At 43.0% G+C, this 72,089-nt stretch overlaps 2 protein-coding genes and 1 long non-coding RNA gene across 3 annotated transcripts in view; 2 read left to right on the top strand and 1 right to left on the bottom strand.

Moving 5' to 3' along the window:
• Positions 1–38,147: 38,147 nt before the first annotated feature.
• Positions 38,148–40,337, bottom strand: LOC125540683 (uncharacterized). Its single transcript, XR_015614925.1, has 4 exons — positions 39,636–40,337; positions 39,076–39,399; positions 38,558–38,916; positions 38,148–38,461 (listed from the first exon to the last, which is right to left on the bottom strand). It is a non-coding gene; the product is annotated as an uncharacterized LOC125540683 (long non-coding RNA).
• Positions 40,338–54,763: 14,426 nt separating this feature from the next.
• On the top strand, positions 54,764–57,915 carry LOC147983019 (uncharacterized). The gene is made up of 3 exons (XM_087540621.1): positions 54,764–55,033; positions 57,095–57,644; positions 57,881–57,915. Exons 1-3 carry the CDS (start codon positions 54,764–54,766, stop codon positions 57,913–57,915), a joined length of 855 nt encoding a protein of 284 aa, XP_087396747.1.
• Positions 57,916–70,264: 12,349 nt separating this feature from the next.
• The window catches only part of LOC147983018 (senescence-specific cysteine protease SAG39-like), a 4,684-nt gene continuing 2,859 nt past the window's right edge, over positions 70,265–72,089 (top strand). Inside the window, exon 1 of the mRNA XM_087539418.1 lies at positions 70,265–70,785. Within this exon, the coding sequence (XP_087395544.1) occupies positions 70,287–70,785 (499 nt within the window). The 5' untranslated portion in view covers positions 70,265–70,286. The remainder of the gene's footprint in view (positions 70,786–72,089) is intronic.

The following is a 72,089-nucleotide window of genomic DNA, read 5'->3' as shown; positions in this document are numbered from 1 at the left end:
TAGCTTGCTCTCCTTAGTACAGGGACAACCTTGCCTCCAAAATATATAGTGATAGCTCTACAAACTTGAGAAAAAATAGTTCTCTCAAAGTTCTTCCATTGTCTTTTCCTTTTTGTTCAAGATTCATTTCTAATTCTAAACCAAACTGAAATTGCAAATAGTCTAGAATGAATGAAGCAGAGAGTCCTTTCTTCTTTGGCAACTGGCACAATTCCTTGTACAATTCCTTCTCAAGGTGCTGCTCTTTGTGGAGGTGATTGACCTCTTTTTTTCACTCTGTGTATCAAGGTGCAGCTGTTGAGCATTGATAGGTGTTGTTCGGTGTACCTCGACATGATTTCCAGGACATGAAATGTGAGCTATCTAAGCTGCTCCTTTGTTCCTGGACATGATTTATCCTTCGATTTGATCAACATTATCTTGTTATGTCTCTTGTCCGCCATGTGCAGCGGCAACAGGATTTGCAGAGTACAAGGGTGGGCTCATTGAGGTGTGCCGTGGTAGGCTAGCTCGGCCCCAGCATCTTCTGTTGAACGGACATGCCGCCTCTTCGGCGTCGGCTACATGAGAGCCATGGTGAGCTCTCTTCTCCGACGCACACACACACACACACACACACTCACACACACATATACTGATGCTGTATTGCTGTTGCATAATGTGGGGTTCTTATTCATTTGATTTCGTCCTCCTGGCAGGCATCTTTCGTACGTTGAACAGCAACGGCGAATTCGAGCGGATGATGGAAGGCCTCAATTTGGGGCCAAGAAAAGGCGTGGACAAGGCCATTTCTGCAAGGTCTTTCTCGATCAGTTAAAATGTTTGGTTACCCAATGTCTCCCTAAAATATATAATCATGCTTTCATTCTGATTTGTACATCATCCTGGATGGTCTGCCCAAAAGATGCTCATAGCTTTTCCGTTAGCCTGCGTTGCAGCTCATTTTGTTTATTTAAAGAACAACCATGTGGCACAGTGGTTCTACTTCTCATAAATTGACAGAAAGGTTCTAGCATGTTTTCATTTGCAAGTCAAACTCGACCTTCTTTTAGTTGAGTGAATATCTTTCAGATATGGAACCTTTTACAGTACATTTCTTTCCTTCTAAATGTGAATTCATGTACATCGACAAGCATTTCACATTTGCTGTAGCACTACGTAATGGTGTACTTCTTTTAGAAATTCTGCTCCTTTTATAAATTCTACATATGGTTTCTCATGTTTCAACAATACTTGATTCCCTTTTCATATTGCTGTTGCCATGTGGTTGTCCTTCCCGTTAGTCCATGTGAAATTTGAATTTTAAGATTATGGCTTAATATGTTGTCTCATGCTGTTGATTTCACTTGTGCAGAATCTATTGGCTAATCTTGACGAGTTTTGCTCTGCTGACCGCCCATGCTGCTGCTCTTTGTGGTACGAGTCCTGGGTTTCACATTAGAAGATAATCATGGTTTTGCTGTATCACCATATTTATCTTCTTCACATTTTGGCATACAGTTTATTAGGCTATATCATCATAATCATGGCCCACAAGAAAAAAGCAGAATTAGAACCCTAGGCCAGTCATGATGTTTTTGTTTATGGAGGTGTTGCGTATTTGATCAGATTTCCTTACTTGCTTCAGGCATAAGAATAAGCTTATAAGAATAGAATATTGATACTCTGCGAGCTATGAGTAGAATGCTCTATTTTCACAAGTCACCTTTCTTGTATGAATGAGTATCTTGTTTTGACTAGCTGGATAATAAAAGCATTGTACTAGTTGAATTTATGTTATCATTCTAAATAACTTGTCTTTTTTTGAGTGGTCTCTTTATAATATATTGGCTCCAGTTTTCTGATTTTTCTTTGCTGATTCATGTAACAGGGTGACTGAGGTTGCATGTTGTTCATGACAGGATTAGGTGCCTAGTTTGTAATGCTATCAAAGGAGCTCCATCGTGAAGAATATATCACAGTTGGTAGAGTAGGGGCTCCATCGTGTAGAGGTTCACTACAAGAAATATGTCAACTAGTGACCTTCTGTCAGTGACCCTGGAAGAATTGGTCATAGATCTATGACCATTTCAGACCAATTAGTCAAAAGCTGTTCGGGGGGCTCCAAACCCTAAACTATAACGACCATTTTGGTCAGAAAGGTAGTAATTTCCATACACGAAATGGTTATAAAGCAGATAGCACTGGTCTCCTGCCTTATTTCTAGCTGATCATGACCAATATAGATGGTCATAACCTTGTAAATTTTGGTGGGTTGCTATGACTAGGCGCCACCTCATCAGTTTTGCCTGTGTGTCATGTCCATGTGGCAGTTTTTGCCCTAGGTTGTGAAGCAACCTATATTTCTGTCATTCTCAAAATTCCCACAAAAATCTCATAAATTCTTTGGGTCATATCTTCATCAAATATGTAAAAATCCTTCCTTGCCTAGTTCAAAACTAATTCAACAATATTCATTTTCATGTTCTGTTCACAACAGCACTTTATGAAGGAAGTGCTATTTATATATTCTTGATTGCCCTCGGAATTTTTGGGCACTCTTTCCTATCGAAATCATTACCGCATGACAAAATTCAGCTCCATTTGCCTAGCAAATATTCCTCGGCAAATTTCCAAAGTTTGTGTCCGTTGAGAAGCATTGTGAAGGAAGTACCTTTTTTATATATCGAAATGACATGAAATTTATACAGTTCCTTCATATGCCCAGATTATCACCCTCCTCCGAATTGAAGCTCGGTCAAATCATCTATGTGAGCCCAGGTTCAATTTATATTTTATGGCCAAATTGGCATGTTGCAAAGCAAGTGTTATATAGACCCCTCCTATTACCCTCAAACTTTTCGGTCACTCTTCCATACCCAAATGATTTCCACATGATAATATTCAGCTCAATTTTCCTAGTAAATCTTTCTCAGGAAATTTCCAAAGTTTCTACCTCGAGAGAAGCTTTGTGAAGTAAGTACTAGCTAGGCTTACCCAAATGATCTGAAAATTTACCAGCGCATGAACATACCTATGTAACTTATCTACACCAATTTTTAGCTCATTTCATTCATCCAATCTCTCTCACTAGTTTTCCCAAGTTTCTGTCCATATAAGAGCATTGTGAAGGAAGTAGTACTTTGGCATGTCCAAATGGTATCAATTTTCTACAATGCTTTCCTATGCCCAAATAACCATCCTCCACCAAATTTCAGCTCAATCCATTCATTATTTTGAGCCCAGCTTCAACTTTCATATTTTTGTCTAGTGTGGTACTTTGCAAAGCAAGTACCACCTAGGATCCTCCTTTTGAGCTAAAAATTTGTGAAGACATTCTCCTTAGTAGATGATCATCCTCAGCCAAAACTCACACCCATTGGCCACGTGCATTTCCCGTACCGCTAATCAAACACTTGGGTGCTAATTCATCTTTGAGCATAGGTCAGTCTCCTCGTGAGATTCTTCTGTTGTAATTTTCTTCCTAGCACCTACCTGGGAAGTGCCCAACCCACTAAACATGCCTATGCCTTCCAGAAAGCATGTCAACGCCAAGGTCACGCGGCGGGCATGCGAGTTTACGTGCTTTGGAGTTGGGGCCCTGGGCCACATCCAAACCTCGACGTATCGTCACCAAACCATGTATTTATGATTAAGTAGATACTTATGTAACTAGAAATGATTTTTGGAAAAAATAAAGAGCAAACAATAAGGTAGATGCAGTTCAAAATTGACCCGCTTCCTACTGAATCGGCAGAAATTTGTCTTTTTCACAAGTGGTGGATCAAAACTTTTGACACCAAAGCATTTTGTCAATTATGCATTAAATATGGCCTAATATTTTATAAAAATGATTTGGTCCAATTTTGCAACAAATATATGGTAGGTCCTTCACAAAAAGAACTCAATTCGGGCACACGGAAAATGGAAAATGAATTTTCCGTGCAAAGAAAATAAAAAGTCCCTTAGGCAACATTGTTTTCCATTCCAATATGCACCCTTGTGCATAATATGAGATCATTTGAACAAAACTATGCCATCAATGTGGCCATAAGATTGATCATTTGGCTTGAAAGCCATGAATCTTCACGCATGATAGCTCATTTCTGAGAACACTTTTTAAAAATAATTATCGTATTACAAGTTTATTATTTTTCCTAGAAACTTGGTCACATATAATGACACAATGCGAAGGTTTTCCAATCTTTTGATTTTTTTATGCCCGTTTCAAAATGCAGTCAAAACGGCGGGTTTGACCGTTCCTAGCTAGTGGTTGAATCTTGGAAAATTTTCGATGTTTCTCTGATTAAATAGATACTTATGTATCTAGAAATAATATTTTGAAAAAATAAAGAGCAAACTATGAGGCAGCTGCAGTTCAAATTTGACCCGCTTAATTCTAAATCGGCGGGAATTTGTCTTTTTCACCAGAGGTGGATCAAGGATTTTGACACCCAACCATTTGGTCAATTGTGAATAAAATATAGCCTAGTATTTTAGAAAATTTATTTGGTCCAATTTTGCAACAAATATATGGTAGGTCCTTCACAAAAAAACTCATTTCGGGCACTCGGAAAATGGAAAATGAATTTTCCATGCAAAGAAAATGAAAACTCCCTTAGGCAACATTGTTTGGAATTCCAATATGCACCCTTGTGCACACTATGAGATCATTTGAACAAACTATGCAATGAATGTGGCCATAAGATTGATCATTTGGCTTGAAAGCCATGAATCTTCACGCATGATAGCTCATTTCTGAGAACACTTTTTTTAAAATAATTGTCGTATTACAAGTTTTTCCTTGTAACTTGGTCACATATATTGACACAATGCAAAGGTTTTCGAATTTTTTGATTTTTTTTTGAATTTTTTATGCCCGTTTCAAAATGCGGTCAAAACGGCGGGCTTGACCGTTCCTAGCTAGTGGTTGAATCTTGGAAAACTTTCGATGTTTCTCTGATTAAATAGATACTTATATACCTAGAAATGATTTTTGGAAAAAATAAAGATCAAACTATGAGGCAACTGCAGTTTAAATTTGACCCGCTTCCTACTGAATCGGCGGGAATTTGTCTTTTTCACCAGAGGTGGATCAAAACTTTTGACACCCAACCATTTTGTCAATTGTGCATTAGATATGGCCTAGTATTTTAGAAAATTGATTTGGTCCAATTTTGCAACAAATATATGGTTGGTCCTTCACAAAAAATACTCATTTCGGGCACTCGGAAAATGGAAAATGAATTTTCCGTGCAAAGAAAATGAAAACTTCCTTAGGAAACATTGTTTGAAATTCCAAGATGCACCTTTGTGCACAATATGAGATCATTTGAACAAACTATGCCATGAATGTGGCCATAAGATTGATCATTTGGCTTGAAAGCCATGAATCTTCACGCATGATAGCTCATTTCTGAGAACACCTTTTTAAAATAATTTCTATAGTACAAGTTTATTATTTTTACTCATAACTTGGTCACATATAATGACCCAATGCGAAGGTTTTTCAATTTTTTTGATTTTTTTTGAATTTTTTATGCTCGTTTCAAAATGCGGTCAAAACGGCGGGCTTGACCGTTCCTTGCTAGTGGTTGAATCTTGGAAAACTTTTGATATTTCTCTGATTAAATAGATACTTATGTACCTAGAAATGATTTTTGGAAAAAATAAAGAGCAAACTACAAGGAAGCTACAGTTCAAATTTGACCCGCTTCCAGCTGAATTGGCGAAAATTTGTCTTTTTCATGAGAGGTGGATCAAAACTTTTTACACCCAACCATTTGGTCAATTGTGCATTAAATATGTCCTAGTATTTTAGAAAATTGATTTGTTCCAATTTTGCAACAAATATATGGTAGGTCCTTCACAAAAAAACACATTTTGGGCACTCGGAAACTGGAAAATGAATTTTTCATCCAAGTTAACATAGCTTTTCATCCCAAGATATACACATGTGCACACTATTGATTCATTTTAGCAAACTATAAGTGGTTAATATGTTGAATGTGTACCCTGAATTAGAGGGTGAAAATTATAAGAGAAACAAAAGAAAAAACTACCTAAGCTTAATTCTGATTGGTGGAATCACTAGTGGCTTGGATCGATGACCTGGCAAACATCAGTCCATCCATCCGTCCATCGGTCCATCCCATCCGACGGCAGCAAACCCCCCTCTCTCTCGCGAACCCCACCCAACCCTTCTCTCGCGCGCGATCCCCACCCACGGAAGCAAGCCCACCTCTCTCTTGCGCTAACCCTAGCGCTGCACTCCTCCCTTGCCGCCGCCACCTCCGGCGCCAGATCCTGGCTGCCGCGTCTCCCTCCGACCTCGCCACCGGCGCTCCCGCCCTCTCCCCCCTTCCTCACCTCCCCTCACCTCATCAGAAGAGAAGAGGGAGATCGTGCGCATGAGCAGGTCAGGCGGCGGCGCCGGCTCCCAGATCCGCAAGGGCTTGGACCTGGAGCTCCAACCCCATGGCAGCGGCGGCGGCTGCGATTGATAGGTCCGCCATGGGCCTGGACCTGGAGTTCCGTCTCCTCCGTGGGGTCGGCTTCCAGATCCGCGCCCCCATGGGTTGGACCTGGTGCTCCATCTCCATGGCGTCGTCTGCTTCCGCTCAACCATCTGCGTCCTTTTGCTGCTCGTCGAGGTAAGATATTCTCCCGATTTGCTCTTCCTTTCTCTTCCATTCCCTTACCTGACGCGCTGTGGCTTCCCTCCCTCCTCACGCAGAGCGCCGTGGTCATCGTCGCGGAGACCTCCTGGCCCCGGCTCCGCTGCCTGGCGCGTTTTCAGGTCGTCGGTCATCCACCTCCCTTTCTCTCTTTTTGCCCCGCGCTCGATCCCATCTGCCTAGGTGGTAGCTCTACGTAGCATCTGGTCCTTGCCATGCTCTGTGTGTCTGTCTTTAGAGATGCTCTGTGTGTCCATCTTTAGATGATTTGATTTGCATCCTAGAATCAATTCATTTGTAATCCATTTGATGTTTTGAATTCATTTGCACAATTAGATCGAGAACAATTGCCACCAAAAAAACCTTGAGTGTTGCCTATGAATTGCCTCCTATGAAGAGGATATAGCATCTCCACTTAATTCCCCCCCCCCCCGCTGCTCAATTTTTCTAACTGTATATATGTGTTGTGTGTACCCCTAGCCATTAAAAACTAGTTGTTAATTTGATTCGCTGAAGTCTGTCTTAAGTTAGCTACCAGCTCTCACTTCTGTTTACTTGAATGTTTAGGGTGGTGGATGAACGAGACGAATGCATTGCGCTCCTAAGAAGATTCTGAACTGCCGAGGCTACCCAACTAGCTGCGAGTAGACATTACACTAGTGTAAAACGCTCTTATATTTGGGACGAAGGGAGTATTTTATTTATGTATTGGCGGAAAAATAATCGTTTCTTGATCACCAACTGAACATCTCTGATAGAACATATCGTCAACTGGGATAATAGTCATTCACAGTTAGTTTTCTTTCTCTTTATCTACTGATTCACAATTGAGCTGGGCAAATCTGAGTGCTCGTATGTTTTTTCTCTTGTCAACAGGGGTGTATTTGCGATGCTTGCTGTTTTCTTGGCTTATTCTTTTCTTCAAGAACCTTCAACGTGAGTTGCAGAAACTATGTACCTTATTTTTTAATTCTTATTTCGTATGAGTGGGCATGTAGATATGAATAAGTATATTGTGCACTGCCATTGAGCAGAAGGGGAGTGTATTTATGTTTGCTTTATATTTGATCTGAGCTTCTCAATACCTTCGAGCTTTTGAAGTATGATCTGTAGTACCAACCATTCAAAAAAAAGTTTTGCAGTTGCACTAACCAGGACAGCAAAGCCTTACCTCATTTCTGCCTGGTTGTGTAATAAAATTAGTGTAGTAATTGAAGGAGTTAGTGATTTCAGTTCCGGTTGTGTCAAATCTTTACTATGTACCATGATTAGTGTTTACTGAACTGAGGCATTGGACATCGGAATTCGGGCATGATGTATAATTTCAATTCTAGATGTGTGCAACACAAACAATAATGTCAACTATCAAGTTGATTCTAAAATGTCTCATTAACTTCATTTCAGATGGTTATTTCTGGATTTGGTAGTAGTTTATTGCTGGCCTGGCCTGTGCTTCATACCTTGCTTTGGTTTTTAGTAGAAAGTAGTGCCTTAGTACCTTTTCTATCATGTGGTGTCCATGGATCAAAATTTTGGCTGGTATGTATTTATTGTAGTATCAAAAATGGCTCAAACCTAAAGTTGTTAGGCTGTACATACGGCTATGCTCCATTCTTTTGTGCATTTTAATTTAGTGTTGGTGTTGATTTGATGCCCATGTTTAGAAACAAATTACAGTAGGCTAAATAGGTTAATCTTCTTCGTTTGTTCGCGTGCAGATGATTGATGAGCTGATCTTCTTCCACCAGTGGTAGCGGGAGTGATGCTGGAGCAGTACATCGATCAGTAGGGAGAAGCTGGGACGGCCCTAATGCGGTAACATAACCATGTGGCAAACCAGTAGATGGACACAACATGGGTGCTTGGGTGATGGGACAAAGTACGTGTACCAGTGATGGTGCACGACATTCGTGCTTCTCATTGATGTGATGTGTTATCAGCTAAAATTTGTGCTTCTCGTCCATTCTATGTTGATGTGCACTTGTGCACTTGTTGGGCCTTTTTGTTGTGCACTTGCACTTGCACTTGTAGAACTATTTTGTTGTGCACTTGTTGGGCCTTGAACCTTGCTGTGTAGAGGAGTCGATTGATGATGTATTGTATTTCATGTGATGTGCTGCTGAAATGAAATATACAGTCTATCTGAATATTGTATTATGTTGTATTTGTTCTCTGATGGGCCTATCCTTAAATGTGCATGCTTTTGAAAAAATAATGCATCAGCCCAAATAAATTAAACCAATTCAATTAAGAAAATAGGTACTGGGCCAGGCCCATGTTGGTTAGATTGATGGATTGGGCTATGAAATTTATGATGATTAGGCCAGGCCCATGTAGGCTAGATTGGTGAACTGGGCTATGAAATTTATGATGATTCCATTTGGTCACTAACAATGCCACGTCAGCTCAGCCACATCAGATCCTACGTTGCTCAGGCAAATGGGTAATGACCTTTCTGAAATTTTTGTCGTTAGTCTAGCTACGACCAAAATTCACAAAAGGTCATGTTTGTTCGTTCTTGACGGCCAACTGTTGACCTTCTGAATTTGGTCAAAAAAAGGTCAATAAACGATAAGAATGACGAATCAACGACCAATATGAGGAGTCATAATTGACCGTATTTCTTGTAGTGGTTGTAAAGTATAGTATTAGTTACTACAGTTGGTAGTTGGTAGTGCCCTGTGTGTTGGTAGTGCAGGAGGGCCATTCTATTATGTGTTATTTGTAGAGAAGGAGCTCTAGATTCAGCCATTGTATTATGTGTTATTTGTAGAGTAGGAGCTCCATCCCGAATCTGGTTGTTATTTGAAGTATTATTATATGTGTTTTCTATTTGTGCCAATTTAAATACTGCTTATTTATTTACTGTCAAATTGAAATATGAAGAATATGACCCTGACAGCCAGGACCCACTTACTAGAAGCTGACAACTTGGACCCACTTACCATAATTTTAAAACTGGGATAAAAAGGCCACAACCCAACAATAAAAAGGCTGCAATATTGGGCTTGGCCCATGAACACAACCAAAAATTGACAGAAAAAAACACAAATAGGTTGAATTGTTGGGCTAGGCCCATGTAGAAAACCGAATTGGACCGGGCTGAATCTTGTGCCACGTCAGATTGCCACGCTGGATGCCTACGTGGCCTGGGAGGTTGCTAGTGACCAAAACGCCACAGTAGACGTATTTTGGTCATAAACGTCTATGACCATTCCAGAAGAAAGGTCGCTATAGTCAGTTTACGATGGCCAGCTTTTGACCTTATGTTTTTGGTCACAAAAAGGTCACAAATGGAAATTTGTGACCATTCAGTGACCAATAGTGGTGGTCACAAGTTGACATATTTCTTGTAGTGCCATCGCTTCTTCATAGTGCGTAGGTTCATCATGATCTAGTAGCATGACTTCCAGAACAGGATTACCGTACCACTCTGGTGTGGATCTTACTCTGGTTGATCTACGAGGTTCAGTAGCAACTTGATCTGAAGTTCCATGATCATCATCATTAACTTCCTCACTAATTGGTGTAGGCGTCACAGAAACCGGTTTCTGTGATGAACTACTTTCCAATAGAGGAGCAGGTACAGTTACCTCATCAAGTTCTACTTTCCTCCCACTCACTTCTTTCAAGAGAAACTCCTTCTCTAGAAAGGATCCATTCTCAGGAACGAATATCTTGCCTTCGAATCTGTGATAGAAGGTGTACCCAACATTTTCTTTTGGGTATCCTATGAAGACGCACTTCTCCGATTTGGGTTTGAGTTTATCAGGTTGAAACTTTTTCACATAAGCATTGCAACCTCAAACTTTAAGAAAAGACAGCTTATGTTTCTTGCCCAACCATAGTTCATACGGTGTCATCTCAACGGATTTAGATGGTGCCCTATTTAACGTGAATGCAGCTGTCTCTAATGCATAACCCCAAAACGATAGTGGTAGATCAGTAAGAGACATCATAGATCGCACCATATCTAATAAAGTATGGTTATGACGTTCGGACACACCATTACACTGTGGTGTTCCAGGTGGCATGAGTAGTGAAACTATTTCACATTGTTTTAACTGAAGGCCAAACTCGTAACTCAAATATGTTTCCTCTGCGATCATATCGTAGAAACTTTTATTTTCTTGTTACGATGATTCTCCACTTCACTCTGAAATTCTTTGAACTTTTCAAATGTTTCAGACTTGTGTTTCATCAAGTAGATATACCCATATCCGCTCAAATCATCTGTGAAGATCAGAAAATAACGATACCCACCGCGAGCCTCAATATTCATCGGACCACATACATCTGTATGTATGATTTTCAACAAATCTGTTGCTCGCTCCATAGTTCCGGAGAATGGAGTCTTAGTCATCTTGCCCATAAGGCATGGTTCACAAGCATCAAGTGATTCATAATCAAGTGATTCCAAAATCCCATCAGCATGGAGTTTCTTCATGCGCTTTACACCAATATGACCTAAACGGCAGTGCCACAAACAAGTTGCACTATCATTATTAACTTTGCATCTTTCGGCTTCAATATTATGAACATGTGTATCACTACAATCGAGATCCAACAAACCGTTTTCGTTGGGTGTATGACCATAGAAGGTTGTATTCATGTAAACGGAATAACAATTATTCTCTAACTTAAATGAATAACAGTATTGCAATAAACATGATATAATCATATTCATGCTCAACGCAAACACCAAATAACACTTATTTAGGTTGAACACTAATCCCGAAAGTATAGGGAGTGTGCGATGATGATCGTATCAATCTTGGAACCACTTCCAATACACATCGTCACTTCACCCTTAACTAGTTTCTATTCATTATGCAACTCCCTTTTCGACTTACTACTCTTTAGCAACTGAACCAGTATCAAGTACCGAGGGGTTGCTATAAACACTAGTAAAGTACACATCAATAACATGTATATCAAATATACTTTTGGTCACTTTGCCATCCTTCTTATCCGCTAATTATTTGGGATAGTTCCGCTTCCAGTGACCAGTCCTTTTTGCAGTAGAAGCACTCAATATCAGGCTTAGGTCCAAACTTGGTCTTCTTCACTTGAGCAGCAACTTGCTTGTTGTTCTTCTTGAAGTTCCCCTTCTTTCCCTTTGCCCTTTTCTTGAAACTAGTGATCTTGTTAACCATCAACACTTGATGCTCTTTTATTGATTTCTACCTTCGCCGATCTCAGCATCGTGAAAAGCTCGGGAATTACTTCCGTCATCCCTTGCATATTATAGTTCACATCACGAAGTTCTATTAACTTGGTGATAGTGACTAGAGAACTTTGTCAATTACTATCTTATCTGGAAGATTAACTCCCACTTGATTCAAGTAATTGTAGTACTCAGACAATCTGAGCACATGATCACTGCTTGAGCTATTCTCCTCCATCTTTTAGCTATAGAACTTGTTTGAGACTTCATATCTCTCAACTCGGGTATTTGCTTGAAATATTAACTTCAACTCCTGAAACATCTCATATGGTCCATGATGTTCAAAACATCTTTGAAGTCCCGATTCTAAGCCGTTAAGCATGTTGCACTAAACTACCAAGTAGTCATCATATTGAGCTAGCTAAACGTTCATAATGTCTGCATCTGCTCCTGCAATAGGTGTGTCACCTAGCGGTGCATCAAGGACATAATTCTTTTGTGCAGCAATGAGGATAATCCTCAGATCATGGATCCAATCCGCATCATTACTACTAACATCTTTCAACATAGTTTTTCTCTAGGATCATGTCAAAATAAACATATGGAAGCAACAATGCGAGCTATTGATCTACAACATAATTTGCAAAATACTATCAGGACTAAGTTCATGATAAATTTATGTTCACTTAATCATATTACTTAAGAACTCCCACTTAGATAGACATCCCTCTAATCATCTAAGTGATCACGTGACCCATATCAACTAAACCATAACCGATCATCACATGAAATGGAGTAGTTTTCAATGGTGAACATCACTATGTTGATCATATCTACTATATGATTCATGCTCGACCTTTCGGTCTCAGTGTTCCGAGGCCATATCTGCATATGCTAGGCTTGTCAAGTTTAACCTGAGTATTCTGTGTGTGCAAAAACTGGCTTACACCCGTTGTATTTGAACGTACAGCCTACCACAACCGATCATCACGTGGTGTCTCTGCATGAAGAACTTTTGCAATGGTGCATACTCAGGGAGAACACTTATACTTTGATAATTTAGTGAGGGATCATCTTATAATGCTACCGTCAATCAAAGCAAGATAAGATGCATAAAAAATAAACATCACATGCAATCAATATAAGTGATATGATATGGCCATCATCATCTTGTGCTTGTGATCTCCATATCCGAAGCATCGTCATGATCACCATCATCACCGGCGCGACACCTTCATCTCCATCGTAGTATCGTTGTCGTCTCGCCAATCTTATGCTTCTACGACTATCGCTACCGCTTAGTGATAAAGTAAAGCATTACATGGCGATTGCATTGCATACAATAAAGCGACAACCATATGGCTCCTGCCAGTTGCCGATAACTCGATTACAAAACATGATCATATCATACAATAAAATTTAGCATCATGTCTTGACCATATCACATCACAACATGCCCTGCAAAAACAAGTTAGACGTCCTCTACTTTGTTGTTGCAAATTTTACGTGGCTGCTACGGGCTTAGCAAGAACTGTTCTCACCTACGCATCAAAACCACAACGATAGTTTGTCAAGTTGATGTTGTTTTAACCTTCGCAAGGACCGGGCGTAGCCACACTCGGTTCAACTAAAGTTGGAGAAACTAACACCCGCCAACCACATGTGTGCAAAGCACGTCGGTAGAACCAGTCTCCCATAAGCGTACGCGTAATGTCGGTCTGGGCCGCTTCATCCAACAATACCGCTGAACCAAAGTATGACATGCTGGTAAGCAGTATGACTTATATCGCCCACAACTCACTTGTGTTCTACTCGTGCATATGACATCTACGCATAAAACCTGGCTTTGATACCACTGTTGGGGAACGTAGTAATTTCAAAAAATTTCCTACGTACACGCAAGATCATGGTGATGCATAGCAACAAGAGGGTAGAGTGTTGTCCATGTACCCTTGTAGACCAAAAGCGGAAGCGTTAGCACAACGCGGTTGATGTAGTCGTACGTCTTCACGATCCGACCGATCAAGTACCGAACGCACGGCACCTCCGGGTTCAGCACACGTTCAGCCGGATGACGTCCTCGAACTCCGATCCAGCCGAGTGTTGAGGGAGAGTTTCGTCAGCACGACGGAGTGGTGACGATGTTGATGTCTACCGACGTAGGGCTTCGCCTAAGCACCGCTATAGTATTATCGAGGTGGACTATGGTGGAGGGGGCACCGCACACGGCTAAAAGATCAAACAGATCAATTGTTGTGTCTCTGGGGTGCCCCCTGCCCCCGTATATAAAGGAGCAAGGGGGAGGTCGGCCGGCCCTCTATGGCGCGCCAAGAGGAAGAGTCCTCCTCCTAGTAGGAGTAGGACTCCCCTCTTTCCTACTCCTAGTAGGAGGGGGAAAGGAAGGGGGAGAGGGAGAAGGAAAGGGGGGCGCCACCCCCCTCTCCAAGTTCAGTTCGGACCAGAGGGGGAGGGGCGTGCGGCCTGCCCTAGGCAAGCCCTCTCTCTCCATTAAGGCCCATAAGGCCCATTACTTCTCCCGGGGGGTTCCTGTAACCCTCCGGCACTCTGGTTTTCTCCGAAATCACCCGGAACACTTCCGGTGTCCGAATATAGTCGTCCAATATATCAATCTTTATGTCTCAACCATTTCGAGACTCCTCATCATGTCCCAAATCTCATCCGGGACGCCGAACTCCTTCGGTACATCAAAACACATAAACTCATAATATAATCGTCATCGAACTTTAAGCGTGCGGACCCTACGGGTTCGAGAACTATGTAGACATGACCGAGACACGTCTCTGGTCAATAACCAATAGCGGAACCTGGATGCTCATATTGGCTCCCACATATTCTACGAAGATCTTTATCGGTCAGACCGCATAACAACATACGTTGTTCCCTTTGTCATCGGTATGTTACTTGCCCGAGATTCGATCGTCGGTATCTCAATACCTAGTTCAATCTCGTTACCGGCAAGTCTCTTTACTCGTTCCGTAACACATCATCCCGCAACTAACTCATTAGTTGCAATTCTTGCAAGGCTTAAGTGATGTGCATTACCGAGTGGGCCCAGAGATACCTCTCCGACAATCAGAGTGACAAATCCTAATCTCGAAATACGCCAACCCAACAAGTACCTTTGGAGACACCTGTAGAGCACCTTTATAATCACCCAGTTACGTTGTGACGTTTGGTAGCACACAAAGTGTTCCTCCGGTAAATGGGAGTTGCATAATCTCATAGTCATAGGAACATGTATAAGTCATGAAGAAAGCAATAGCATCATACTAAACGATCGGGTGCTAAGCTAACGGAATGGGTCAAGTCAATCACATCATTCTCCTAATGATGTGATCCCGTTAGTCAAATGACAACTTATGTCTATGGTTAGGAAACGTAACCATCTTCATTAACGAGCTAGTCAAGTAGAGGCATACTAGTGACACTCTGTTTGTCTATGTATTCACACATGTATTATGTTTCCGGTTAATACAATTCTAGCATGAATAATAAACATTTATCATGAAATAAGGAAATAAATAATAACTTTATTATTGCCTCTAGGGCATATTTCCTTCAGTATTAATAGTACAATGTTCAATTAATAGTAATAGTTCTATTAATAACATACAAGGTTCTATTAATAGTAATAGTTCTATTAATAGTAATAGTTCAATTAATAGTACAATGTTCAATTAACAGTAGTGATTTACTTAACAGTTATACTTCAATTAAAAGTGGTGATTCAGTTAACATTAATACTTCAATTAACAGTACTGATTCAGTAAACACAGGCATATTCAACTACAGAGCACATTCAGTAAACAAAACAGCTCATCAATTATTACCTGCTTAGCACAACCATAGAATCTTCTACCTATGTTGATGCCATCGAATGCAGCACATTTGTTGCCCCTGAACTGCTAAAGCTTGCATTTGATCTTTGGACCAGTCACTATGCCACAGAAGGAAGCATCAATAGTTGTATCAGGATTCTACTATAGTGGAAAGAAGCCTTAGGCACAGACTAGAGGCAGAGAAGGGAGGATCTAAAATGTCACACTATGCTAGTTATAATTCTCAAACCCTAACTGCAATGAGTGTATACATACCCACATGTCCACGTCCATGCCGGTTTAGGTCTGCTCCTCCTCCTTGTTGTTGTCTTCCAGATCTCTCCAAGAGGTCATTGCGGCGGCACAGAGGGGAGCGAGGAAGAGGGGAGCGAGAGGAGAGAATGGAAAGCCACTGTTTCCTTTAGGGGAACGGGCCAAACGGATATTTGTCGGTACGACCATTAACGCTCATTAGTTCTGCGCTCTCACCGCTGTCAGCCTGCGAGTGATCGGCCACGTCAAAATGCACTCATTTTATGGTTCAGTGTTTTTTCCACTGTCAAAATTTCGGTCAGTGCAAAGTGTCACGTTTTGTAATGTGGTGGTTTTCCGAGAGCTATGACGCTAAACTGGTAGTTTTATGCATTTTACTCAATTGGGCGCACCACATCACACCTCCAATGAATCCATTGAGCACTTGGTGCAAAGAACCAAACCCCAACCATCGAGCCTTCATGGTTGCCATACCGTTGAGAGATCCAAGGTCGTCCACCACGCTGAGCGTGCCATGTTTTCCAAGGGCCGGCCTTCACAATGTGTCTGCACAAGACAGTCTTGTCACTAGCAACCACCACGTGGGTTTTGCCCGGTGGTGGCGAGGGCTAGTGGGAGGGTGATGACGGTTCTAGGGCTCGTGAGAACCGGGATGAAGTATTCAATGCCCAAAACTTTTGACAATGTTTTATAAGGAGAACTAGTTGAGTTGAGTTACTTGTTTCTTTTGTTTACGTGCTGGATAAAGGATATGCTTAACAGGAGCATGATAAGAAATGCCAATGTTTCATCTACCAAGGGGCCATATTGTAAAGAAGTACAAGCACCATTACCACGAAAACTCTATTATTATGGAGTTTTCAAGGCCCCATTTTAATTACTTTTCAAACTTTCATTCACACACATTGTTGTCACACCACATCCATGCATACTCACCACCTTCTTCGGATTCAAGAAGCGTTATTCCTGACGACTGGACCACCAAGCAATATAATAGATACAGAGCGAGATACATGACCACCGCACGTGCATGCATGTTGCACGTCTCCAGCAAACAGCAGAAGCTCTTCGATCCTACCATGATGGCGTCCCCATCCTCTAGTGGCCATCCTAACACTCTGGCAGGCCTGCTACCATTCATGTCTTCTTCACTGATGGGGCAACAGAGGAACACACAGAAGCCTCATCTGCTGATGATGGATATGTTTCATGGTTTGAGGTGGTACTTCTGTAATTTTTTAATTCAAAGAACCGAAAAGGGAGTTAATTCGCAGATATATCAATACCGTTACAATGAATGCATGTAGGGCTCCCTGTATGAGACAAGTACCATCACATGATGGGTTGGCGTGTATCACGCTATCCCTTGGTGTGTAGTTTGGATTGGTAGTATACAAGAGGACAACCCATATGAATATTGTGGAATAATTAGGGTGGACCATGAAATGACGGGCCGGAGATAGTTACTACAAGTTCAAGAGAGATAGTGTCGTGCATCACGCCTTCCCTTCTTTTATAGTACAATATTCCCTTGTTTTATGTTGTGCCTATGTGAGAAAACAACAAAATAGAAAGATAAGGACAGTGATTGATATGTGTAGCACCCTCCGTGAGATATTGATCATTAGAATGTTATAGCTTACAAAAATAATAATCCCATGTATGAGATAAAGTACCTGCAAAATAATTTTAGTTAACAAACATAAGTACTTTGCGATATGTGAAAAAAATGCAGTTGTTCAAATTCTGTCTACCTCTAGCTTAGCTTCTCTCTTTTTTCAATAGGCAATCATATTCTTTTTGCACAAAATTGACATACATATTTTGAGCCCTTTAAATACATGTAAAGATAATATAAGTTTTAAAGTTATAAATAATTTCATTAATGGTTTATCATGTAACTACAAGACCAGAACAGCGAGAAATAGTGTACACAATCATATGGCTTAAAAGTTTCAAGCATTGTTAAGGTTTATCATGTCTCTCTCTCTCTCTCTCTCTCTCTCTCTCTCTCTCTCCCTCTCTCTCCCTCTCTCTCTCTCCCTCTCTCTCTCTCTCTAACATGCAGGTCTAGCAAGCAGCAGACCCACCTAGATCCAGCCATGCTATCTTCCTTGTTTTCTGATCGAAATACTGTATGGGAGACACATACAGTACGAATGTGAGCATCAGAATTTGAATCCTCAGTGGCTATGTTGACCTCCACGTCTTCTTTAGCTCTTGTTCTATTCCTTGAGGTCAGCCTGCCACATTAGCTACGTTGGTGGTTTCCTTCCTTGGATTTAAACGGCTGCACCCGGCATGGCACCAAGCTAAATTCAACCTCCCTGGTGGGGGGGCCTGCCCCTCCTTCAACTGAACAAGACCTACGCATGTCGCAAAGAACCCATATTGGATTTTCCAAACCGCTTCTTGACATCAGTTCATGTGGCTGTCGTGCAGATTTGCAATTTCCCTCATTGAAATCCTAGGAATGCAATAAATGTCTCAAATATTGCAGGCGGTCCGAAAAAAACCACGGGTGCAACATGCATTGCAGATACCACTTTTCCTCGTTCGGCATTCGTCATTGCAGGAAGAATGAGGCCGAAGGTGACTACCTCAAGTCTACTGCATTTTCGCGCCATGCGGGAGGTTCATGATTCGGCAATAGGCCATCGGTGGCACATATTACTGCAAATGACCTATCACATCCTCAAATTAATTATACCTCCAAAGCCGGACGAGCAGCCCTCCGCTTAAAAGTTCATATGCGGGTTGCGAATAAACAGTCCTCATTGGCAAGACTCGACTGAAAACCCTAAATGAATGTGAATAGTCATATCGAGATCTACTGCTTTAGCTAGCGAAACAAAAAAGCATGTAATGTTCATCTAATAGTGCTTGAATTATGCAATGAAACGACGCTTCGCCAAGTAAAAAAGTGCGGGCTTTTGGCAAAGTTTACCCACCATCACTGCATCGTCAACAATTGACGGACTTGCCACATGGCACCACATTGCCATGAGCTTACTGTGCCACATGGCACCCCATTGCCGTGAGCTTACTGTTTGGCTTCCGGCATATGACGCCGTTGCCGAGATTGTTCTGTTTTCTGAGTTCCTTTTGCTTGTCTCTCGGTAACAACCTGTCTTTGCCTTGCTCCATGTTGTGTCGATTTTGGCTCTCGGCATACAACGTGTTTGCCGAGTTCCCGTGTTTTAGTTCTCGGCATAGCTCAAAGTTCTCATCTAGTAGTGGTGACATTAGATGAGAACTCAACAACTAACTATGTGACTAAAACCGCAAGAATGAACTGAAAAATATAGTGTCCACAATGAGAAGCTGAAACATCATTCACTAGCTGGTTAAAGTTCATTTTGATTATTTACTAGGACTATCCAGTTATTTCAAGGCAATAATATATTAAATCTCAGGTGCAAGGCCTATAAATATCAGGACGCACACGGTCTCCAGTGTAGTGAAACAAGGCTTGCAGACTCGGTCAGTGGCTAAATGGCTAACCATGGACTGCAAGGTTTTCCGACAGATTTTCTCTTTTACATCTTCCGGATAAGCAAAGTGTGGTCTGTAATAGCGCAAGCATATATACGTGGATAGGAGTCCAATATATGATTTCCATATTTCTTTTCGTACATGGTCCATCTATTTGTCACATCATGTCAAGCTATCTCATGCGTTCTATATTTCATGCATGGGCATATAAGTACACGACGGCATGCATTGCTGGTGCAAGAGGACACCAAGAAGCGTGAATCACGTACTATTTAGTCTCTTTTAGCACCCTGCCCAAAGGACAAAAAAGTGTAGTAAATCATCAATCTTGTTTAAAATCATTTGCTTGCCTGATGAAAACTGTCCTTGGATTAAGAAAATTCAAGGGAATGAAATTTAACCATTTGAAGGAAATAACCATACTTGGGTCGGCCCTGTCACTACCATCCTGGGGTCCGGCGCGGCTTCACCGGCCAACCCTCCAGCTGAGGCGATGCTGGAGAGGCGGTGGGGGCTGGCTGCTGGGCAGCGGCTAGGGTTTCCCCCGAGTCGCCCAAGAAGGGCGACGTGGGGGTGGAAACCGCGGTGTCAGCTCCACATATATAAAGCATGAGGATGCCAATTAATTACAGCTTCAAAATCCAATTGTTTTACGTTCTCGTTTACATGATTTACATATAATACCAGACACAACAATTCTGTCGATTCACAGCTAAGGTCCAGTAAAAATAGTGGATAACTTATCTCCGACCTTCAGTTTTCCATTCTTTTATTCTTCAAACAACAAAAAAAAAGTTAGTATGAATCTAGTTTATCGTGCACAAGAGTCATCGTCTGACTAACTTTGGGCATAAAAGAGAGATAGGTTAATCCATTCAAAATATTTCTGTTTCTGCACAAAACATCTTACTGTACGGTTCATCTTGACAAGTCAAAGTATAATGTACTCCGCGTATTAGATTTCTGTCAAGTCAAAATAGACGAAGTTTGACCAAATTTATGTTAAAATATTAACACATCTACAATATCAAATATATACACCATGAAACTATATTTTATAATGAATATAACAATATTGATTTGATATTGTCAATGTTGTTAACTTTTTCTATAAGTTTGGTCTAAATAGAGATACTTTAACTTCACACAAAACTTATATGCAAATTAAAAAGGACAGGAGGGAGTATAACAGAAGTGGTGTGGAAAAACGTGTGTGTATATAATCCATTAAGTGTACTAGCAGGACGTGGTGGCCTGGACACTGGATAAGAAGTGAACAGCTAATTAGTTGATTAATTAAATACCATAAGAAGAGGCAGAGTAAGCTAATGTCCAAATTGAGAAGATAAAAAAAAGTATCCACTAATTGCATGTGAACACCTACTCATGGCTTAAGCTCATCCACATCCACATCGGTACGTTCATGTGTGTGGCCGGGAATGAACGAAGGCACTCGCATTTTCCCCTCCTTTTGTGCAACGGGAGGCTAACTAGAGTAGAGAAAAGGCGGGGCATGCATGCATTCATTGGCTCTCTATAAATACCAAGGGCCTGGAGCAAAACATGCATCAACAGCCCACAGCTTCACAAGCCAGTACACACACCAATATAGTCTCCTTTCCAAAGCTAGCTAGCATCAATGGCTTCTGGTGCTCAGATGAAGATGGTTGCCGTCGGCATGATGCTGGCCGTCCTGTTCATCGCTGCAGCTAATGCAGAACCAGCGCCTGCAGAAACTTGCATCGACAAGACCGAAAAAGTTGGTCTTGTCACTGACTGCATCTGCTCCAAGAACTGTGCTTGTGCAGGAAAGTGCATCTTAGAAGGCGGCGATGGTGGCGAAATCCAGAAGTGCTTTGTCGAATGCGTGCTGAAAAACGACTGCAACTGCAATGCTAAGCACCACAGCGCCGCAGCCCCTCAGTAAGGAGACTCCCGATTGCAGCAACTTCAGCCATGCTATGAGGTCTGCGTCCACAAGTCCACACTCAACATTTGAGTAAATTTGTCATCGTGACTAATAATGTTTTATACTAAATAAAACTCTTATACGTATGTTCTTGGCATGCGCTTCTTGCTTGGAGCGTACGTATGTTGAGAATTGGTTTCCCGGTCACAGCTCATATATATATGCTGCCAGTCACGTTTACGATGACTGCCACATGTATTGCTGGAAAATGAATATGTATGTGTATTTGTCTGTTTCGTCATTTGTGTCATTGTAAAAATAAGTTGTATGCTGGCGCATGACAACAAGTGTATTTGGCTACTATAATATTATTAATGATATGATGTCTTGTTTAAACTGACGTCACTGCAGCTTCTATATATTGGTTCTCGATCTATCTTCTCTGGTGTACTAGTGCACCAACTTATCCATATTAGAGGCTGTATTGTGAGGTGGGTGGTGAGTTGTGCATCGCTTCAAAGATTCTCTTGTTTCCTAGCTCTACTTTGCACAATGTTCAGGATTATGAATATTTATGGCGGCAACTTCTGAAAAATATCATAACGATGGTTGCATTTAATGGTGGCTCGATTTCTTGGAACGACTAGTGAGTCACGTCCCCTCTTGTTGTTGTTTAAACTGACGTCACTGCAGCTTCTATATATTGGTTCTCGATCTATCTGCTCTGGTGTACTAGTGCAGCAACTCATCCATATTAGAGGCTGTGTTAACGTTGTGAGGTGGGTGTTGAGTTGTGCACCGCTTCAAAGATTCTCTTGTTTCCTAGCTCTACTTTGCAGAATGTTCAGGATTATGAATATTTATGGCGGCAACTTCTGAAAAATATCATAACAATGGTTGCATTTATTGGTGGCTCGATTCCTGTATGAGATATGGATCATGTAAAGGCATGACTAGTGAATCACATCCCCACTTGTTGTGTAGTCATGACTGAGGAACAGCAAGTACAAAGGCTGAGGAATCACGCCCCCTCTTGTTGTGTAGTCATGATTGACAATATATATATATACAAGGGAACAACAAATACGAAGGCTGAGGTGACATATGCAATGGACCCTGTAATGAAGATAGTAGTAACCATTTTTTGACAGAGAGAAAATGAGCCGTATATCAACTATATTGACTGTTTCTGTTGTTTGCGAAAGGTTTGGCGTTGAACTCGGTACCAGCCAAGGCACCTAAGTACAAAAAACCTACTTTCATTATTTCTAGTTTTAGCATAAAATAACTAACAAAAACAAAAAAGCAAACCATCCATGTATTTTAGTACGTTTGGACATAATCTATTATACTATTAATTATCTGATTTGCTTAGTATGATTCCGAAAAGATATCAAGGATGATTTGAAAGAGCCATTTGATGACTTCTAGGTACGTTAGACATTGAAAGTCTTACCCATGGGATCATATCATGGATTCCTAAAATACATGTTACTTGAAAAATTCAAATTCATAGGCTCGCATATTTACTTAATTTGAATTAAAAATACAGATAAAAGTGTTAGCAAGGACCCATCGTGCGACTCCATTCAGTAAAGAACAATCATGCGACTCCATTCAGTAAAGACCCATCGTGCGACTTCACGGGGAGCACCTCCAGGCAACTCTCGCGCACCTGCACAGCCCCCAACTTGCTCCATCCAGATAGACGAACCATCTGCCACCGCATTACTGAGCCCAGATCCACGCACGATGTCCACCCTGGCAACCCACACGAAGGTGGACTTCAGCGCCCGCAGCCAATGAAGCCTCACAGCTGTCGGGCTCCGCTGCCACCACAGAGTCTCACCGTGGCAGCATAGTACACCACAGAGCAATAGAAGACTGGATCCGCCACCGCCAAGACTTCCCTTCACTACCTTGGTTGCCCAACCACAACTGGCATAGCCCCAAATTCGGCCCAACACTTCATGTCTGCAACTAGTCCACTACGCATCAGGTGCCAAGCACCAAACCCCGACCATCAAGCCTCCATGGCAACCTCGCTATAGAGATCCAAGGCCGGCCACCATGTTGAGCGTGACAAGACGTCCAGAGGCCGGCCTTGACATTGTGTCTGCGCAAGACAGTCCTGCCGCTGGCGACCACCGCGCGGGCTTTGTCTGGTGGTGACGAGGGGTAGTGGGGGAAGGGTGGCGGTAGCTCTAGGGCTCGTGAGAAATGCGCTGAAGTATTCAATGCCCAAAACCATTGAAAGTGTTGTAGAAGTGGTGCTAATTGACTTGAGTTACTTGTTTATTTTTTTACGGTGAGGCAGCGCGGCACCCACTCCAACAGCAGTGGCCGGAGGGCGCGGAGCATGTTCGACAAGATCGGGGAGGCCCTTTGGCTGACCACCAAGGGTCTTCGTGAGGCGGAGATCGAGTTCCACGAGGCGAAGGAAGTGTTCGAAGCAAGAGAAGAAGGCGCCGCCGCATGGCTCGAGGTGGCCAAGGAGAGCTACCACCTCGCCTACACTTTCGACGGCTCCGCGACTGAGTACAACCTCAACGTCAAGCCCTACACTAGTTTAGATGTAGGTTTATCCACTATGTTTTAAGTTTGTGTGTTCGAATGTGTGATGAACTCCGGTGAACTATCGTGTCATGAAGTTGAAGTTTAAATTATGCAGTATCATATATTGGATCTGTTTTGCCATGCCTTCCGCGGTACCGTAAATTCATTTTACATGATCCCTTAGATGAAATTTGCGGTAGCGCATTTTACAGGATCTGCTAGAGATGCTCTTAGGACTAAAAAGTGTAGTACATCATCCATCTCGTTTCAAATCATTTGCTGGCCTGGTGAAAACTCTCCTTTTATTAAGAAAATTCAAGAGAATGAAATAGAACTATTTGAATGAAATAACGATACATGGTCTCATAGAAAGTACGAGTTACTTCTATATATATTTGAAATTTGTAGGTCTTTGTATGGACCGTTCATTTGATGATTTCTTTGGAGATAGTACATCATTAGTTACCGTAATTAGTAAAAGAAAGTTTTCCTTTAAGCTCGACATATATGAGGCATGAGCATGCCAATTAATTACAGCTTCAAGTTCCAACTGTTTTATGTTTTCTATAACATGAGTTACCCGTAATACCGGTCAAAACAGTTTTGTTGATACTGAGGTAAGGTTAAGTGAAAAATTAAAACGGTATTTTGTACGAAGATGTACCTTTAAAATAGCGGAAAACTTATCGTCAACCTCTGTCTTCCATCCTTTTTTTTCTTTGAATTGCAATAGAATGTTACTAGCATAGCTCGCGCGGCGGCACGCCGCGCCCCGTTGATATGGTACTTGTGTGTATGTTATTTTTGGCACATGTGGCACATGTGATCACTGGTAGAAAAAGGGCCTATAGTCCCGGTTCGTAAGGGCCTTTAGTCCCGGTTCCTGAACCGGGACTAAAGTGTCGGTACTAATGCCCCGACCCTTTAGTCCCGGTTCAATCCAGAACCGGGACTGATGGGCCTCCACGTGGGCAGTGCGCAGAGCCCAGGCAGGAGACCCTTTGGTCCCGGTTGGTGGCACCAACCGGGACCAATAGGCATCCACGCGTCAGCATTTCTGTGACTGGGGTTTTTGTTTTTTTTGAAGGGGGGGTTTTGGGGGTTTTGGGGGATTAATTTAGGTGTTTCATATATTGTGTTAGCTAGCTATAATTAATAGAGAGAAGTGTCCTCTCTTACGTCCGTGCTTGGTCGACGCTACGTACTATACATACGCATAGAGAGGATTAGACACGCTAATAGCTAGTTAGCAAACGAAGGAAACAGAAGATCGTCATGAACATATATGCATACAGAGAGAAGTGATATCGACCACCTCTCCTTCTCCGAGAGATTGGTCGAACAACAAGTTCTCGTATATCTATCCGACACTACCAGCTACATATATACAATAATTATCTCTTACAAATATAATCATATGGACTCATGGTCCACATAGTATTCTCCGTCTTCAGCGATCACTTGGTCAAGAAAGAATGCCGCCAATTCCTCTTGAATTGCTCGCATGCGAGCTGGTGCTAGGAGTTCATCCCGTTTCCGAAACATCTAATTTGAAGAAGGGGGTCAATATATATATATATATATATGAATGAATGAAACTCAATACAAATGATGGTAATAAAATAAAATTGTGAATGTTGTTATTTACGTACTTCATATTGTTCGTCAGAGTACCCGCCCCGCTCACAGGTCGTGTGGCGGATGGACTCGCAGATGTAGTATCCATAAAAATCATTCCCTTTTTCCTGCCACAACCACTTTACAAGAAATAGAGGTCAATCAAACTGATAAGCAAGAATGCTAAATGGTATTGATGAAACTAGCGCTTGAATCACTAGGAGATGCGTGGAACATGCTACTATAGTACTTACTTTCGGGTGTCTAAATTCCAGCTCCTTCGGCAGTCCCGGAACTTTTCTGGTGAATTTTCTCCAAACCCTGCCGGACAAAGAAAACAATTACTTGATATCAGGAAATGAACAAAGTTGCTGATATGGTGGATAATAATCGATTTAACTTACTTCTTGAGGATTTCAGTCATGTCCGCATACTCCTTGGGATCTTTTCGTGTAGAGTCCAAGACGGTTACTACTCCCTGCTCAAGCCTAATCTCTAGGAGAATATAGTGAAAACTGCACACGCATGCATAACTCATCAATTACATTACTATAACCTGGACTAATATATAAAGAAAACCGAATATGCACAAGACAGTAACACTCACTTGAAGTTGTAAGGAAAAGAGTATTATATCTTTGTTTTCATTTTTTTTGAATGATCGTAGCAAGTTGACCTCGGTATCTCCAGGACGATGTTCAACCTCAGTTGCATCTATGAGATATGTGTTAACGAACCCAATATCACCGATTTATCTTTTCTTCAATTCGGCGATCTTCATTCTGCATAATATAATGAGGATAATTATAAATACATGAAATGAAAGAGATAAGCTATATAGAGAGACTTAATGACAGAAGTAGTAGTACTTACAGACAGTAGCAGGTGATCGTTGTTTTATCGAGGGCCAATTGATTGAAAAACTGATAGAACTCCTCAAATGGAATAGGCAACGGTTCAATTCCAACGAGGTCATGCTCCGGTTTAACTCTCGCATACAAAGTACTCCTCCTCCCAGACTCTCTGCAGATTTTCAAGTACCAATCATGTTCTTCGCATCATCGTTGTTAAAGATTTTTCATCTTTGATGAGAGGCTTCCCGTACTCGTATCTGTGTATCTGCACCTCCATGGGATCATAAAGTACATCGTCAGGCAGGTAATCGTCAACATTGCCATAACCGGGCACCATCCTCGGACTGACGATGTCGCTAGGCACCTTGAGGGGGGGGGCACGATTGCTTCGCTTGTTCGCCGAGCTGGGCAATTTGTTTCCCAGCTGCTCGTCGTTCTTTCAGCCTTTGATCACTGACTGTACTTCCCGACCGCTCCGCTTCGGCCCATGTCTTTGCAATAATGCGCTCATAGTTGCTTTTCGGCGGAGACTTGGGTGGTTTTGCCAGGGCAGCCAGAGTGCGCTTCACTTTCACCGGATCTACCTTCTCCTCTGGAGGTGGATGTCTCTTTGCTTTCAACCCTTGAAACCAGTCATCCACTTCGGTTCGCGCGATCTTCGTGTTCTCCTCCGGGGTCCTCTCGTATGGTAACTTCTCTGGAGTTTTCAGAGAAGGACCGAATCTGTATGTCCTCCCGCCTCTGGTTGTACTACTAGACGCCGACCGAGCAGACGGAGCGGTTGTCTTCTTTATTTGCTTAAGAGGCGGAGGAGAAGGACTACGACGCGCCGGAGCAGCTGGAGCGGCGGTAGGTCTCTTCCGCCCTTGCTGACGAGGCGGAGAAGGAGGAGGCTGGTTGCTCGGGCGCGTCGGCGTAGGCGGAGAAGGAGGCGGAGTGCCGCCACGCGCCGGAGAAGGATCCGGCTGAGGGCCCTGATCGTCACTCGCCGGAGAAGGAGGCGGTGGAGGAGGCGGAGTGCCCTGACTTGCCGGAGGAGGAGGAGGAGGCGGAGGCGTCCAGTTCGGAAGGTTGATGAGCTCCTTCCGCCATAGGCATGGAGTCTTCAGAGCAGACCCCAGCCGAGTCTCCCCTTCACCGGTAGGGTGGTCAAGCTGGAGGTCCTCAAATCCCTCTGTTATTTCATCCACCATAACCCTAGCATATCCTTCTGGAATCGGCCGACAGTGAAAAGTTGCGCCGGGTTCAGTAGGATAAACAGAGCCAACAGCCGCCTTGACCTTCAAATTCATCCATTGCGTCATAAGGTGGCAATTTTGAGACTCCGTTATAGCATCCACGGGATAGCTGGCAGGAGCCGTCAAGGCATGCTCTGGCTGAAGCAGCTCGGTGGAAACCACGCTGCTTCTGCGATGAGATGGCGGGGTAGCTTCGGGGGAAGCTTCGGCAGTACGTTTGCTGTGATTTTCTTCTCGTTCCTCTATCGCGTCTACCCTTGCTTGCAGCGCCTGCATTTGGGTCTGCTGCACTTTTTTCCTCCTCTCATGGGATTTGTAACCGCCTGCGTTCGGAAACCCAACCTTCCACGGAATGGAGCCTGGCGTGCCTCGTGTCCGTCCAGGGTGCTCAGGATTCCCGAGGGCCATTGAGAGCTCGTCGTTCTCTCTGTCTGGAAAGAACTTCCCTTGCTGCGCTGCTTCGATATACTACTTAAGCTTCCTGACTGGTATGTCCATTTGATCGTTCGTCCAAATGCACTTCCCTGTTACAGGGTCCAAGGTTCCGCCAGCCCCGACGAACCAAGTGCGGCAACGGTCTGGCCAGCTAATTGTCTCTGGTTCGATCCCTTTAGCAACTAGATCATTCTCAGTCTTGGCCCACTTAGGCTGGGCTACGAGGTAGCCACCTGACCCTGTGTGATGGTGAAGCATCTTCTTCGCAGCATTTTTCTTGTTTGTCGCCGACATCTTCTTACTCTTTTCCGATGTCTTGTGGGCCACAAATGCGGTCCAATGACCTCTGATCTTCCCATATCTGCCCTTGAATTCTGGTGTCTCTTTTTTATCGACAAACCTATTCAGCTCTTTCTTCCACCTCCTGAATAGATCTGCCATCCTCTTAAGAGCAAAAGACTTGATTAATTGCTCTTTAACTGGCTTCTCCGGATCATCCTCTGGGGGTAGGGTGAAATTTGACTTCAGCTCAGTCCAAAGATCATTTTTCTGCATATCATTGACATAAGACACCTCAGGGTCTTCTGTGGCCGGCTTAAACCATTGCTGGATGCTTATCGGGATCTTGTCCCTAACCAGAACCCCGCACTGAGCAACGAATGCGCTCTTTGTCCGGAGGGGTTCAATCTGTTGGCCATCGGGCGCGATTGCTATGATCTCTAACTTTTCATCGGAGCTCAACTTTTTCTTCGGGCCTCATCTCTTTACCGAAGTTGTGCTCGATCCGGAGGGCTAGAAAAAAGAACAAAGACTTAATGAATATGTGTACATACCAAAACAATGAATGCATCAATCAGCTAGTCAGCACAGGCTTAACTAATATATATACCTGGCCGGACTCGGTTCGGTCATCGGAGCCGTCATCACGGTCTCCTTCTTGCACCGGCATTGGGTCACCGGAGCCGTCCTCATGTTCTTCTTCTTGCACCGGCATTAGGTCACCGTAGCCAGCTTGTTCACCCTCTCCTTCCAGACCATCGGTGTCGTTGAGAAACAACGAGACGGCATCACTTCCTTCTGCGATTATGTCCCTCAACAACGCTTCTTTTGCTTCGTCTCGGGCGGTGTCCATAGTTTCTACAAATATTTACAACATGGCAATTATTATTCAAACATGACAGATGGATATATTAGTGCCAAACGTAGAACTAGCTACCTAATCATAGCAAGCTATCGGGAGGGGGTATATATCGACAATGACGACACTAAATCTATGTCCCTGGACGACCCTCGTTCCCGATAAAAAAAAGAGGAAGAAGAAGAAAAAAAGATGAGAAGAAAGAATAGAGGAGAAGAACTCCTCTATTCTTTCTTCTCCTCTTTTTTTTCTTCTTCCTCTTCTTTTTTTATCCTCTTCTTCCTCTCATGTTCGAGAGGATCGCCGAGGGGTCGGGAGGTTGCATAGTGTCAAAGGATTCAACAAAACCATGTCTTCATCATTAGGCGAAAGTAACATGTGCATGATGGTACGAAGCTCTTCAAAGTTGTTCTGGAACGGAGTCCCAGATAGGATAATTCGCTTTTTGGTACAAAGTTCAGCAAGAGCCTTCCGAATATCGCTATTTGGAAGGCCTTTGTTGAATTCGTACCAAAAGGCGGATTATTCTATCCGGGACTCCATTCCAGAACAACTTTGCAAAACTTCGTACCAACATGCCCTGGTTACTTCCGGCTAATGATGAAGGCATGGATTTCTTCAATACTTCGACACTAGGAAACCTCTCTCGACCCCTCGGCGATCCTCGACCCCTCGAATCCTCGACGACCCTGGAACCCTTGACCCCTAGATGACCCTGCTGGAACCCTCGACCCTCGACCCTATAGAACCCTCGAACCCTCGACCCTGCAACCCTCGACCCTTGACCCCTTAACGACCCTCGACCCTCTACCCTAGTTCCCGACCCTCGACCCCTCGGAGATCCTCGACACCCTCGTTCCCGATAAGAATTAAGAAGAAGAAGAAGAAGAAGAAGAAGAAGAAGAAGAAGAAGAAGAAGAAGAAGAAGAAGAAGAAGAAGAAGAAGAAGAAGAAGAAGAAGAAGAAGAAGAAGAGGAAAGAGGAGAAGAAGAAAGGAATAGCTAGAGGAGAAGATCGAAGAAAAAAAAGAAGAAGAAAAAAGAGAAGAAGAAGAAAGGAATAGTGGAGAAGAAGAGAAAATAGAATATATTCTATTTTCTCTTCTTCTCCACTATTCCTTTCTTCTTCTCCTCTTCTTCTTCTTCTTTTTTCTTCTTCTTATTTATTTCTCCTCTTCTTTTCCTCTCCTCTTCTTCTTTCTTTCCTCTTCTTATTTTCTTCTTTCCTATCCTTCTTTTTCTAAAATTGTAACTTTTGCATATAGAAAACTTTTCTAAAACTGTAACTTTCTATATAAAACTTTCCTATCAGGAGGGGGAGAAGATCGAAGAAAAAAAAGAAGAAAAAAAGAGGAGAAGAAGAAAGGAATAGAGGAGAAGAAGAAAAAATAGAAAAAAAATTCTATTTTTTCTTCTTCTCCTCTATTCCTTTCTTCTTCTCCTCTTCCTTTTCTTCATCTCCTCTTCTTCTCCTTTTTCCTCTTCTTATTTTCCTTTTTCCTCTCCTAAATATATAAAACTTTTCTAAAAATGAAAGTAACCTAAAATGTACTAAATCAGAGAACATATATAGATAATCCTTTTCTAAATATTTAAACCTAACTTTTGCATATATGAACATATATACACAGAGAACATAAAAACATATATACATTTTTATAAAAAAGAAAAATACAAAATACAAACATATATATGAAAAAAAATCTGAAAAGAAGCAATATACACAATACATATATACATAATATACACAAAGAGGCAATATACACAAGCATATATAATATATATATATATATATATATAACAGGGGAGGGGCGCCGGCCGGACCAACGGGCAGGGCGACGGCAACGGGCGGGCCGCGGCGACGGTGACGGGCGGGGCGGGGCGACGGCGACGTGCGGGGCGGGGCGACGACGACGGGCGGGGCAGGGGCGACGGCGACGGGCGGAGCAGGGGCGACGGCGCGGGGGTGGCCGGCGACGCGGCGCGGGGCGACGGGGAGGGGGCCGGAGATGGCGCACGCAGCGACGAGGAGGAGGCCGGCGATGGCGCAAGCAGCGATGGGGACAAGGCCTGCGGCGGCGCGGGGCGACGGGGACGGGGAGCGGGCGACGACGGGCTCGGGGCGGCGACGACGATGACGAACAGCCTGGGGCGTCGGGGGCGAATGGGAGCGGTTGGCGAAATTTTCACAAGTTCTACCTTATATACCCAGAGCAATGGTCCCGGTTCGTGGCACGAACCGTGACCAATGCCCCCCTTTGGTCCCGGTTGGTGCCACCAACCGGGACTAAAGGGGGGCATTGGTCCCGGTTGGTGCCACGAACCGTGACCAATGCCCCCTTTAGTCCCGGTTGGTGCCACCAACCGGGACCAATGGCCTTGTGCTGCCCCGCGCCCAAAAGTTTAGTCCCACATCGCTAGCTGAAGGGCGCCGGCACTTGTTTATAAGCGCTCGTGTGCCTCCCCATTCGAGCTCCTCTCTTATGCAGGCTTTCGGGCCTAAACTTGCTACTGCCTGTGGGCCTATTGGGCCTTCTGCGGGCCTGAATCCTAGCCCATGTAGGGTTTCTAGTCGTATTCAGGCCGTGGAGGCCCAGTAGGTGGCATTTTTTGGTTTTTTCTTTTTTATTTCTACATTTTTTTGGTTTTTTATTTTTTTATTTCTACTTAAAACTAAATACTTACAGTTTTTTAGTGATTTCTTTTTGCTTTTAGGTCACAAAAATTATAAACTTTCTGTTAGTGCCATTAGTTTTAAATTTTGAATAGTTTAAAGTTGAATTTTTTAAAATTTGTGTGAATCACTAGTTTATGAATAACTTTACTATAAAAATAGAATTTTTTTCTATTTATTTTTTTATACTTACAACTAAATACTTATAGTTTTTTAGTGATTTCTTTTTGATTTTAGGTCACAAAAATTATAAACTTTTTGTTAGTGCCATTAGTTTTAAAATTTTGAATAGTTTACATTTGTATTTTTTAAAATTTGTGTGAATCACTAGTTTATGAATAACTTTACTATAAAAATAGATTTTTTTTTCTTTTTTGCTATTTATTTTTTATTTATACTTACAATTAAATACTTATAGTTTGATTTTAGGTCACAAAAATTATATTCTTTTTGCTATTGAAGAATATTATAGTTTTATTTTAGTTGATCATAACATAATATTTTAATTGATTGTTTTTATTTTCATAAAAGTTTTGTAGTTCATACTGTTTGCTATTAATTCATTCTTTGACCTAAATGACTCTGAAATTGGAAAGCATTTAAAATGAACTTTGAAAAGGTTGAAAGTTGGCATGGTATCATCATTTCACCCACATAGCATGTTCCAAAAAGTAGAGAGGGTTACGACAAAAACTTGATGTACTTCGTGTACAAAATGGACAATCACTTTCGAAGTATCAAAGTTTCGGACAATAACTGCGCCACATCATTGGCTAGGACGAATGGTTCGTCTGTGTACCCAAGATTGTTTAGATCCACTGTTGTCATACCGTACTGTGGGTCTACCTGTACCCCGCCTCCTGACATATTGATCCATTTGCCTCAACACATAAAACCTTGAACCATAAGACATGAAAGCATTTCAAATGAACTCTGAAAAAGTTGAAAGTTGGGATGGTATCATAATTTCACTCACATAGCAAGTGCATGTACAAAACGGACAATGGTAGCATGTTCGTCTGTTACAAATTTGGGATGGTATCATCATAATAGTTGCGGGAGAAAGTCTTCACTTTTTCTTTGCTTGTGTCATTTGCTTATTGCGCCGTAACCATGGATAATATTCATTGTTTATCAGGATGCTTGGGTTAGCCTTGACATTGAAGGGAGGAATTTCATGAAACTTTTCATAATCTTCAGACATGTCTGTCTTGCCGTCCACTCCCAGGATGTCCCTTTTTCCTCAAAGAACTATGTGGCGCTTTGGCTCATCGTATGATGTATTCGCTTCCTTATCTTTTCTTTTTTTCGGTTTGGTAGACATGTCCTTCACATAGATAACCTGTGCCACATCATTGGTCAGGACGAACGGTTCGTCAGTGTACCCAAGATTTTTCAGATCCACTGTTGTCATTCCGTACTGTGGGTCTACCTGTACCCCGCCACCTAACAGATTGACCCATTTGCACTTAAACAAAGGGACCTTAAAATTAGGTCCATAGTCAAGTTCCCATATGTCCACTATGTAACCATAATATGTATCCTTTCCGCTCTCGGTTGCTGCATCAAAGCGGACACCACTGTTTTGGTTGGTGCTCTTTTGATCTTGGGCGATCGTGTAAAATGTATTCCCATTTATCTCGTATCCTTTGTAAGTCAATACAGTCAAAGATGGTCCCCTGGACAACAAGTACAACTCATCACAAACAGTGTTGTCACCTCTGAGACGTGTTTCCAACCAACTACTGAAAGTCCTGATGTGTTCACATGTAATCCAGTCGTCCCACTGCTCTGGGTGTTTGGAGCGCAGACTGTTCTTGTGTTCATCGACATACGGGGTCACCAAGGTAGAGTTCTGTAGAACTGTGTAGTGTGCTTGAGACCAAGAATATCCGTCCCTGTATATTATTGAGTCTCTTCCAAGAGTGCCTTTTCCAGTCAGTCTCCCCTCATACCGTGATTTAGGGAGACCTATCTTGTTAAGGCCAGGAATGAAGTCAACACAAAACCCGATAACATCCTCTGTTTGATGGCCCATGGAGATGCTTCCTTCTGGCCTAGCGCGGTTACGGACATATTTCTTTAGGACTCCCATGAACCTCTCAAAGGGGAACATATTGTGTAGAAATACGGGCCCCAGGATGACAATCTCGTCGACTAGATGAACTAGGACGTGCGTCATGATATTGAAGAAGGATGGTGGGAACACCAGCTCAAAACTGACAAGACATTGCGCCACATCACTCCTTAGCCTTGGTACGATTTCTGAATCGATCACCTTCTGAGAGATTGCATTGAGGAATGCACATAGCTTCACAATGGCTAATCGGACGTTTTCCGGTAGAAGCCCCCTCAATGCAACCGGAAGCAGTTGCGTCATAATCACGTGGCAGTCATGAGACTTTAGGTTCTGAAACTTTTTCTCTGGCATATTTATTATTCCCTTTATATTCGACGAGAAGCCAGTCGTGACCTTCATACTGAGCAGGCATTCAAAGAAGATTTCTTTCTCTTCTTTCGTAAGAGCGTAGCTGGCAGGACCTTTATGCTGCTTCGGAGGCATGCCGTCTTTTTTGTGCAAACGTTGCAGGTCCTCCCGTGCCTCAGGTGTATCTTTTGTCTTCCCATACACGCCCAAGAAGCCTAGCAGGTTCATGCAAAGGTTCTTCGTCACGTGCATCACGTCGATTGAGGAGCGGACCTCTAGGTCTTTCCAGTAGGGTAGGTCCCAAAATATAGATTTCTTCTTCCACATGGGTGCGTGTCCCTCAGCGTCATTCGGCACAGCTAGTCCACCGAGACCCTTTTCAAAGATTACGTAGTGTAAATCATTGACCATAGCAAGCACGTGATCACCGGTGCGCATGGCGGGCTTCTTCCGGTGATCTGCCTCGCCTTTGAAATGCTTGCCTTTCTTTCGACATTGATGGTTGGTCGGAAGAAATCGACGATGGCCCAGGTACACATTCTTCCTGCATTTGTCCAGGTATATACTTTCAGTGTCATCTAAACAGTGCATGCATGTGTGGTATCCTTTGTTTGTCTGTCCTGAAAGGTTACTGAGAGCGGGCCAATCGTTGATGGTCACGAACAGCAACGCCTTAAGGTTAAATTCCTCCTGTCTGTGCTCATCCCACGTACGTACACCGTTTCCATTCCAAAGCTGTAAAAGTTCTTCAACTAATGGCCTTAGGTACACATCAATGTCGTTCCGGGTTGCTTAGGGCCTTGGATGAGAACTGGCATCATAATGAACTTCCGCTTCATGCACATCCAAGGAGGAAGGTTATACATACATAGTCACGGGCCAGGTGCTGTGATTGCTGCTCTGCTCCCCGAAAGGATTAATGCCATCCGCGCTTAAAGCAAACCATACATTCCTTGGGTCCTTTGCAAACTCATCCCAGTACTTTCTCTCGATTTTTCTCCATTGCGACCCGTCAGCGGGTGCTCTCAACTTCCCATCTTTCTTTCGGTTCTCACAGTGCCATCGCATCAACTTGGCATGCTCTTCGTTTTTGAACAGACGTTTCAACCGTGGTATTATAGGAGCATACCACATCACCTTCGCAGGAACCCTCTTCCTGGGGGGCTCACCGTCAACATCACCAGGGTCATCTCGTCTGATCTTATACCGCAATGCACCGCATACCGGGCATGCGTTCAGATCCTTGTATGCACCGCGGTAGAGGATGCAGTCGTTAGGGCATGCATGTATCTTCTCCACCTCCAATCCTAGAGGGCATACGACCTTCTTTACTGCGTATGTACTGTCGGGCAATTCGTTATCCTTTGGAAGCTTCTTCTTCAATATTTTCAGTAGCTTCTCAAATCATTTATCAGCCACAGCATTCTCTGCCTTCCACTGCAGCAATTCCAGTACAGTACCGAGCTTTGTGTTGCCATCTTCGCAATTGGGGTATAACCTTTTTTGTGATCCTCTAACATGCGATCGAACTTCAGCTTCTCCTTTTGACTAATGCATTGCGTCCTTGCATCGACAATGACCCGGCGGAGATCATCATCATCGGGCACATCGTCTGGTTCCTCTTGATCTTCAGCAGCTTCACCCGTGGCAGCATCATTGGGCACATCGTCTGGTTCCTCTTGATCTTCACCAGCTCCCCCCGTTGCAGCATCACCGTATTCAGGGGGCACATAGTTGTCATCGTACTCTTCTTCTTCGCCGTCTTCCATCATAACCCCTATTTCTCCGTGCCTCGTCCAAACATTATAGTGTGGCATGAAACCCTTGTAAAGCAGGTGGGAGTGAAGGATTTTCTGGTTAGAGTAAGACCTTGTATTCCCAGATTCAGTGCATGGACAACACATAAAACCATTCTGCTTGTTTGCCTCAGCCGCATCGAGAAACTCATGCACGCCCTTAATGTACTCGCGGGTATGTATGTCACCGTACATCCATTGCCGGTTCATCTGCGTGCATTATATATAATTAAGTGTCCAAATTAATAGAAGTTCATCATCACATTAAAACCAAAGTGCATACATAGTTCTCATCTAACAACATATAGCTCTCCAAAGCATCTAATTAATTAAACCATACATTGAAACTATGTAAAACATTTCAATGCGAAAACAAATGCGATCATAATCGCAACCAAGGTAACAATTGATCCAACGGCATAATGATACCAAGCCTCGGTATGAATGGTATATTTTCTAGTCTTTCTAATCTTCAAGCGCATTGCATCCATCTTGATCTTGTGATCATCGACGACATCCGCAACATGCAACTCCAATATCATCTTCTCCTCCTTAATTTTTTTTATTTTTTCCTTCAACAAATTGTTTTCTTCTTCAACTAAATTTAACCTCTCGACAATAGGGTCGGTTGGCATTTCCGATTCACATACATCCTAGATAAATAAAATCTATGTCACGTCGGTCGGCATAATTTTCATAAAAAATAAATGAACCAATAGTTATAAAGATAATATACATACCACATCCGAATCATAGACAGGACGAGGGCCGACGGGGGCGGATACCAAAACCATCGCACTATATAAGATGCAATAATAAATGTAAGAAAATGATACAAGTATCTATCTAAACATACAAGTAAGAATATTTTTCCTTTCAGAAAGAAGATAAGAACAAGAGGCTCACCACGGTGGTGTCGGTGATGAGATCGGCGCGGGTGATCGACGACGGTGAAGACGGTGACGGGGCATGATGGACCGCTAAATCTAGACAAATCTCGAGGAAAATGGAGTTTGGAGGTCGAGCTTCGAGAGGAGAAAGCTTAAGTAGTGTGGCTCGGGCATTCCATCGAACACCTCATGTGCATAGGAGGTGAGCTAGAGCACCACAAAGCCCTCTCCCCCTCGGCCAGAAAAAACAGAGCACTGTGCTCTGCTCTTGCGCGAGGGGGTATATATAGGCACCTCATTGGTCCCGGTTGGTGACATGAGCCGGGACTAAAGGGGAGCCTTTGGTCCCGGCTCAAGCCACCAACCGGGACCAATGGTGGTGGGCCAGGAGCGAGGCCCATTGGTCCTGGTTCATCCCACAAACCGGGACCAAAAGGTCCAGATGAACCGGGACCAATGGCCTACGTGGCCCGGTCGGCCCCCTGGGCTCACGAACCGGGATCAATGCCCACATTGGTCCCGGTTCTAGACTGAACCGGAACTAATGGGCTGACCCGGCCTGGACCATAGCCCTGTTTTCTACTAGTGAATGTAAATCCTAGTGTATATTGCTATATGACGTATGAATATTGCCTTGTCAATTGCTTCTGCTGAGAGGTCACCTGTTGGACTCCCATGTTGGACTGCCAATATTTGGCCTGAATCAATGCTTGCATCGTAAATAGTCTTCTCTTTGCAACAACCTCAAAAGTTTGGTAGTTTTGGTTTTTTTTAGGGGTGGTAGTTTTGGTCGTTGATGGCCATGTTGTAGCGTTACTTCTGCTAGCTGGTGTACCGATGAATGTAGCTTTCTGTTGTTCATGCTGGGCTGGTTGACATGGGAGGTCTACCATTACCCAGGCTTCTATGGCATCATGAGGTCGTGTCTAGTGGTCATAGCCATGAATCTACAGTTTGGCTTTGAGACTGACTACCTCACGTAGAACGCAATGCAACATGTAGATCACCGATTATCCTTTATCATGCATAAATGTAAGTGATCATAACTTTGAAGATGTTGCAAACATTTCTCTTCAAAGTGCCAAGGAAATTATCAGTTCATGAAAAACAGCTATTTATTTTCTCGTCGAATTGTACAAACACAAATAGTACTCACTTTCTTCCAAGCGATGACGCGTAAGACACCCTAACATGCTGCACGTGGTTAAGAGTTAATTAGGAGGTATCCAGTATCTCATATCAAAGTCCTCGGAAAAGTCCAGGAGGGAGCTAATTAATCATGATTCTTCCCTGGACGATGAAGGTTTCACGTCAAACAAACTAAGATGACCAGAAGACAGCAAGAAGGGACGTTTCTTTGTAGGATGAATACAGCTACAGTACAAAGTGTATTTAGTGGTACAGTATGTACTGTATTACATAACTAAAAATAAACTAAGCATGCCTTCTTTCAGGTCAAGCTTTGCCTCTGCCAACTACTGTCATCGCCAGCAGCACCTGCTCCAAAGAACATCCGGTCAGTCTACAACATAACTGCATCGTAGGGAATTAACAACCTATAGTGTGATATAGAATTTTTAAAGAACACACTACCTCCAGCGCTACACAGTGTATTCCAGATTGAACCATGGGAGCAAAGCTTTGATGAATACATCAAATATTTCCTCCTCAATATCGACACCATTGAAAATCTATTGTGCAATTTCCTCGTTAGATATGACCCCATCATCTTCTAATTTTTTCGCGCCCACCTCCACGGCAAAACTCATCATTGCACTCCTGATGTTTGGCACTACATGTTCACCAATTTTCTGCTAATCGAATACATGCCCTGAGAAAGAACACTTATATATACCCCCGCCGTCCGAAATTACTTGCGGAAATGGCTCTTCACTTCGTCTGTCAGGCTTTGCACCTTCATCAGCTCCTTTTGATCTGCTTTGGAGTAGGAACTGCTATCATGTCAAGAAAACACAATCATGTAAGCCTCAATAATTTGATGCTTATGTCTCTATGAATGAAATTTATTAATTGCTAGTTTGCTACATGTAGTACGTGTTCCTGATCTTATATCTAGAAATTGGAGAAAATTGTATTTCAGAAACTCTCACCTTGGGGCCATCGAGTTGGTGCAGGGCAATGACGAACCGTCGGTGCAGCTACGGCGATCAACAACACCGCGCCTTCCTCGCTTGCCGCTGCTTTTGTGCTGTGTGCTGCGAGCCTGCGAGTGAGACTGGAGGCTAGGAAAAGGAACAGCCGGTGTCGGGCGGATGCAGCCCTCGCCGCTTCTTGCGCAATCCCACAAACTAACAGCGGCTTTCTTCAGCATCGCCGCTAGCAGCAGCCGGAGAGGTCTTGATACGTGCGCATCCCCAGAGCCTTGTCATCCTTCCTCAAACTCGCCGGCACAAACGCCAGCGCGCCAGAGACAACTGCCAACACCAGATTTGTTATGTGAAGCTTTTCTGAAATAGGGCTTCACTTGCACAGTTGTACAACATAATTTGTAAAGCATGCAGACGGCAGTTCACAAATGAATCTTGAAAAGGAAAAAAGAACTCGTGCACATCAATCAACAACAAATACCACTGAATTACGGTTAAGTGGATCCATCCTCTTGAAAGTGAATGAGCACGCATCGGAGGAACCGAGGCGATGGTGAATATACCTGCGGCCGCTTGCCTGGAGCTGCGCCGTTGCCCAACTGGTGAGGACGTAGTTGCGTCTCTTGGGCGGGCAGCCGAACAGGGAACGGAAGCCGATGGTGACCGCGTCACACACCAGTGGAAAGGCGGCTCGCACATGTATGTCGCGGCCGCCGCCACGCAGCCGGTGCAGCAGGAGGAGCCAGCAGGCCAGAGTGTCGTCCATGGGTTGTCAAGGAGCGGCGGGAGCAGGTACCTACGTGTCGGCACAAATCATGTACCTCTCCATCCTCTCGTGCTGCCGCTGGAGCTCCTGGTGCCGCGCCTCGTAGCCCCACCGGGCGAACAACACCTGTGAGCCTCTAGCAGAGGGACCCGACGCCGGCGGCCAAGGACGGCAGGTCCTTCGATAGGAGACGTTTGAGGTTGGCCTCCTCGGATGAAGGCCGCGACATCAGCAGTGGCTGCACCCCCGCGGCCTTCCTGACGCGCTTGGAGCGGCCCACGCGGTGGTTACGGCACGAGGGGCGGAGTATGGCGAGGATGTAGCAGCCGACTCTCGCTCGCATGGGGCACGCTGCACGAGGAGCCGAGCGAGGCCAGTACGTAGTAGTCGGCTCCTTCCCGCGAGACGATTCTTATATATAGCCATATACGGCGGTGCAGTGATCGCACGGGACCTTACGGGAAGGCGGTAGATGCATGCGGCAAGGTCTCTAGATTAGACGACGGAAGCGGCACCGATAAGAAGAACCAGCGTCCTCTAGATTACACGACCGAAGCACCAGGGATTTCTTTACGGTAAAAGCGGACCGACTACGCACACCACCACACGTGGATCGGAAAGAAACGGCCTTGCAGAGCGACATGAAAGAAGCCCGCCCATGCAAACAACACAGAACCGCCCGACAGCGACAGAAGCGGAAGCCAGGGCCGAATACCAACGGAAAGCGACGTAAGAACTGCGCCAACAGCGGCACGACCATATCTACCGATAGCGACATACACGGAACCCAACGGCGAATACCCAATAGAAATCAAAGGAAGCAGAACGACCACGCCAGACTACCGCCCAGCCAACAAAAAATGCTAAATCAACCAAACCGAATGCCACACCCGTTCAAAAAAATTCAATGAAATAAGTGGATCCACGAGCCGTTTGTACACCGCCACATACCAAATTAATACCACGTGGCACATACACAATACATCATGTGTCTTTTTCACCCAAGTGGCTGATTCTCACAGCGAAAACTTTGGCTGGAATAGATGTTTGGGTATTGCGCATCTAGTTTGTCCTGCACAAGAGTCATGGTGTGAATAACTTTGTGCACAAAAGAGAGATAGGTTAATCCATTCAAAATATTTATGTTTCTAAAAAAATTCCTTACTGTACGGTCCGTGTTGACATGTCAAAGTACAATTTATAACAGAAGTGGTGTAGAAAAACGTGTGTTAATATCATCCATTATGTGTACTAGCAGGACGTGGTGGCAAGGACACTGGATAAGAAGTGAAAAGGTAATTAGGTGACTAACTAAGTTAATGTGCAAATTGGAAACATAAAAAAACGATCCGCTAGCTAGTTAATATCGTTTTCCTTGTATGGGCTAATTGCATATGAACATCGAGTGGTATTCATGCCTGTTAGAGTAAGCTCATCGCCCCCAGCCAGTGTAAGCGTCACAGCCATCGGGCTCCACAACTAGCACCATAGTCTCATTGCTAGAGCATAATACACTGCATATCCATAGAATACCGGGCCCGGCACCATGAGGACTTCCTATCACCACCTTGTTCATCCAACCACATCGCGCACATCCCCAAATTGAGTCCCACCCCATCATGCCTCCACCAGTCCACTTAGCACCGAGCCCTGACCACCGAGCCTCAATGACCGCCCACTGCAAGGAGTTCTGAGGCTGGACACCACGCTGAGCGTGCATTCACCCAGGGGCCGGTTGTGACACTTTGTCCGTGTAAGATAGTCCTGCCGCTGGTAACCATCGCACGGGCTTTGCCCGATGGTGGCAAGTGGAGATCAGGAGGGAGGGGGAGGGGACGGTGTTGGCGGTGCTAGGGCTTATGACCAACCGTTGAAGTATTCAATGCCCATAACCTTTGAAGAAGTTCTATAAGTAGTGCTAGTTGAACATGAGTCGCATGTTGCTTTTGTTTATGTTCAATGTGAAGGATATGCTTAACGGGAGCATGGTAAGAAAATCCTAATGTTTAAGCTAACATACACCAATACCACAGAAACTCTAATATCAAGGAGTTTTCAAGGCCCCATAATACTGACTTTTAGAACTGTGATTCACACACATTGTTGTCACACCACATCCCTGCATAATCACCATCTTGTTTGGATTCACAAGCGTGATACATGACACTTGACAACCAAGCAATATTCTAGCTATAGAGCGTCATAAATGATCACCCCTCATGCATGCATGATAAACGTCTCCAACCAGCACCAGAAGCTTCTTGATCCTAGCATGCCACTAGTAGAAAAAGGGTCAAATGTGAAGCACATTAGTGCCGGTTTGAATTTGAGCCGGCACTAATGTGACCATTAGTGTCGGTTCCAACGGCTAGGCGGGCGGGCATCATTATTACCGGTTCGTGGGCAACCTTTAGTACCGGTTCATGCCACGAACCGGTACTAATGAGGCCAGTGTGGCTGTGGTCAGGCTGGGGCCCTCACGAAGACCTTTAGTACCGGTTCATGGCATGAACCGGTACTAGAGTTTCTTAGTAAGCTGATTTTTAGTCCCACCTCGCCAAGAGAGAGGCAGTGTGAGCGGTTTATAAGGCATGAGTGCAGAGACAATGACGAAGAGGCGCAATGCTCAACTGCACGTTGATTAGCTTCAATCCTTCGGAATAGCATAGATTGCACTGAGCTATGTGCAGTGCAGTCTACACTATTCCGAAAGGCTTGAAGCAAATTAACCAGCATTGCACCTCTTTTTTATTTTTAATAACTTATTTTAACTCCGAACTTCTTGTGTTCCGTATGCAGCATTCAAAGCGACGTCATCAACTTCCAACATGTTCTGACATCATTTTTTGTTATTCAGTCATTTACCGAATTGTTTAAAGAGCTAACTGGCCGTGAAATTGAATATCTCTACAAAATGAACTGTGAAAATGTTGAAATTTAGCATGGTATCATCATTGCACCCGCATAGCATGTGCGAAAGAGTAGAGAGGGTCACGGCAAAAACTGGACGCACTTCGTGTACAAACTGGACAATCTCTTTCGGAGTATCAGGGTTTCGGACGAGAACTCATCTGTTACACGAGCACTTCAATGTGTTTTAAACTTATTTGAACTTCGTACTTCTTTTGTGTTTAGTATGCAGCATTCAAAGCGATGTCATCAATTTCCAACATGTTCTGAGATCGTTTGTTTTTCAATCATTTACCGAATTGTTTAAAGAGCTAAATGACCGTGAAATTGAAAATCACTAGAAAATGAACTGTGAAAATGTTGAAACTTGGCATGGTATCATCATTTCACCCGCATAGCATGTGCGAAAGAGTAGAGAGGGTCACGGCAAAAACTGGACGCACTTCGTGTACAAACTGGACAATCTCTTTCGGAGTATCAGGGTTTCAGACGAGAACTCATCTGTTACACGGGCACTTCAATGTGTTTTAAACTTATTTGAACTCCGGACTTCTTTTGTGTTTATTATGCAGCATTCAAAGCGATGTCATCAATTTCCAACATGTTCTGACATCATTTGTTGTTTTTCAGTCATTTACCTAATTGTTTAAAGAGCTAAATGACCGTGAAATTGAAAACCACTACAAAATGAACTATGAAAATGTTGAAACTTGGCATGGTATCATCATTTCACCCGCATAGCATGTGCGAAAGAGTAGAGAGGGTCACGGCAAAAACTGGACGCACTTCGTGTACAAACTGGACAATCTCTTTCGGAGTATCAGGGTTTCGGACGAGAACTCATCTGTTACACGAGCACTTCAATGTGTTTTAAACTTATTTGAACTTCGTACTTCTTTTGTGTTTAGTATGCAGCATTCAAAGCGATGTCATCAATTTCCAACATGTTCTGAGATCATTTGTTTTTCAATCATTTACCGAATTGTTTAAAGAGCTAAATGACCGTGAAATTGAAAATCACTAGAAAATGAACTGTGAAAATGTTGAAACTTGGCATGGTATCATCATTTCACCCGCATAGCATGTGCGAAAGAGTAGAGAGGGTCACGGCAAAAACTGGACGCACTTCGTGTACAAACTGGACAATCTCTTTCGGAGTATCAGGGTTTCAGACGAGAACTCATCTGTTACACGGGCACATCAATGTGTTTTAAACTTATTTGAACTCCGGACTTCTTTTGTGTTTATTATGCAGCATTCAAAGCGATGTCATCAATTTCCAACATGTTCTGACATCATTTGTTGTTTTTCAGTCATTTACCTAATTGTTTAAAGAGCTAAATGACCGTGAAATTGAAAACCACTACAAAATGAACTATGAAAATGTTGAAACTTGGCATGGTATCATCATTTCACCCGCATAGCATGTGCGAAAGAGTAGAGAGGGTCACGGCAAAAACTGGACGCACTTCGTGTACAAACTGGACAATCTCTTTCGGAGTATCAGGGTTTCAGACGAGAACTCATCTGTTACACGGGCACTTCAATGTGTTTTAAACTTATTTGAACTCCGGACTTCTTTTGTGTTTATTATGCAGCATTCAAAGCGAGGTCATCAATTTCCAACATGTTCTGACATCATTTGTTGCTTTTCAGTCATTTATCTAATTGTTTAGAGAGCTAAATGACCGTTAAATTGAAAATCACTACAAAATGAACTCTGAAAATGTTGAAACTTGGCATGGTATCATCATTTCACCTGCATAGCATGTGCAAAAGAGTAGAGAGGTTCATGGCAAAAACTGGATTCACTTCGTGTACAAACTGGACAATCTCTTTCGGAGTATCAGGGTTTCAGACGAGAACTCATCTGTTACACGGGCACTTCAATGTTTTTTAAACTTATTGGAACTCCGGAGTTCTTTTGTGTTTAGTATGCAGCATTCAAAGTGACGTCATCAATTTCCAACATGTTCTGACATCATTTGTTGTTTTTCAGTCATTTACCTAATTGTTTAGAGAGCTAAATGACCGTGAAATTGAAAATCACTACAAAGTGAACTCTGAAAATGTTGAAACTTGGCATGGTATCATCATTTCACGCGCATAGCATGTGCGAAAGAGTAGAGAGGGTCACGGCAAAAACTGGACGCACTTCGTGTACAAACTGGACAATCCCTTTCGGAGTATCAGGGTTTCGGACGAGAACTCATCTGTTACACGGGCACTTCAATGTTTTCTAAACTTATTTGAACTCCGGACTTCTTTTTGTTTAGTATGCAGCATTCAAAGCGACGTCATCAATTTCCAACATGTTCTGACATCATTTGTTGTTTTTCAGTCATTTACCTAATTGTTTAGAGAGCTAAATGACCGTGAAATTGAAAATCACTACAAAATGAACTCTGAAAATGTTGAAACTTGGCATGGTATCATCATTTCACCCGCATAGCATGTGCGAAAGAGTAGAGAGGGTCACGCCAAAAACTGGACGCACTTCGTGTACAAACTGGACAATCTCTTTTGGAGTATCAGGGTTTCGAACGAGAACTCATCTGTTACACGGGCACTTCAATATTTTTTAAACTTATTTGAACTCCGTACTTTTTTGTGTTCATCATGCAGCATTCAAAGTGACGTCATCAATTTCCAACATGTTCTGACATCATTTGTTGCTTTTCAGTCATTTACCTAATTGTTTAGAGAGCTAAATGACCGCGAAATTGAAAATCACTACAAAATGAACTCTGAAAATGTTGAAACTTGGCATGGTATCATCATTTCACCCGCATAGCATGTGCGAAAGAGTAGAGAGGGTCACGGCAAAAACTGGACGCACTTCGTGTACAAACTGGACAATCTCTTTCGGAGTATCAGGGTTTCGGACGAGAACTCATCGGTTACACGGCACTTCAATGTTTTTTAAATTTATTTGAACTTCGGACTTCTTTTGTGTTTAGTATGCAGCATTCAAAGCGACATCATCAATTTCCAACATGTTCTGACATCATTTGTTGTTTTTCAGTCATTTACCTAATTGTTTAGAGAGCTAAATGACCATGAAATTGAAAATCAGTACAAAATGAACTCTGAAAATGTTGAAACTTGGCATGGTATCATCATTTCACCCGCATAGCATGTGCGAAAGAGTAGAGAGGGTCACGGCAAAAACTGGACGCACTTCGTGTACAAACTGGACAATCTCTTTCGAAGTATCAGGGTTTCGGACGAGAACTCATCTGTTACACGGGCACTTCAATGTTTTTTAAACTTATTTGAACTCCGTACTTCTTTTGTGTTTAGTATGCAGCATTCAAAGCGACGTCATCAATTTCCAACATGTCCTGACATCATTTGTTGTTTTTTAGTCATTTACCTAATTGTTTAGAGAGCTAAATGACCGTGAAATTGAAAATCGCTACAAAATGAACTCTGAAAATGTTGAAACTTGCAATGGTATTATCTTTTCACCCGCATAGCATGTGCGAAAGAGTACAGAAGGTCACAAAGAAACTAAATACAGAAAAAAAAAACTATTCAGAAATAAATAGAAGAAAATAAATAAAGTAGAAAAGAAAAAAACTATATAAAAAATTACTCAAAAATAAATAGAAGAAAATAAATAATGCAGAAAATAAAAAACTATATAAAAAATTTGTTGGGGCACTGTCCAGTGGGCTTGCCAGACCTGGGGTGTGCAAATGCAGGCCCAGAAGGGCCAGCAGGCTCACAGGGCAGCGCGCCATAGTTAGGCCCAGAAGCCTGCTATATAGAGAAGTTCGAATGAGCAGCCGCGGCTGGGTTTATAAACCAGTGCGGCTGCCCTTCGCTCGGCGAGGTGGGACTAAACATTATGCACCGCCGGTGGCAGCGCACAACCATTAGTACCGGTTGGTGGCTCCAACCGGTACTAATGATTGGGCCTTTAGTACCGGTTCGTGGCACGAACCGGTACTAAAGGGGCCGTTTCCCATCCCTTGGCCTGGCGAAAATTAGCCTTTGGTACCGGTTGGTGGCTATAACCGGTACTAAAGGTCCCTCCTATATATATGGCACTTACGAAAAATTCAGTTTCATCGACCACCACTTCTTCTCGATCCAACTTCTTCGCGCGACATCGCCGCCGTCGCCCATCGCGCGCCGCCCTCGCAGGCCCCGCCGCCCCCGCCGCCCGTCGTCGCCGTCACCGCCGTCGCCCCCGCCGCCCGTCGTCGCCGCCCCGTACTACATCGTCGTCTCGTTCGCACCGTCGCCCCCGGCCCGCCGCTCGTCGTCGCGCCGTCCCCGTCGCATCGCCGTCTCGCGTCGCCGCCCGTACGCCGCCGCCCCCGCTCATACACACACACACATTGTTTTTACTTATTTTCTATTTTCTGTTGTTTAGATTAATGTTAGATAAATTACGTAGGTAATAATGTTAGAATGTTAATGTTAGATGAATTATATGGAAAATATGTTAAATATTAATGCAATTTTAGATCAATTAGCTAGATATTAATTAGGTATATATATATGAGATTTGAACTAGTTGAATTAATATAACTAGTTTATTTTTAGTATGAAAATTAATAGAACAAGTTTATTTTTAGTAAGAAAATTTAGGTATATGAGATTTGATGATCTGATCAAAATATTACTATATAGAACTACCTACTTTATTTTAGTAAGAAATTAATAGAACTAGTTTATTTTTAGTAAATGCTTAGTTGAATTAATAGAACTAGTTTATTTAGTTGAATTAATAGAACTAGTAAGTGTTTAATGTTTCACCTATATATGAACATATGTTAGAAATTAATGTCAAATGTTAGATGAATTAGATATAAATTATATATTAGATATATATTTAATTTAGTTATATGAGATTTCATTATCTAATTAACATTTTATTATATAGAACTAGCTATCTTATTTTTAGTAAAAAAATTAATAGAACTAGTTTAGTTGAATTAGTTGAATTAATTAATCAAACTAGTTAGTTGAATTAGTTGAGCTACTTTATTTAGGTATATTTTTCGTAAGTGCTTAGTTGAATTAGTTCAATTAATTAGTTGAACTAGTTGAATTAACAGAAATAATAGAACTAATAGAACTAATAAGTGTTTAATGTTTCACATATGAACATATGAATGTCGTCTGACGACGAACACGATTTCATTATGTGCGAATACTGCGAAGACCAGCGCGGCCTGCGCGGCAGAAATTTTCAAGTTGATGATAAACGCTTCAGCATCAAGCTAGATGAGAACTTCGAAGTGGATACAGTAAGTCACAACGACAAGTTCTTTTTCGTAATTAAGCATGACTTATGCTTCATTTGCTTCAACTTTTAATTTTAATTTTTCACTATTCTACTAGCGTATCCCCTGCCATGCAAGAATTTTTGTCTTGGATAAGATAGGTTTCGGTCCTAACGAAACTATGGAGGTAAAAAGAGTTTACTTGAAGACCGAGAATGGTTATACCTTCAACGTCAAATTATACAATGCAGACACATACACCTATTTTGAATGCAAAACTTGTCAAGCACTATGCAAGGCTTATGCATTTGAGCCTGATATGGTTATCACCTTTGATATTCGTCCGGAAGATGATATTGAAGGTAATAGAGACATCTGGGTCGATGTGCAGACGCCTCCAGTTCTACCATTATGTGAGTTTCTTAACCATATTTATGTCTTCGATATGAGATTATTTGAACCAGTTGAATAATTAATAGATCTCAATTTATATTGACAGCTTACTTCCAATCAAGCAAATATGTCCGGCGCTTGGTAGACAGGACCGTCCACTGTCCCGGGGCTGAACTAAACTGCGAGGAGACAAGTCATTATGTTTCATGGCTTGAGGATCTTGATGCTGTCAACACAAAAAAAAATTCCTGCACTTAGAAATGTTAGTACTCAAAACGTGCGACCAATAGTGTTCGTACTGAACTACGGTCACATATATTTAGGAAAGATGGTAAGATTTCTACTATTTCTCCTCGGTGCATCTTTTGCATACATTATTTTTTTAAGCTAAACTTCATTGCTAAGTATGTTACTATACGATGTTCTTCAACAGGGACTCCCGATGAATGTTGTGCCTGATTGGATCGAGACTAAAGGTATCATGAATATTGTTAGCTTACGGCCAAGATATCCTACAATGCACTTTAGTGCATTCAGGATTTATAGTAAAAGACTGGAGCAAAATTGTGAACGATCACAGAGAAGTAATAGGGGGCAGCAATCAGAAGCGCAACCCACGATTAGGAGACCGGTTCATCTGCATTCTCCAATATGATGAATCAGGAAAGCTATACATGTTCTATGCTATTTTACCTGAGAGAGAGCAGCAGGAGTGATTAATTAGCTAGTTCATGCTCTTAGTACTTGTCCTCTCATGTCCGTGTTCTTCGTCCTGAACTTAATCTCAAAGAGTGATTTGCTTTTGTGGTGTTATGAACGCTTATAATATCATTACCATGTTGAACTCGATGATATCTTTGCTTCTGGTACAAGTGAATGTTTCTTCTTTAAGCTAGTGTTGGTGGTGATTAGATAGCGGTAATGACTATATGATGATTAAGTAGTGGTAATGAGACGACTATTATATGATGATTTTTAGCTAGCTATGAAAACTGTTGTTGGTGATGATGTATATGATGCAAGAGTTTTTATATTAATATGATGATGATGATGATGAGTTATTATATCATTTATGAAAGAAACTGCATATTAGTTTCAACTGGATGGATTCTAGCTAAGTGATCAAGTATATGCCATATCCATATTACCTCGATCACTTAATTAGGTGATCAAGTATATATAATATGGATATGACATATACTTGATGACTTAGCTAGGATCCACATGCATCCGGTCAAACTAGTCTGCGGTACATTCACCTAATGATTTAACAACTCATTATAATGTAAAACAATCACTAAATTAAATTGAAAACACAAAATTAAAGTAAAAATAAAAAATAAAACCAAAACGCACCCAAACATTTAGTACCAGTTGATGTTACCAACCGGTACTAATGTCCTACGCGCCCACGGAGCTGGCTCGTGCCACGTGGTTGCCCTTTAGCACCGGTTCATGCTGAACCGGTACTAAAGGGGGGGCCTTTAGTGCCCACACTTTAGTGCCGGTTACCGAACCGGCACTAAAGGGCCTTACGAACCGGTGCTATTGCCCGGTTCTGCACTAGTGTGCAATCCTTTCAGTCTTCTTGTGGCCATCGTATCACTCTGACATGCCTCGTGGCTTGGCCACTTATGGGGCACTGGAGGTACACACAAGCCTCATCTGCTGATGATGGATATGTTTAGTAGTTTTTGGTGGTACTTCTATAATTGTTTCTTTTTGAACATGAAAAGTGGATTTAATGTGCAGATCTATAAATCCCATTACATTTAATGCATGTAGGGCTCTCTGTATGAGATAAGTATCATCAAATGATAGGGCTGGTGTGTATCACGCTCTCTTTTGTTGTGTAGTCTGATGATAATATACAAGAGAACAAAAATATGAAGATTGTGGAATCATTGGGGTGGACCATGAAATGAAGTGTCAAAGATAATCACTACAAGTTCAAAGATAGTGTCGTGCATCACGGCTTCCCTTGTTTTGTAGTAGAATATGCCTGACAACAAAAGGTATGAAATATGTTGTGGCTATGAGATAAATAAATCAAACAAAATAGAAAGATACAATGACAATGATCAATACGTGTAGCACCCTCCATGCGATATTTATCATGAGAGCAAGTATTATAGTTTTGCAAAAGAACTGTAACATGTATGAGATGTAGTATGTGTGCAATATTTCAATAAACAAACATAACTACTTGAGACATGTGAAAAGAATGCAATCTTTCAAATTCTGTCTACCACTAGTGTAGATTCTCTTCTTTTCAATAGACATTCACTTTCTTCTTGCTCAAAATGTACATACATATTCTGAACCCATTAAATACATTCACTTTCTTCTTGCTCAATTTTTTCTGAAGATCTATATATTGTCATTTTTTTCATGTGACTGCAAGACCAGAACAGGAAGAAATAGTGTATGAACTCATATGCTGGTAAAAGTTTCAACAGTTACTAAGATTGTAAAATTTTGTATTGGTGCCATCTCTCTCTCTCTCTCTCTCTCTCTCTCTCTCTCTCTCCTCTCTCTCTCCCTCTCTCTCTCAAAACGTGTGTGTCTCTCACAAAACCTCTTTTTAACCTGCAGGTCCACTAGGCACAAGAACCACGTAGATCCTGCCATGCTAAACTCCTTGTTTTTTGATTTTTTAGTGTATGGGAGACACATAAAGTATAAATGTGAATGCCACAATTTGAACACTGGTGGCTATGTTGTCCTTCTCATCTTCTTTAGGTCTTGTTCTACTCCTTGTGGTCAGCCTGCCACATGTGGCCTCCACTAATGGGGCGCTGGTGGATCACTTACTGATGATAGAGAGGTGCCACTGTTGGATGGTATATATAATCCATTATGTGCATTGGTCGGATATGTCAGCAATGACACTGGATGAGCAACTCAAAAGCTATTTACCTGAATAATACTACTCCCTCTGTTCATTTTTATAAGACCTTTTAGACATTTCAGACAATGTACAAAACAGCCCATTTTGAGTTGTCTGAAATGACTTACAAAAGTGAACGGAGGGAGTATAAGAATGAACTGAAACATACATTGTCCGCAATGACAAGCTCAAACATCATTCACTAGCTAGTTAAAGTTAATTTTGATTTTATAGTAGGCCGAACAGCACACACACATCAACACCCATAGTATATGCCTTTGCAATAGATATACATCAAGACCTACTATATATCAAGACGCATGGAGGACTCCAGCGTAGTGAAACAAGGCTTGTAGATTGTGTCGGGAGGCTAAGCGGGCTAACCCCAGACTCCAAGGTTTTCCGACGGGTTTTCTCCATTATATCTTCTGGATAAGAAAACAGTGGTCCACGATAGTGCAAGCATATGTGGATGGGAGTCCATTTCACGATTCACATATTTCTTGTCATACGTGGTCCATCTATGTGTGGCATCATGGCAAGCCATCTCATGCCTTCTATCTTGTATGCATGGCCATATAAGTAGACAACGACATGCATTGCTGGTGCAAGAGGACTCCAACACGCATGAACCACGTACTACTTCGTCTCTTCTAGCACTCTGCCCTTAGTTCTAAAGGCGTAGTAAACCATCCTTCGTGTTTAAAATAATTTGCTGACCTAATGTAAATTGTCCATGAATTAAGAAAATTCAAGAGAATGAAACTTAACTTTTTGAAGGCAATAACTATAAATGGACTAAAAGAAAATATGAGGTACATCTTTATATATGAGAAATTCGTTGGTATTTATGGCGCATTAATTTCATGTTTTCTTAATATACCATTACTGACCATAATTGGTAAAATATATTTTCCTTTAATATCCACATATATAAGGCACGAGGATGCAAATTAATTACAACTTCCAGTTCGAGATTTTACATTTTCATTAACATGATTTACACGTAATAACAGCCACACAAGTTTTTTTTTATACAGAAGGAGAGTGCAAGTTAAACAGTGACAAATAAAAAGGGTACTATTTCCTTTGAGGAAGCACCTTTAAAATAGAGGAAAACTTTGTAATCTCTGCCCAAGGTAGGAGATGAACTCACGTACACAAGATAGAAGAAGAGTACACGGGAGTTTTGGCATCGCACAATTTGTGCCTCTTCTGACTCTCTTTATCATAATTAACCAAAGTGATTACATGGGTATTTTAAAGGGAAGCAAACGCACGGGCCAAGTCACACACACCGGCCTGATCCTAAACTCACGGTCCACGCACACATGTACTCCACTAAACAAGTGCATGCACATCCAGCCACTCCGATGGACCAACTCAACGTCTTTGCTTCAACTAACTCAGCTCACTTTGAGCTAGTCTCTTGGCACGGCAACGTACAGATCCCTCTCGCTCTCGGGTGCATGCATGTACCGATAAAATCTATCTAGAACTTATGCATGTACTCACAACTCCTGGCTTCACTTGACCGGTGATCAGCTCGCACCATTGCCGATCCATCAGTCCACTTCACCATGATGACATGCATGGCTGCACTAGACTTAGACTGAACAGACCCAAACAGAAATAACCTAGATTAGCTACTAAACAACAATGGTTAACACCAACAAACTTATCATCAGCCTTCTGTTTTCCATTCTTTATTTTCGTCGAACTGCAAGAGAAAGTCATTGCGAATCCGGTATCTTCTGCACAGGAGTCATTGCGATAAGTACTAAATTAACCTCTTATACCTGTGTTCTTGGCATGCGCTTATTGCTTGGAGCGTATGTATGTTAAGGATTGGTTTCTCGGTCACAGCTCATATATATGTTGCCAGTCACGTGTATGATGATTGCCACATGTATTGCTGGGAAATGAAATATGTATGTGTATTTATCTGTTTCGTCTTTTGGGTCATTGTAAAGATAAGTTGTATGCTGGCGCATGAAAATAAGTGTATTTGGCTACTATAAAATTATTATGATATGATGTTTTGTTCAAATTGACGTCACTGCGGCTTCTATATTTTGTTTCTCCATGTATCTTCTCTGGTCTACTGGTGCACCAACTTATCCATATTAGAGGCTGCATTGTGAGGTAGGTGGTGAGTTGTGCATCGCTTCAAAGATTCTCTTGATTCTTAGCTCTACTTTGCAGAATGTTCAGAATTATGAATATTTATGCCGGCAACTTCTGAAAAATTTCATAACAATGGTTGCATTTAGTTGTGGATCGATTCCTATATGAAATATGAATAATGTAATGGCAGGACTAGTGAATCATATTCCCTCTTGTTGTGTAGTCGCGACTGACGATATATATACAAGGAACAGCAAATACGAAGGCTGAGGAAACATATGCAATGGATCATGTAATGACCGGATAGTGAATCACGCCCCCTCTTGTTGTGTAGTCATGATTGACGATATATATTTTTCAGAAAAGGAGGAGGACCCCCGGCTTCTGCATCTGATCGATACATGCAGCCACTTTATTAATTATTCACAAAGACCTTACAAAGAAACACAACAGTAAGTCTGAAGCCACCGTCTAGACAACAACTGTCGCTACTCCTATCCAGTTGATGCAGGGATGTTGATAGTCTGGGCCTAATATAAAACAGACCTCGTAGCCAAACCTAACATCTAAGGCCTGAGGCCCCAACCAAGCCACTTGCCGGGTATGGGGCACACACTGGTCCGGCGCGCTCTCAGAGGCCGCTGCCGCCAACTGCCACTACTCCATCTTCAGAGTTGTGCTGACGCATCAACCTTGTCGGTCTAGCTGCCGTTGACGCCACCACGGCGCCCAACGGCACCACCTCCCTGCGCACGAACTGCTGAGCACGTCGCAGTCGCCACCGGTACACCTCAGCACCAATGCCGCCAAGTACCACCAGCCGACACAGCTTGAAGTCTTTGGAAGATCTGTTGTTCATAGCACCTGTCGAATAGGCATGAAAAAGCGTAGCACCTGTCGGCCAAGCATGACTTGACATTTCCACCGAAGCTCTGTGCTAGACGAGGCCGCTCCACCTCCGGCCACTATCTTCCAGCGCTGCTCCACAAACAATGCTCCCAAGAGAGAAACGACACCGCAATGCCACCATCGTCCGATCTGGAAGACCAGATCCTAGGGTTTCCCTAGGAGTAGTACGAGTGGGTCGACAATAGTCACATGACGATGCCTTCATCAAGGTAACGACGCGGAACGCTGCCATCGCCCGCCGTCAGCTCGGTTTTCACTAGCAACTACGTCTCCATGACTCGCAGCCGGTAGTACATGACGGATCCAGAGATCTGAACACCCAGCCTCAGGCCGACCACCTCTAACGGAAGAGATGACCACCACTGCCGGCTGCACCGATCGGAACAGATCTGACCGGAGGTGCCGCCAACGAGACCACCAGGCCCTCCACGCCGCCGCCGCCGATCTAAAGGCAGCATGCATTCCACCGCATCCAAGCCGGCCGACGCCGACCGCAGCTCGAAGGGCCAGTCGTTGCGCCCGCAGCCCCGGCCGCCGCCCGTGACTGGGCCACCCGCCGCGCCAAGCCGTCGCCGTCCGAGGACGGGCCGGCCTCCCGCCGCATGCCTCGGCTATCCGCCGCGCCGCAGAAATCAGATCGGCCGCGCCACCACACGTCTAGGGGCCCCGCACCACCCCGGAGACGCGGGAGAGAGGAAATCCTCCGCCACCGCCGTCGGCCCCCGGGCATAGCCCGGCGGCGTCCCCCGGCGGCGGCGGAGGGAGGTGAGGAGGGAGTGCGCGGCGGCGGCTGAGGGAGGTGAGGAGGGAGTGCGCGGCGGCGGCGGCTAGGTTTTTGGCACCGCCGAGTCGCCCTAGCGGGGGGCAACGAGGGGGCCTCGTCTGCGTTTAGTTGTTTTCTCACACTTCTTCCGCCCGATATATATACAAGGGAACAGAAAATATTAAGCCCGAGGAAACATATGCAGTGGACCTTGTAATGAAGATAGTAGTAACCCTTTTACGACATAGAGGAAAGGAGCCATATATCAACTATATAGATTGTTTGCGTTGTTTGCGAAAATTTTGGCGTTGAACTCGGTACAAAAGCACCTAAGTGCAAGAAACCTACTTTCATAATTTATAGTTATTAGCATAAAATAACTAACAAAAACAAAAAGGAAAACCATCCACTTATTTTAGTACATTTGGACATCATCTATTATACTATTAGTTATCAGATTTTCTTTTTAAGATTCTGGGAAGATATCAAGGATGATTTGGAAGAGCCATTTGATGCCTTCTAGGAAAGTTAGACACTGAAAGTCTTAACCATGGGATCATATCACGGATTCCTAAAATACATGGTACTGAAAAAAAAAAGATCAAAAGCATACGCCCGTATATTTGGTTGCTGTTAGTTTAAAATACTGACAAAAGTGTTAGCAAAATAGATTGGTATGATAGTTGAGAATATGATTTGGATACCCAGACTGCTTTCATCAAGGAATGCATATCATGGAAGGCATAGATAAAATTGCATGACTCCATGAAACACACCATAATAAAAAAAAGACGTGAATGACCTTTCTTGTATCAGATCGTGCAAGTGATGGGCATTGGAGACAAATGGTGTGATTGATTATGTTGAGGGAAGAGCTACAGGTCCCGCCTGAGTCCTACATGGCACCCACATGGAAGGTAAAACAAGTCAAAGATGATCAACACAAATCCTAGGTGGTCAACAATACTCCTAACAAGGGATCCGGACTCCAACGGACCTTGTAAGGCTTGGATCGTCGGGAGTCATGGCATTCTAAAGGTTTCGTGTGCCAAGCTCTACTCTTGGTGTCTCTCCTCATAGGACGTGAGATGCGCTCCCATGAGGGAACTTAATCTATTTAGAAAGCATCATCGTGTCACTTTTTCGGTGTATGGCTACCTTCGCTATAAGTCCTTCATACACACCCATGCCTACATTTCACTAACCATACTACAAAGGATACCCCTAGATAGTCAAAAGTTGCTTCCATTACAATAACATGGGCGCTGGCCATTGGGAATCCTCAACATCACTCCAAGGTCATCTCTTCCATCCAAGCAAGATGGTCTGACCCATGCGAACTTCAAACAAGGTCAAAGCATCTCTCAAGAAGATTGTGTTGACAAGTCGAACAAGAAAGATGTAATCTCAGAGCTAGACTCCGAGGATCCCGCCCTCTGGTAAGGTAGAGTCATGGGAGCCAACCTCATCGATGCACGAGAATTCTGCCGGCCTATACCGAATAGCCAGCCAAACGAGTCATGGACCAGACAGCTTTGATTTATCGACGAACCTCACAGAAGAAATTTAACATCATCACACTGACCTTGTCGAGCGCACCAACCGGACGATGCCACTAACCAAATCACTCTTAACTCATCATCGCTGCCATAGTGATACAGGCACACAACTCTGACTCCTCGCATGATAGTGAGGAACAACAGAGGAACGCCCAGGGCTCGTCGAACAACTGATATCCTTGCTAGTGTTATCGCTGCCACATAAATCACAACACCACCACCACCACATGCCTCCCACCACGAGTCTCCTAAGCTAGTAAGCTCCAAAGATAAAGCCTCCAAGGAGGGGAGCGATTGTTAAGTGTACACATTACTGTCACGTTTACATGACTTAGTCTCCCCGCCATTAGTCCCACGATGCACGATATGTGTGCACGTTCTCTATAAACTGCATGTATTCAATGCCTATATGTACTCCTGACTCTGAATCAATGAGATAAGTTCAGACTCTGTTCAGTTTTACAGTTCAACAAGGGCAAGAACCCGATTCCCGGTTTTCAGCACCGGAACGCATCCAACAACGGGTCGACCTCCACGACGCCATCGGCTCACGCCTCACCAGCACCGCCTCGTCAACCGGCAGCGGCACTGACGGCACCCACGACTCCGCCATGGCGTGCCCACACTGATCCCTGGACCGGCTTGATTCAGGCCTGGCCTGTCCCATGGACCCAGGCAACTGCCGTCGCCGCGCCTGGCCCCGCGCCCTGGCAGCTGCCGTCGCCACGACTCGTCGGCGGCCCCGGCCTGCTTGGCCGGCCTCCTGCTCAGGCATACTACTCCTTCGCGCAGAACCATCAACCGGCGCCTGCGACATACCCGGCCTCGCCATTTGCGCCTCCTGCCTATGCGGCTGCGCCGATGCAAGCGCCGATGTACGCACCTCCCACGACTCCTGCGTCTCCTGCCTGGGACCAAGCGGCCTTGGTCCACGCCTTGAACGCCTATACCAACCACAATGATGGAGGCTGGATCGTCGACTCTGGAGCAACTGCGCACATGTCTGGTACGCCTGGTATGTTGTCTTCTACCCACCCATCTCCTTCTACACCACCCATCATTGTTGGCAATGGATCACATCTCTCTGTCTCTCACATTGGTCGTTCTATTATTCCTAATGTTCATCGTCCCTTATATCTTAACAATGTTCTTGTTGCTCCTTCCCTAGTCAAAAATCTTATTTCTGTTCGCCGCTTTACAACTGACAACCAAGTTTCCATGGAATTTGATCCCCTTGGTCTTTCTGTGAAGGATCTCAAAACCCAGGCCCTGATCGCACGACATGATAGCACTGGCGATCTCTATCCACTCCATGAAGCCATGGCAACCAACTCTGCATCGGCGTTCCTCGCTAGTGTCAACCTTTGGCACCGTCGCTTAGGCCATCCCAATTCACAGACTGTATCTAGTTTACTTCAACATTTTCAAATTCCCTGTAGAAAAGACTCTCATGACCCAGCGCTCTGTGAAGCCTGTCAGAGAGGAAAGCATGTACGTTTGCCATTTCATCTATCAAAGACATCTACCTTTACACCATTTGAGCTTTTACATTGTGATGTTTGGACGTCCCCTGTTCTCAGTGTGTCTGGATACAAATATTATCTGATTGTGGTTGATGATTTCACTCACTACATGTGGTCTTTTCCTCTTAAGGCCAAATCTGATGTTCATGGCATTTTTGTGAAGTTTCAACAGTTTGTCTCTACCCATTTCTCCACACCCATTCGATTTCTTCAGTGTGACAATGGCACTGAATTTGACAACCAACGCAATCGCGACTTGTTTCTCGCAAGGCTGAGCGCGCCCTTCGCACCATGAATGATATGCTCCGCACCTTGCTCATTCAGGCATCCATGCCCATTGCCTACTGGGTCGAAGCTCTTCGGACGGCTACCTTTCTCCTCAACCTTCGCCCCTACAAATCCAACCCCTCCTCTACGCCATACATCAGCCTTCACAACTCACCTCCACCATATGACACGCTGCGCGTTTTTGGTTGCCTGTACTATCTCAACCTCACTGCCACAACACCTCACAAGCTTGCTCCACGTTCCACTCCGTGTGTATTCTTGGGCTACCCTGACGAGCACCGCGGATATTGCTGCTTGGATCTATCCTCTGGTCGGATTATCATCTCCTGCCATGTGACCTTCGACGAACAATCTTTTCCCTTTGCCACATTGCATGCCACCTCCACGCTTCCGCATCCCAACTCATCCTCCCCTTCCTCACGGCCTCTGTTTGCCATTACCGACAACCCAGCTCCCACGCAGGCCACAACTACGCATGAACCTCCTACACCTCCGGCACCACCGTCCCCTCCACCCCCTCCCTATACTGCCTCCACCACACCTCCCCATACTCCACCTCTACCGGCCAAGGCAATTCCGGTCCCTATTCCCCAAAACCCACACAAGATGACCACTCGAGCGAAACGGGGCTTTGGCATCCCTGCTCGCCGTCTTAACCTGTTAGCCTCCACCTCTACCATATCCCCTGTTCCTAAAACATACCGCTCTGCACTTCATGATCCCCATTGGCTTGAGGCTATGCGCTCCGAGTTTGATGCTTTTAAGCAGAATGACACTTGGGAGCTTGTTCCTCGTCCTCCCTCCTGCAACGTTGTCTCAGGCAAATGGCTATTCCGCCACAAATTTCACGCTGATGGCAGCTTGGCTCGCTATAAAGCTCGTTGGGTATGCGGCGGCTTCTCTCAACAACCGGGAATCAATTACGATGAGACGTTCTCCCCCGTTGTCAAACCAAGCACGATTCGTGCCATCCTATCCATTGCGACCTCCTCTCTCTGGCCTATACACCAACTAGATGTAAAAAATGCCTTCCTTCACGGCACCTTGACTGAAACTGTGTACTGTCAACAGCCACAGGGCTTCGAAGATCCATCCTTTCCTGATCACGTCTGATTGCTCAAAAAGTCTCTTTACGGCCTTAAACAAGCACCCCGAGCTTGGTTTTCTCGCTTTGCCACATACATTCAGACCCTTGGCTTCCTCCCTTCAAAGTCTGATTCTTCTTTGTTTACTTATCACTCCGACAACGCCACCGCCTACCTCCTCTTATATGTTGATGACATCGTCCTAACCTGCTCCTCCACTGCCTTCCTCAACTCTCTTATAGCCTCTCTTCAGTCAGAATTCTCCATGACCGATCTTGGAGCTCTCCATCACTTCTTAGGCATTACTGTCACGCGCTCCTCTGCTGGCCTGTTTCTCTCCCAACGTCAGTACCTCTCTGACCTCATTGACCGCGCTGGCATGACTGACTGTCACATTGCTCGCACCCCCGTTGACACTGGCAACAAGCTTGACTCCTCCGGCAACCCTGTTTCTGACCCGGCGTTCTACCGCAGCCTTGCAGGTGCTCTGCAATATGCCACCCTAACCCGCCCGGACATTGCTTATGCTGTCCAACAGGCCTGCCTATTCATGCATGATCCTCGTGATCCTCACCTCGCTCTTGTCAAACGTATCATTCGCTACCTCAAGGGCACTCTTCATCTTGGCTTACACATAAACACCTCCTCCCCAACTTCCCTGACAGCATACTCGGATGCCGATTGGGCCGGCTGCCCCGAGACCCGTCGCTCTACTTCTGGATTTTGTGTGTATTTAGGTGATAATCTAATCTCTTGGTCTTCCAAAAGGCAACACACTGTTTCCAGGTCGTCAGCAGAAGCGGAGTATAGAGCTGTGGCACACGCTGTTGCTGAGTCTGTGTGGCTCCGCCAATTATTGTTGGAACTCCAACGTCCAATACCCAAGGCCACCATTGTTTTCTACGACAATATCTCTGCAGTGTACATGTCAGCGAATCCAGTTCAGCATCGCCGCACCAAGCACATTGAGATCGATCTCCACTTTGTCCGTGAGAAGGTGCAGCTGGGCGAAGTCAAAGTACTGCATGTTCCTACTCAATCTCAATATGCTGTCATTTTCACCAAAGGACTACCAACAACGATTTTCAGTGAATTTCGCTCCAATCTTACCATCGTCGACATCGATGCTGCGACTGCGGGGGGATGTTAAGTGTACACATTACTGTCACGTTTACATGACTTAGTCTCCCCGCCATTAGTCCCACGATGCACGATATGTGTGCACGTTCTCTGTAAACTGCATGTATTCAGTGCCTATATGTACTCCTGACTCTGAATCAATGAGATAAGTTCAGACTCTGTTCAGTTTTACAGTTCAACAGCGATGAAAGAGGCGTCGACGTTCATCGTTGTAGGAGCCTAGATCTGAGGGTTCGCTCGGAGCATACACCTTAATGAAAGGCACGACGTCTGAAGACATCACCCTTGCCAGCTATGGTAATGGACCACAGGTATGGCTCTCGCCAATTGGGGGAACTCCTCCACTCGAAGTTAGACGAACATTGAAACCTCAATGCGCAGCCAAAATCAATCGTCCACCAGTAGGTGTAGCATCGTCAGAGCATCATCAAGGACCTATGACCATGGCAGACCGCCATCACCAGGCTGCAATGACATCGACTGCACTTCCATAGATTAAAAACCCATCGCACTACTCGCTGCGGCGGGCCTCTATGCAGTCTCATGCACCTTCACATCAGCCAAAGTTCCTCTAGAGCAATCGTCCTTTCGAACATCACTTGCCCCGGATCCATGCATGATGTCGACCCCGACAGCCCACACGAAGGTGAAACTCAGCACCCGCAGCCAGTGAAAGCCTCACAGCCGTCGGGCTCCGCAACCATCGGCATAGCACTAGTGGAAAAACGGCTAGCCACAACTTTTATTTGTGGTGCGCCATTTTGAACCAACTCCAGCACTACTATTCTCAAATAGTGCTGGCGTCGGCCAATTTCGTACGCCATAGATATTGTATTATTGCTGGCGTAGGAATCTTAGAGAACACCACCTGTATGTGGGTCTCAACGTTCTGAAGTGGTTAAACTTAGTGCTGGCATAGCCAAAGTGCCCTACGCCAGCACTAACCATAATAGCTATGCATGGCATTGCCAAGTAAGTTACGCCAGCAGTATATTTTGCGGGTCCATCCATTTTTGAGCCAGCATAACACCGGTGTGAGCGTTACCCAAACCCCAGGGATACATAGAATTGTAATGGTGTTCCCTATGTTTCGCACACTAGTAATTACGTCGTAACACTATTCACGTGTAATCTAGCATCCATTTAGATATTTTCCTCCTCCTTCTTCCTCCCTCTTTCCTCTTCCTCATCTCTCTCTTCTCTTTTCTTGAGAAAAAGAAAAAATTATTTCTCATGATTTCTTAAGTAGGTAGTTAGATCTAGTTAGCTTGTTGCTAGCCTTCACTCTCACTCACTAAGCTAGTTCTCTTCTCCACCCACTCAATCACACACACTTGCATTAAAATTTCCACCGCACTCCATTAATGGCGCCTCCAACTTAGGTATGGTCGCCCCCCTCCCCTCTCCCGCACCTTTGATGAGGTAATATAGACCGAACTTCTCGTTAACTTATGTGCATATATATGATGCATGTGCATATGGATGGATATGTGATGGATGTGTGTGTCATTAGTTGCTACGTATAGAAATTGCATTGCTCATGAATTATTGTCTCGTGTCATGTTTCATTTTGCACGCAATGTCTAGAGAGTTGCAAATGTTTTGGCAAAAACGTTGATTCATTTCCGTTTCGTCAAATTTCTGGCACTCAATATGTCCATTTTTTGTCATGCCGGATTTTTTATGCCATCATTGCTAATATATATGATTATTTTTATACTTTTACCTTTGCAGCACTGCTTGATCGCCTATCGAAAGATTCAATATGGATCAAAGTGTGAAGGGCTTTCTCAATTTCGCAGTGGCAAATATGATACAAAAGGGTGAAGTGCAGATATTATGTCCATGTTTGACATGCGTAAATGGAGTTTTGCACAACCCGTTCGAAGGCAGCGTGCTGGCGCACTTGCTCCGTCACGGTTTCGTTGCAGGTTATACATGGTTGACTAAGATGACTACTTACCTCAAGACGAAAGATGGTTTCAGTTTCAAATCTAAGATGTATAATGAGGTAAATCACACATATTTTAGTTATGCTAATTGGAGAGGATTGGCCAAAGCTCACGGATTTCAGTCTGGTATGATAATAACATTTCATATCGGCACCTATTATCAAAATGATGAGGACATATGGGTCGATTTTTTATACTTGATTCCAGTTCTTCCTTCGTGTAAGTTTTTAAACAAACTTGTTAAGTACCCTTTAGATTCCAGTTCACCCATAACTTACCTTTTTTGTATAAAATTTACAGCTTATTTTCTATCTCCAAGAAACATACGGAACTTAGTAGACGACACCTATTACACAGCTCCCACTACGCTTACTTGGAAGGAAAAGAGGTACCTCATGTCCTTTGTTGCTGATATTGAGACGTTTAAGAGCACTAACGGAGCTGGTCCAAATGATGGACCATACCTGCCCCTAGTGCACACACTGAACAAGAACAACATTTCTAGAAAATGCATGGTAAGATTTTGATCGCTACTTTATATATAGTATGTCTTTTTCACATATGTTCCTTCTTTCAACTCATAGTGTGTGTGTGTGTGTGTGTGTGTGTGTGTGTGTGTGTGTGTGTGTGTGTGTGTGTGTGTGTGTGTTACTATTGCTTACTATGTTACTATTATGTTCAAGAACAGAAGCTCCCTAGATGTGTTGTGCCTCACGTGATGGATGACTACCAGGCTGGTGAAATGACCATTATTTCCGACAACAATACAAATTTCAGTGCTACATACTCGTTGCACCACGACGAGATGAACGACTCGAAATTAATGAATGGAGCCAACTACTGAGAGACTGCGAGTTGAAGATTAGAGATCGGTGGATCTATGTCCGACACCATGGACATGCATGGGTTTTCCTATTCTTCAAAATTGTTCCTGAAGGAAAGGAGTACCATGCTAGTAGTTACGATGGTTGGTAATATATATGTACTACTAGCTACCTATCTAGGATAATTGTGAATGAAGAACATGTAATATGCATGCATGATTTAGCTTAGCGAATGTTTAATTAGTCATGATCGATAAGAACTAGCCAGTGTGTGGTTAATGTATGCATGTGAAGAAATGATGCGTCTACTAATGCAAATATCTTATCAAAATCAATGTGGGACAAAAACGTGTTTATATAAATTAATAATAAATTATGTTGTCATGGTAGCGATTTTCTGCTGCCGTGGCAAGAATTTTTTACAGCTTTTCAAAACACTAGTAAGGGCATTCGGACAATGCGCAGCGGCAGTGAAGATTTATCTTATTACTGGCGTTACACTATGTCACACGCCATAGCTGTGTGTAATATTGTCGTCGTGTAGTTAAACCCAACGCCATAGGTATCTAAAATAGTGCTGGCCTAGGCTCCAATGCCACCACTACATTTTAACAATGGCGCCATATTGGTGGCGTCGTGTGTCTACGCCAGCAAGGTTGTTTTTGGCACACCATAGCTAGGCTTTTCTGCACTAGTGTAGAGTCTTACCGCTGCAACATAATACACTACAGAGCCATGAAAGACCAGATCAGCCACCATCAGAACTTGCCATCACCACCTTGTTCGCCCAACCGCAACCCGCATGGACCCAAATTGGGCCCACCACATCGGGCCTCCAACGAATCCACCGACCACCAGGAGCCAAGCATTGAGCCCTAACCACCGAGCCTCAATGGCTACCTCACCACAGTGAGATCCATGGCCAGCACCACACCGAGCGTGTGAAGCCGTTCAGGGCCTAGTCATGACACTATGTCCACACGAGACAGTCGCTTTGTTGGCGACCATCGCACGGGCACTGCCTAATGGTGGGAGGTAGTGGAGGGTGGGTGACGGTGACACACTAGGGATCGCGAGCAACATGGTGAACTATTCAATGACCAAAACCTATGAAATGGTGTATAAGCGGTGCTAATTGAATTGGGTTACATGTTTCTTTTGTTTACATTCAGCATAAAGCAAATGCTTAACAGGAGCATGATACGAAAATACCAATGTTGTAGCTACCAAGGGGCCATACAAGAACAAAATTGAACAAGCACCCACACAATGAAAACTCTATTATTAATACTAGCACAAATGCACGTGCGTTGCAATGGGAGACATAATTGGAGTGTATTTAAATTTAGTTAGAATTATATGGGAAAACACAATGATAGTTCATGCGATATTTAATGCTCACCAAACTCTATAGACCCACACAATAACAAGTTATATACTAATTCCAAATGGACTTAAATTTTTTTTATATAGACCTATAATTCATCATCATATTCTAATTTAAAATAGAACTGGTTATCTTTGATCCCAGCTTGAAATATATTACATGATGGTTGTAGAGGTGGTGTCGGCATGTGCTTGGTGGCTGGTGAGCACCAGATGTCATCGATCCGTGCCATTGTCACACAATATTAACAAAACAAAAAAAAATAAAGTGGGAATGCTGGCATTTTACACAAACAATTCTACAAAACAAAATTAGTAGGCAGCATTGTAGGAAGCTCTGGAGGTCCTAAAATCATATGTTTCAATTATGAAAGGATGATACACATGTCATAAACTTTTAAGGAGAAGATGTAGTAACTTATCTCTATAAATAAAATTAATATTAATAGAAAGCATAAATACTGAGAACACACGGTTGATTGACATATTAATATTATTTATTGTTGATACAACCGGTGGTCATTGTTGTAACTGTAGAAACAAAAAAACTTGTACATTTGTAGAGACCCATTGTTGTCGCTAATTCTTCTTTTCGTCACAATTATCGATGGTAGTCATGTTTGCCACCCTGGAGGAGGAAAATGGGGGGGGGGGGGGGGGGGCAGAGAATTAGGATAGAGATCTCACTAGGCCCACCTTAAATCACGGGGGAGAAAGATTAGAATTGTGAAAAAGCTTTTCCGATATGTACAGGGGCTATTGCTTCTGCCGGTGTGTCACAAAAATTCCCCCCAAAGTAGGAAAAAAATTACCCACCGATGCCACCTATAAGTGATAAAAAAAGTTTCACTGCCCTATATAGCAGGAAACTTCGATATTACACTATGCGCGCCTGTTTGGGCCGGCCCATGTCTGAGTGGCCTGTTTTTTAACTTCTGTTTTCCTTTTGCGTCTTCGTTTTTTTTTCTACTTTAAATAATTGAGACTTCAACAAAGTTCTGAAAATTTAAAAAATGAGAATTTTCAAATACAATAATAATTCATTAATGTTTGCGCATTCAGAAAAAATTCACAATCTTTAAAAATGTTCACATGTTCAAAATATTGGCAATTTTGAAAGCAAATGTTCGGGAAATCAAAAAATATTCATGATTTGTAAACAAAGTTTGTGTATTAAAAATGTTCATGAAATTGAACAAAGTTTCGCCAATTCAAAAAATGTTCATGAATTGAAAAATATCCTAAAAATTTAAAATATATTGATGACTTGCCAAATAGTTTATTTATTCATAAAATGTTTGCTGATTCAAAAAATGATCATGCATTTCAGAATATGTTCGTCAAATCAAAAAAGTTCATGAATTTAAAAAGTTGTTCGACCAAAAAATGTCTATCGATTCTCGAAATGCTCACCTTTTCGAGAAAAATATTTTAAAACATGTTTACAATTTAGAAAATGTTTGCTAATAGTATAAAATGTTCATGATTTTAGAAAATGTTCAAAAATCTGTACAAATGTTCACGAGTTTAAAAAATGTTCATAATTTTCAAAGATTGTTCACGATTTCATGAAAATGAGAGTGATGGTGCATCTCGGTGATGCAACAAAATGTGGTCATGGCCATGGAGATTATGGTTTTGTTTCTCTCGTTGCAACGCACTAGCCGTTATGCTAGTCATGACGAACGTGATTAATCCCACAACTATGAGTTTGCTGATCATACTGTATCACACCGCTTCGCGAGTCTCTCTTGCCACCAACTTATAATTTTGTGGACTTGTAATGCTCCTAGTATATTAATTGACATTTCAAACTGGCAAGTGCAAAAATCATAAAGAAATAAACTCATTAATATTTTAGCCGTACAAATACAACATTAAAAAGGATGTCGATGTTTTAGCCGTGTTCATATGTTCATTCCCACCAGAAAACATTCGCATAACGTTGTGTGCACCCTCAACTGTCTAAATATTCAAGCGCCAATCAAATCCTTCCTTTCAAGCCTCACACAATCCTTATTAATGGCCCAAGTGACGTACGGACTAGCGAATTTTATATCAAGGAAAGGATCGAGGAGACCAGGAGCGACGTATGAACGAACGCTCACAGGTGTAAAAACGGACGTACCAAAATTAACGAATGAAAAATGCGGTGGTAAGAAGCAATAGCCCCTTTATTATTAGGTATAGAGATTATTATTGTTGTTGTTTGTTGTTGTTGTTGTTATTGTTGTTTGAACCTTGAAAGCAGCAGGAGAGGCTCCTGCTGCCATTTTTCATTAAAGCATGAGATAGTTACAATGGGGGGGGGGGGGGGGGGGGGGACAAATCGACCAATGAGTACTCGCCACCACATTTGGATTCACGAAGAGTGATTACTGACAACTGGACCACCATCCACCAAGCAATATTCTTGCAGGAGAGCATACATGACCACCACACGCGCATGCATGATGCACGTCTCCAGCCAGCACCAGAAGCTCCCCGATCCTACCAGGATCCACGTTTTCCCGTGGCCATCTTAAAACCCTGTATGAGACAAGTATCATCAAATTATGGGGCTGGCGTGTATCACACTATCTCTTGTTGTGTAGTATGGATCGCTAATATAGAGGACAACAAATATAAAAAAATTGGAATCATTGGAGTGGACCAAGAAATGCTGGGCCGAACATAATTATGACAAGTTTGAAAGAGATAGTGTCATGCATCACGCCTTTCCTTGTTTTGTAGTACAATATTCCTGACAACTAAAAGTATGAAATATGTTGTGGCTATGTGAGAAAACAAAAAAATGTAAAGAAACAGTGCCAATGGTCGATACGTGTATAGCGTCCTCCATGAAATATTGATCATCCAAATATTATAGTTCAGCAAAATAATAGTCACATGCATGAACTGAAGTACATGTACAATATTTCAATAAACAAACATAACTATTGGTGATATGTGAAAACAAAATGCAATCTTTAAAAATTTGTCTACCGTTAACATAGCTTCTCTATTTTTCGATCGACATTTAAATTCTTTTTGCCCAAAATGTACATGCATATTTTTATCCCATTAAATACATGTAAAGATAATACAATGTTTTAATGATCTAAATGTTTTCATTATTTTTTTCCATGTAACTACAAGACCAAAACTGCAAGAAATGGTGTAGTAATTCATATGGTCCTAAAAGTTTCAGCAATTCTTAAGGTTGTAAAATTGTGTAATGGTGTGGTTCCCAAGAGATGTCATTTCTTCCATGGCCATACCATACAAAATATTGGGTACAAGACCTATTTATCATGATGCTTAATTATGCGTGACTAGTAGTAATTTGGATGTGCCCAAACTCAGGTAAGATGCTAAAAAGATAGACTTTTACAATCTTGTATCATATATCCTTAGTTGGTAACATTCAGGGGGTTCATAACACGAAATGATGAAACACCGACGGGATGCGCGCTTTGGTGGGCAGCCCGGCTTGGTGATGGCTGGTGGCGGTGGCCGTGCATCTGGTGCCGGTCCAGATCCATCGTGGCATGGTTTGTGGTCGCCCTGCGGCGCGGGAAGGGGCCAGTGAGGGGTGGCTGGAGGCCTCTACCGGCTATCTGCCTGCTGCATTCGTCTTCATGGTGTGGTTTGCACGGATCCGGCTATCTGCGGGGTCGAGATGGCGTGACTGTAGGTGGAAACCTTGTTGACCTCGGTCATGGTGGACGATGGCAGCGCCTTTGGTGTTGTCTCCTTGTTGAAGGCTTTGTCGGATGCAATCGTCGTCACCTCGGTCCGGCGGCTCCGAGGGAATCCCTAGATTTGGTAATTCCAGATCGGATGATGGCGGGGCCTTCGGGGCTGTCCTCACTCTTGGGGGCATCGTCTTGGAGCTGGTGCTGGATAGAGGGGACAAGAGGAGGAGGGGTGTTGCTTCTACCACGGCTATGCCAAAAGGTCTCGGCGGCATGGCGCAGCTGAGAATCGGCAACAGACATGTGTTGATGGACATGCGCATGTGGTGGCACTGTCGGGCGTCGCATGGCATCACCAGCAGTATGGTCTCGCAAGATGAATGTGTTGGTCGATCCCGAAGGTGGAATGGCAGAAGATGGTGGCGTCTGATTCTAGAGCGTGTGTATGCGGTGCGCACTGAGGGTCTACTAGACTGGTTGGTGCTCTCAGCTTGCCGACAGGCGGCTTAGTGAGGCCATTGGATTAGATGGTAGCTTTGGGTTGATCAATGTACTTGTTTTGTCGGATTCTCGTGAATAATTTAATAAAATGGTTGTATGCATCGATTGATGCAGAGGCCGGGGGGGGGGGGGGGGTCATCCTCCTTTTTGAAAGAAACTAGATGATGCCTTGCGGGTTGCTGTGGGAAATCTTGCAAAAATTAATGCATAAATATTTGCAAAAAACATCTAAAACAAATGGAAGGAAAATGTAATTTGAAAAACATACAAAGTGTATAAACATTGAATTTCAATTAAAATAATATCGTTTCTAACAAAAATGTAAAAGGTCAACGACATAGATATTCTACAATCGACCAACACATATATCCTCAATACAAAATTTAGTGCAAAATAATTGCGAATAATTAACATGCATGAATTTATGATGTGGCTATATTGCATGCATAGTGTAATGCAAAAAAATAGGATTTATGACTTATGCATGACATGCTTATGCGGCATGGTTGCGTGGCTAGGAAAAATAGATAGTGGGTTGTAGCTATTTAGGAATAGAAGATATGTGCCCCCCCCCCCCCCCCCCCCCCCCAAGAGATATTGACCATGAGAGTATTATAGTTAGTTAAGAAAAATAATAACCCCCACATGTGAGCTGAAGTATGCCTATGAAAATACCAATTACAAATATAACTATTTGTGGTTTGTGAAAAAAAATCTAAACCATTTTTTCGACGAAAGTAGATACACATATTTCACCCTCAACTTATACATATAAAGATAACTGAATCTTACCACATGGCAGGTGTAGTCAGCCCTTCATATTGATGAGTATTTGAACGATGTTTGGAGGCGAAAGAAGAAAAGATAACTGAATTTTTAAATTTTATGAATAATTAATTCTCCTATCTTTATATCATGTATATATATATATATATAATATATTAAAGTTTACATGGGCTTGTAGAATTATTAAGTTTTCAACAATTATTAAGGTTGTAGAATTATTTACTGTGCTCTCTATCTCTCTCTCTCTCTCTACCCCCCCCCCCCCCCTCTCTATATATATTTAAATATAAAATTAAAATTTACATGGGCTTGGCCGTTTTCAACAATTATTAAGGTTGTAGAATTATTTACTGTGCTCTCTCTATCTCTATTATCTATCTATCTCTACCCCCCCCCCCCCCCCCCGGCGCGCACACACACACACTCTCTCTATATATATATTTAATCTGCAGGATATGCACGTCCAGCAAGCACCAGAACCACCTCGATCCAGCCATGCTGTCCTCCAAGTCTGGTTTAGCTGTTGCTCTAATCCTTGTGGTCACCCTGACAGATGTGCTACCGCTGGTATCTTCTTCACGTGGCCTCGTTGCGGTACCCACTGATGGGGCACTGGAGGACTCTCTGCTGATGATGGAGAGGTTCCATGGCTGGATGGCAAAGCATGGCAAGTCGTATGCGGGAGTCGAGGAGAAACTGCGGCGGTTTGACATATTCCGCAGGAACGTAGAGTTCATCGAGGCGGCGAACCGAGATGGCAGGCTCTCGTACACCCTCGGGGTGAACCAGTTCGCCGACCTAACCCACGAGGAGTTCCTTGCCACGCACACCAGCGGCCGTGTGGTGCCGTCAGAGGAGATGGTGATTACAACTCGCGCTGGCGTTGTTGTCGAGGGTGCCAATTCTCAGCCGGCGCCAAATGCTGTGCCTGGTAGCATCAATTGGGTGAATCAAAGCAAAGTCACCCCAGTCAAAAATCAAGGAAAAGTATGCGGTTAGTATACTTCCTCCATTTCTAAATACAAGTCTTTTTAGATTACAATATGGACTACATATGGATATATATAGATGTAGTTTAGAGTGTAGATTCAACCACTTTGCTCTGTATGTAGTTCATATTGGAATCTCTAAAAATACTTATATTTAAGAACGGAATGAGTATCATGCATTTGATGTTTGGATTCATCTATCGTTTTGTACTATTTTAAGTTACTATCATCAGTCGCTAGAATGTCGAGCTATGACTTCCAGCCGCATTGATGTTCCACCTGGAGTTCTTGTTCGATCCTTTTTCTTTTTGCTTTCTTCAAGTAGTTATGTAGTGGTTAGTGGTTACAAGACATTAATTTGGTTTCGTTAATGAAGTCAGAGAGGGAGCTCTCCTTATATACAAGAAGGAACCTATTTTTAGTTAGAGAAGACTAAATTTCGTTGAAATAAATACGCATAAACAATCAACATTGATGCTTTACAATTATTGATACTAATCAAATATATTTGTATGAGTATGAAGTCATATAAAAAATAAAAAATGATTTTAACCTTAATGAGACATAACCAGCTGTTACCATAACACATCATATTTTTGTGATGCGCAGCTTTCTTGGTTTCGAACACTTAAACTTTCCCCAAGGTAGATATTTTCCCCATGTTTGGTTGAAAACCTATGCTAGGATGAGCGTCGTACTAGATAAGCATTCAATAAATAACCGAGAATACCAGCCCAGTTAAGCGGAAGGCTAACTAGTGGTTACCCGAGTTTCTGACAAAACCAAACGTTGTCAGAATATTGATTATTAGATATTTTGAGGACCACAACGCCTCCAGGAAATTAGAGGTTTCAAATATTAAAGGATAAAAAGAAATTGTGGCTAGCTTTCAGAAGTTTATGATGGACACAAGACACAACGCTAATAAATTATAAGAATTTCAGAATTTAAACTTTCCAGAATATAAAAATCACACAACTTTCAAAAATAGGATAAGTATATTTTTCGTTCTCAAACTCTTCCCAAAGTTGAGAAATCATCCCTCAACTCCAAAACCATCAAAACTCAGTCCCTGAACTATTTAAACCGGATACTTTTCATCCTTCAACTATTCAAACCAGATACTTTTCGTCCCTCATAACTGGTTTTACTGTGACTTGGACCCTGTTTTGATTGAAACAGGCCATGTTGACTTTGACTGCCACGTCAATTAAGTGTTTGTGCATAAGTATGTGTGTGTGCGCGTGTACAAGTAATAACAAGATAAAAGGTAAGTGCTTGCACTACTTCTACTTGTGTGTGAACAAGA

The sequence above is a fragment of the Triticum urartu genome, chromosome 2A (genome assembly GCF_056163025.1).
Source record: "Triticum urartu cultivar PI428250 chromosome 2A, HENAU_Tu73, whole genome shotgun sequence".
Taxonomy (NCBI): Eukaryota; Viridiplantae; Streptophyta; class Magnoliopsida; order Poales; family Poaceae; genus Triticum; species Triticum urartu.
Note: the sequence above shows the minus strand (reverse complement) of the source record. Positions and strands in the feature narration are given on the sequence as shown.

What these genes read in the sequence shown, in the direction of transcription:
- LOC147983019 (XM_087540621.1), top strand. Translation starts at nt 54,764, where the DNA reads ATGCATTCCACCGCATCCAAGCCGGCCGACGCCGACCGCAGCTCGAAG. An exon ending in CCACCGCCGTCGGCCCCCGG is followed by an intron (nt 55,034 to 57,094) that starts GCATAGCCCGGC and finishes TCAGTTTTACAG; the next exon opens with TTCAACAAGGGCAAGAACCC. An exon ending in GCACATGTCTGGTACGCCTG is followed by an intron (nt 57,645 to 57,880) that starts GTATGTTGTCTT and finishes CTTTCTGTGAAG; the next exon opens with GATCTCAAAACCCAGGCCCT.